This window comes from Pongo abelii, chromosome 19 (genome assembly GCF_028885655.2).
Source record: "Pongo abelii isolate AG06213 chromosome 19, NHGRI_mPonAbe1-v2.0_pri, whole genome shotgun sequence".
NCBI classification, from domain to species: Eukaryota; Metazoa; Chordata; class Mammalia; order Primates; family Hominidae; genus Pongo; species Pongo abelii.
Window position 1 is genome coordinate 34,861,494 of NC_072004.2, and position 72,089 is coordinate 34,933,582.

Consider the following 72,089-nt stretch of genomic DNA (forward strand, 5'->3'; position numbering starts at 1 on the left):
AACTTGAAATTTAGAATATTTTGTAATATTGCGCTATATAAGAAATAAATTTTTTTAAACCAAATCAGGTCTTCAAAGAACGATTAGGCAGAAGCTCTTGAGTTTAATTAGATCCCATTTGTCAATTTTGGCTTTTGTTGCCATTGCTTTTGGTGTTTTAGACATGAAGTCCTTGCCCATGCCTATGTCCTGAATGGTAATGCCTAGGTTTTCTTCTAGGGTTTTTATGGTTTTAGGTCTAACATTTAAGTCTTTAATCCATCTTGAATTGATTTTTGTATAAGGTGTAAGGAAGGGATCCAGTTTCAGCTTTCTACATATGGCTAGCCAGTTTTCCCAGCACCATTTATTAAATAGGGAATCCTTTCCCCATTTCTTGTTTTTGTCAGGTTTGTCAAAGATCAGATACTTGTAGATATGTGGCATTATTTCTGACGGCTCTGTTCTGTTCCATTGATCTATATCTCTGTTTTGGTACCAGTACCATGCTGTTTTGGTTACTGTAGCCTTGTAGTATAGTTTGAAGTCAGGTAGCGTGATGCCTCCAGCTTTGTTCTTTTGGCTTAGGACTGACTTGGCAATGCGGGCTCTTTTTTGGTTCCATATGAACTTTAAAGTAGTTTTTTCCAATTCTGAGAAGAAAGTCATTGGTAGCTTGATGGGGATGGCATTGAATCTGTAAATTACCTTGGGAAGGATGGCCATTTTCATGATATTGATTCGGATGTGGAGAAATAGGAACACTTTTACACTGTTGGTGGGACTGTAAACTAGTTCAACCCTTGTGGAAGTCAGTGTGGCGATTCCTCAGGGATCTAGAACTAGAAATTCCATTCGACCCAGCCATCCCATTACTGGGTATATACCCAAAGGACTATAAAGCATGCTGCTATAAAGACACATGCACACGTATGTTTGTTGCGGCATTATTCACAATAGCAAAGACTTGGAAGCAACCCAAATGTCCAACAATGATAGACTGGATTAAGAAAATGTGGCACATATACACCATGGAATACTATGCAGCCATAAAAAATGATGAGTTCTCGTCCTTTGTAGGGACATGGATGAAATTGGAAATCATCATTCTCAGTAAACTATCGCAAGAACAGAAAACCAAACACCGCATATTCGCACTCATAGGTGGGAATTGAACAATGAGAACACATGGACACAGGAAGGGGAACATTACACTCTGGGGACTGTTGTGGGGTGGGGGGAGGGGGGAGGGATAGCATTGGGAGATATACCTAATGCTAGATGACGAGTTGGTGGGTGCAGCGCACCAGCATGGCACATGTATACATATGTAACTTACCTGCACATTGTGCACATGTACCATAAAACCTAAAGTATAATAATAATAATAATAATAATAATAATAAAAGAAAAAAAAAAAAAAAAAAAAAAAAAAAAAAAAAAAAAAAAAAAAAAAGAACGATTAGGACCTAGTATTTGATAGCACAACAGGGTGACTGCAATCAACTATAATTTACTGTATATTTTAAAGTAACTAAAATAGTGGAATCAAAATGTTCATGGTACAAAGAAATGACAAATACTTGAGGTGACTGATACCCCATTTAACCTAATGTGATTATTACACATTGTATGCCTGCAACAAAATATTCCATGTACTCCATAAATATAGATATTGATATGGTTTGCCTGTGTCCCCACCAAATCTCAACTTGAATTGTATCTCTCAGAATTCCCATGTGTCATTGGGGGGATGCAGGGAGAGGTAATTGAATCATGGAGGCCAGTCTTTCCTGTGCTATTCTTGTGATAGTTAGTAGTTAGTGAGTCTCACGTGATTTGATGGGTTTATCAGGGGTTTCCCTTTTTGATTCTTCCTCATTTTCTCTTGCCACCGCCATGTAAGCAATGCCTTTTGCCTTTCACCGTGATTCTGATGTCTACCCAGCCATGTGGAACTGTAAGTTCAATTAAACCTCTTTTTCTTCCCAGTCTCAGGTATGTCTTTATCAGCAATGTAAAAACAGAATAATACAGTAAATTGGTACCAGTAGAGTGGAGCACTGCTGAAAAGATTCCCCAAAATGTGGGAGCAACTTTGGAACTGCGTAACAGGCAGAGGTTGGAACTGTTTGGAGGGCTTGAAGAAGACAGGAAAATGTGGGAAATTGTGAAACTTCCTAGAAACTTGTTGAATGGCTTTGCCCAAAATGCTGATAGTGATATGGACAATAAAGTCTAGGCTGAGGTGGTCTCAGATGGAAATGAGGAACTTATTGGGAACTGGAGTAAAAATGACTCTTGTTATGTTTTAAAAAAAGAGACTGGTGGCATTTTGCCCCTGCCCTAGAGATTTGTGAAACTTTGAACTTGAGGAAGATGATTTAGGGCATCTGGCGGAGGAAATTTCTAAGCATCAAAGCATTCAAGAGGTGACTTGGGTTCTGTCTAAGGCATTCAGTTTTATAAGGGAAGCACAGCATAAAAGTTTGGAAAATTTGCAGCCTGACTATATGATAGAAAAGAAAAACTCATTTTCTGGAGAGAAATTCAAGCTGGCTGCAAAAATTTGCATAAGTAGCAAGAAGCCTAATGTTAATCCCCAAGAACATGAGGAAGATGTCTCTGGGCCATGTCAGAGACCTTAATGGCAGCCCCTCCCATCACAGATCTGGAGGCCCAGAAGGAAAAAGTGGTTTTGCAGGCTGGGCCCCAGGTCGCTGGTACTGTGTGCAGCCTAGGAACATGGTGCCCTGTGTCCGAGCCACTCCAGCCATGGCTGAAAGGGGCCAACTTACAGCTCAGGCTGTGACTTCAGAGTGTGGAAGGCTGAAGCCTTGGCAGCTCCCATGTGGTGTTGAGCCTGCAGGTGCACAGAAGTCAATAACTGAGGTTTGGGAACCTCCACCTAGACTTCAGAAGATGTATGGAAATGCCTGAATGCCCAGGCAAAAGTTTGCTGCAGTGGCAGGGCCCTCATGAAATACCTCTGCTAGGGCAGTTCAGAAGGGAAATGTGGGATTGGAGCCCCCACCTAGAGTACCCACTGGGCCAATGCCTGGTGGAGCTTTGAGAAGAGGGCCACCATTCTCCAGATCCCAGAATGGTAGATCCATCAACAGCTTGCACCATGCACCTGGAAAAGCTGCAGCTACTCAATGTCAGCCTGTGAAAGTAGCTGGGAGGGAGGCTGTACCCTGCAAAGCCACAGGGGTAGTGATGCCCAAGACCATGGATACCCATCTCTTTCATGAGTGTGACCTGGATGTGAGACCTGGAGTTAAAAGAGATCATTTGGAGCTTTAAAATTTGACTGCCTCACTGGATTTCAGACTTGCATAGGCCCTTAACGCCTTTGTTTTGGCTAATTTCTCCAATTTGGAAAGGCTGTATTTACCCAATACCTATACCCCTATTGTATCTAGGAAGTACCTAGCTTGCTTTTGAGTTTACAGGTTCATAAGCGGAAGGGACTAGCCTTGTCTCAGATGAGATTTTGGGCTGTCGACTTTTGGGCTAATGCTGAAATGAGTCTAAGACTTTCAGGGGCTGTTGGGAAGGAATGACTGGTTTGGAAATATGAGGACATAAGATTTCGAGGAGCCAGGGGTAGAATGATATGGTTCGGCTGTGTCCCAACCCAAATCTCAACTTGAATTATATCTCCCAGAATTCCCACATGCCATGGGAGGAACCCAGGGGCAGGTAATTAAATCATGGGGGCTGGTCTTTTTTGTGCTATTCTCATGATAGTTAATAAGTCTCATGAGATCTGATGGGATTATCGGGGGTTTCCGCTTTTGCTTCTTCCTCATTTTCTTTTGCCACCACCATGTAAGAAGTGCCTTTCACCTCCTGCCATGATTCTGAGGCCTCCCCTGCCTCAGAATGTGGAACTGTAAGTCGAATTAAACCTATTTTTCTTCCCAGTCTCGGGTATGTCCTTATCAGCAACATGAAAATAGACTAATACAGACACCCTCTATGTACACATAAAAATTAAAAATTAAAAACTAAATATAGTAAAACAGCTACTACTCACCAGATAGAAGTAAATAGCTAATAACTAACAATAAAAAATATATTTTAAGAAAATTGAATTTGATAAAGATAATAACATTAACTAGGGAGTTACAGATGGATGAAAAACATTTAAAATATTTTATGATAAACATTTTTTCACATATTTAGTACACTGTTGATATTACTTGTCCTAAAATTTCTGCTATGATTTTCTTTTAGTCATTACTTAGAGCAATTATAAATTAATTATTGTTTTTTTCCATCAGATGCTCTTATTCTTTCTCCTTTTTATGAATTTGCCATCATCAGGAATGTATTTTGTATGAAAGTATTTCCTACAACCTAGTGCAAAATCCAGTAGTTTTTATGTTTTGTAATTACGGGTTACTTCCCTTCTAATAGTGATACTTGCTTATCTATTTCTAATAATGTACTTTTTTTCATAGTAAGCCAACAGTATATTTTTTATATTCAAATCCATGATTTATATGATTTTAAATTTTGAGATAAACATAAATTCTGCACAAATTCCTGTCACTTTTATAACTATATATAATATAATAAAATTACATATGGAAATTCTCTACATCAGTGAAAAATGAGCACATTAGTAATGTACACAACATTTAGGTTTCAAATGTGCCATAAAAAAGTTGAAAAATGTACAACTTATACATATGTACAGGAGCCATTCACAGCTACCCATATTTAATGTAATTATCTGCTTTACCCGTGTGTTCCTGATTTACAATTATTTAAAGAAAGTACACTTTGTGTTGAATTTTTTAATATTGAAGTGTAATTTATGTATACAAAAGTGAAGATATCAACTACACAGCTCAATTAATTTTACACATATAAATACTGTGTAACCATTACTCAGTTCAAAATATAGAGCACTGCCAGCAGCCTAGGAGGATTTCTTATGTCCCTTCTAAGTTAATATCACTGCCAGAGGTAATTGCTATTCTAATATGTATCACTGTGCTGTGATTTTACCAATTCTTGAATGTCATACAAATGGAATTAGATAGTATATTACTCTATTGTGTGTGACTACTTTTCACTATCATTATATTTGTAGGATTCATCATGTTGTTGCATTAAGAAATGCACCATAATTTATGAATTCATTCTAAGACTAAAAAATATTAGGGTCATTTTTAAAGTTTTGGGCTATTATAAATAAAACTACTATGAATAGCTGCAGACTTTGGTTTGCTTGTTTGTTTGTTTCATGGACATGGGCACCCATTTATCAGGGATCTATAAGTAGTAATGAAAATTTTGTATACTGTACACCTATACTTGGTTGAAGTTGGTACTGTCAGTTTTTCTAATTGGAAATTTCCACTTCCACAGGCAATGAATAGGAGGCTCAAGTAGAGCAAATCTATGTCAATATTTTCTATTCTCAATATATTTCTTTGTACCCATTGTCAATGGGTACAAAATATTTTCAATGATATCACATAGTGGTTTTCACTTACATTTCTCTGGTAAGTAATGGTACAGAGGACTTTGCCAATATATGTGTTGTTCTCTCATAATCCTCCTATTTAAAGTATCTGTCCTAGTTATGTCCCCTTCTTTTGGGTTGTTTGCCTATTTCTTATTGATTTGTATGTGACTTGTACATTCTGGATAGAAGTGGGTGTCTTCTGTCATTTATATATATTTATCAACATATAACATTCATATCAATAAAAAATTTCTAAGACTAAAACGTAATTCTATGCCAGTTCCTTTGTTAGGCCTTATAGTTAGCAGAATTTAGGACAAATGTATACTTTGTATAAAATAACAAATCACTTCACATAAAAATGTGTATAATGTACTATAGCAAATTTATAAGGAAAAAACCACTCTCATAAATGGTGCAGATTATATTTTCTAAGGTATAAAGAAATACATATATACACAGACACACATATATTTCATCCTACACATTCTCACATATATAAATATAAATGTGTATTTATATGCATATTTCTCCAGTAAAATTAGTGCAGGAAATAGAAGATGACAGCATAGATATCTTATATCTTAGATATGAAAACACAGGTTGTCTAGGCCATAGAGAAAACAACATATATGATAATAAATAAAGACAAAATTTTCATAAAGTGAAATTCATTATTCTTCAGAAAATATTTTCTATTTTCTGATTATTACAGATTATAAATGTATTGCTTACTTTTTTATTATTACAGTATTATTTATTATAGAATATTAAAAAGCTACTTTAATGCTGCTATGGTAACAAAAAATACAAACAAGTATAATTGATAATAGCCAGAAGTTTACCATTAAAACAATGAAAAGACATCAAAAACTTTCCAAATTAAGAAAAGAGAATGAAAGCTAACCTGGCCAAGCAAACCCATTTAAAGGTAGAGAAAACAGTAAAATAAGAGATAAAAATAGTAAATATAACTAAAAAGGAAGGCATACATTTTTCCAAAACTTGAATGGGTTTAATTATTTGAACAAATGACAAAATCAGATTAACTTTTCAAATTAATGAGGTTTAGCTATAATGAAATACTCAAAAAGGCACCAAAAAAAGGACAATGCATAGGCTGAAAATAAAGTTATAGATTAAGACATACCAAGGACAACAAATTTTTAAAAAGAGTGTTTGACTATTAATATCAAACATCATTGGATTCAAAACCAAGATTGTTAAATGAGGCTATTAATCAATCAAAATTTACTTCATATCTTCTACCCTGTTTAAGTACTGGTGAAAAGTGGTGAACATGATTGACTTTCTGTCAAAAGATTGCCAAACTATAACAAATGATTCAAGAATCATGCAAATTAATGACTTAATTTACTTTACTGATATGTGGAATACAAGCAGATAGGTTAACATGACAGGGATTGCTTTTACTTTGTAATCCAGGAAGGCTGCTCTGAGGAAGTCTCAAATGAGTGCATGCAAACTTGCAGGTGAACATCCAGGTGAAACTGCTCCATGGACAAGGAACAAGATAGGGTAAGGCCCTAAGATTGGGACTACTTCGATATGCTGAAAGACAAAAAAGGCCCTTGTGCTTTGGTCATAGTGAATAGAGATACATAAAGAGTTGAGAGACATTAGATGAGGAGATTAGAGACCTATCAGGTTACACAGGTTATACAAGACCTTGAAGGCCATGATAAGATAACTGAGTTATAGGCAGGTGGATTAAGAGGCAACTAATGAATTGTAAGCAGAGGAGTAAACAACTTCTATTAAATAATATATGATTTATACTAAGTGTCCAATAAATATATGTAAGAAATAAATGGGAGATACAAGCATATTTGTATTTAGCAACATCCTCTCCTGTGGTTCTATGGGGAAATACTTGAGAGGGCGGTTCCGGTGACATGCCAATATAATCCAAGCATAAGAACATAGCTTGAATTATGGTTTTAGCAATAGAGAAATGAGAGGTAATTTGAATTATGGCATTATTTTTGAAATTACAGCATAATTTTGAAATTATTTATTATTTTGAATATAAAATAATAAAAAATAACCCAAACTTAAAAGTATATTGAGGAAAAAGTAAATAATTATTAATTATTATTTTTGAAAATTAGACTAAGGATTGTGCTCTCACTTTATTTCTGTTTGGAAAATTTCTTTTTTGTATGCCCTAAGGGTAGAGGGTAGTAAGTCTAATAATTCTTGACTTAGCCCTAGATTTCAAAGATCTTTTAATTTTTCCCCTAAAATTTGTGTAGCTTTACATGTTACACTTAAGCCCATGATATATTTTGATGATATAGCTTTTTCTATCACTTTAGTTTTGATTTACCTTTGCTAGTGTGTTTAAGTATTTGTATAGATTTCTTAATGCTTGTTCTAGTGTTTCTATGCATGTACTTATTGTAGCCTATTGACATCAATGTTTAGAAAACTTACTTTAATTTAGATCTACTTAATCTCCCATTTTCAAAATTCACAGTTTTCTTAAATATTTTCTTTACATACATTGAGCCCCATATCAATTGAGTTATAATATAAATTGTTTCCACCATTAAATCTGATTAAGAAACTCATGAAATGAAGGATAGTCTATATGTTTACCCACATTGTTATACATTGTTTTATCCTTCTCTGAAGTTTCTACTCTTTTGTTATCACTTTATTTCCATTGGGAAAATTCTTTTTTGCATGCCCTAAGGGTAGATCCTGTGGTGGAAAAATTTCTTAGTTTTTCTTTGAGAATGCCTTTCTTTTTTTACCTCTAAAGAATAGCTTCACCTGACAGAAGATTTACTTTGGCAATTCTCTTAATTTGAAGGTTAAAAATGTATTCCACTATTTGCTTTTGGTCTCAATGATTTTGGATGAGAAGTGGGCTGTCATTTGAACTTGCATTCCTCCAGAGATTATGTGTTGCTTGTCTCTGGTTCTTCTTAAGGTTTTTTTTTCTATAGTTTTTATAAATATAATTTTTGTCTGTTGTTAAAGGTTTCGTTTGGTTGTTTTTAATCATCTTTGGGGTTTGCTCAGCTTCTTAAGTATGTGGGTTCATGTCTTAACAAGTTTGGGTGTTTTCAGATATTATTTCTTCAAATGTTTGTCCTGCCATTTCATTTTCCCCTCTCCTTCTGGGACTGCAATGATACGGATGCTAAATCTTTTGTTACTCTTTTACATATCATTTAGACTCTGTGTATTTTTAAAGTCGATTTCTCTATGTTGTTAAGATCGAGCAAACACTATTGATAAGTCTTCCAGTTCACTAACTCTGTTCTCTGCCATCATCTCCATTCTACTATCGAACTCATCTAGCAAGGTTTTTATTTCAATTATTTCATGTTTCTGTTCTATGATACCTATTCAGAGTCATTTCATGGTTGTATTTGTTAAATTATGTTCAGGATATTTAGGTGTACTTTGTGGAAGAAATGGGTGAGGAAGTAATAGTAGAAGCCAGAAAAATAAATCTACCTCAACTTTTCCCAAAGTCAGAAGTCTAACTTTGACTTTTTAAAGTTTCAAAATTAGCTGCAAGATCTATTTTGCTAAAAATACATTATACATTTAACTACAGAAGTTATAATTATTATTGCAAACAGTATACTTCTCTTTCCCTCTGCTTTGTTTCTAAATATCAAATGATCAAAATAAAGTAGAGATATAGATATGCATATAACACCTTTACCTTAATCTTTTATAGTTGTGATATATACAGAACTCGTGTGAAGTGTTATTCTTATGGCTCCAAAGTTGATAGGCAGCCAGAGTTTCCAGAAAAGAAAATTAAAATCACTTTATCAGTTTTATAAATAAAATTTCACCAAACTTATTTCTATATGGCTTCTCAAAACCTATGGCATGGATATTCATTCATATGATAGTATAACAAGGACTCTGAGGATACAGTTTTTGTGATTCTGTTTTATTAAACATCAAAAAGTGTAATGTGGAAGGCTTATGCTGAAGACTCATGTAATGTAATTTACCGTTACCATCTAACCTCTCTCTCTCTTTCTCTCTCTCTTTCTCTCTCTCTCAAACACACACACACATACTCGCACACACACACACACACACACACACACATTTTCCAAAGACACTCTATAAAAGATTTATGCTATCATGCAAGTTTTATATCAGCAAATTCACTAATGGATTTTACCAGTGAATCCCTCAGGAGTGCATCTGCCTTTTAAATGTCAAAAAACAGCTCTTAAACTTCAACAAAGTAGAAATTTGGTGTGAAAAGTCTAAGAGCAAAAGTAGAAATAATATGTTTTAAAAAAATATTGGCCCTAGCAGTTCAATAACCTTACTCTACTATGGTAAGTTAAACAGAGCTTGATGTTGTAACCCAAATTGACCATACAGCAGCTTATTACATATCAAGTTGTATGACAGCATATTTGTCACATAATCTCAAAAGAAATTTTAAAAAGGCTATACTATAATTTTATCCTACCAACTTCCTTCCTTATTAACATGTGTTCTAAGCCAAAATTTTATTTTTGCATATTCAGAGTCACATTGTAATTGTAAAATATAAAATAGAGATTCTCTCAAGATAACCTATTTGCTATAATCCCAGTTATTTTATAAAATGAAAAAAAGAAGAAAGAAAAAAAAGAAGAGTCTTTAAATCCCTGTATCTCGATAGTGATTTTGAGTCTGTGTTGTGAGACATTAAACAAATGCAGGGTTTAATATTTGGAATGTATTGTCCAAAATATCTAACTCATTTCATCTAAAAACTAAATCTATAAGGTGTGTGCTATTATTTTCACCACTTTAAGCATAAAGATATAAATACACAACATTAAATTGTCTTTGGTCATGTTGCTAGTAAGTGGAAAATCTGGGAATTGAACCCAACTAAGCCTTCACTCCCACCATAACATTCATAATCTATTTTCCTTATCTTGATCCTGTTGTTCTGAACCATTAAAAAAATCAGGGGTTTTATCCTTGTAATGAGGAGTCACAGACTTTTATTTTTTATACAAAATCCAATTGCATTTTCTGCAACTATTTTGATTAAGAAGTTTTCAAATGGCCCAAATCCTTTTGACCAGAATTCATCTTCATAACATTAGTGTGATTTATGGCTATAATTTCATGGGAGCTGACTCATTGTTGTATCCTAATAATATTCCTTGGCTGTGGGCATTTAAAAGTGCAATGACTTCTCCATTCTTACCTCACTTGATCTTTTCCCAAACTCCAGTGTATCATTAGAGAGGATCATGCAAATATTTTAGGTCCGTATTTTCAAATCAGTTTTTAGTAAACATTATTTTTACTTGAGATCAATGTTCTCAGTATTTATTAATTTATTTATTTATTCATTCATTAATTCATTTTTTGAGATGAAGTCTCATTCTCTCTCCCAGGTTGGAGTGCACTGGCACAATCTCAGCTCGCTGCAACCTACAGCTCCTGGGCTAAAGCGATACTCCCACCTCATCCTCCTGAGTAGCTGGGACTACAGGCATGCTCCACCATGTCCAGCTATTAGTATTATTTAATGAGCTATTCAGTTGAACTGTTATTTATTCAATAAATCACCTAATCAACAATTCTTTACGGCGTAGGTCACCGGCTCGGCAGGTGGTCGCAGGCCTTTGTTGGCCACTGTCCCAGAAGTGAGCCAGCCTCCCCGGAAGAGCGCTGGAGCGAAGCTCCCCGCTAGGACCACCTTGGTCAGGTTGCACACCTCCTCGTCCGGTTCCTTCTAGTCTCAGGAGCTGGAGTGAGGCTGGAGGCAAGTGAGCCCCACCTGCGGGGCAGGAGCAGCTGAGTGCATGCTGCAGGGGCTGCCACTGGCTTCCCAGGAGGGGCTGAACAGCGCAGGGAACAGCCGTCAGCGAGGTGCAGGCCACCCTTGGCCTTTCAGGAGACAGGCGCGGGACTCGGGCAACCACCCCCAGGGCCTTGGCGCCTCCGTCAGGGGCCTCAGCTTCTGTGGTCTTGGTGCTCAGGAGCTGGAGTGGGGCCAGCTCCGGGACACCGGACACTGTGGAGGCTGTAGGTGGCGGCTGCGTTCCAGAAGCACTGACGAAAGCGCCTTGACAGATCAAGTAAAAATGTTACTGAGGGCCGGGCACGGTGGCTCATGCCTCTAATCCCAGCACTTTGGGAGGCCGAGGCGGGCGGATCACGAGGTCAGGAGATCGAGACCATCCTGGCTAACACGGTGAAACCCCGTCTCCACTAAAAATACCAAAAAAATTAGCTGGGCGCCATGGCGGGCACCTGTAGTCCCAGCTACTCGGGAGGCTGAGACAGGAGGATGGCGTGAACCCGGGAGGCAGAGCTTGCAGTGAGCCGAGATTGTGCCACTGCAGTCCGGCCTGGGCGAAAGAGCAAGACTCCGTCTCAAAAAAAAAAGTGTTATTGAGAAGGCCAGTTCATTCTCTAGGATGCCAGTGGCAAACAAACATGAGGACGACCAGGGAGACGAGGATTTTGAGTGCTTACTTTATAAAGTGTCTGTAATATCTGCAGCAGAAGAACTTAATGGCAAGTTGGTCAGAAGATAAGCCTGGAAATCTTAAATGTCCTATACTCATTTTTAATTATATTGTATGTTACATACTCTTTGGGGCAAGAATGATGGAGATTATGTGAAGTGGAATTAGGGCTTTCCCTCTCTGTTTGCTTCAGACCACTTCTTTGTTACCATTATCACAATTGGTACAGTTAGCTGGGTGTTGTGCTAAACACATTAAAGACATGTTATTGAATACCCATTTTAACCATATGGGATAGGTTTTATTAACAGGGTGTGAATATGGTTCAAACAATTTACCCAGAGTATGTAATGGATTAGCCAACACTAGTCTGTTTTCCTCTCAAGCCCTCTTGACTATTATTACATATTCTTCCCATGAGAGACCAGGAGATGCCTAAAGAAAGGAATCGAGGGAGCAGAAGACGTTTTGTGAGGAGGAGATATCTGAATGGTACTTGAGTATAAGTTGCTACATGGTTGTGTGCTATGACGTCTAACCACAAATAACCCAGTTTACCCCATAAAACCTTCAACCAACTTTCATATCTCAATTTTCCCTTGAAGTATTCCTCTTAGTGTTGAAGAGAAGTATGAAAATTTACTCCATGGTAAACTGCAGAGATAAACAGAGATGGCTATGAAAATACTACAACTATTATTAAGGAAGATGGCTATTTGTCTTTTAGTATAAATTGAGTCAATGAGATGCATAAATATTATTTCCAATATCAGTGAATATTTGCCTAAGACATAATTTATTATTATTATTTTCATTTTTAATTTGTAGATACCATTGTACATATTGTGTACAATATGATATTTTAAAGTACATATATTGTGGAATGATTAAATCTAGCTAATGAACATATGCATTGCCTTACATACCATTTTTGTGGTGAGAATACAACAATTTTAAATATTTGTCCAATTCACATTTGGAAAATACAATTAAAATAAGTTGAAAATGCCTATAATTCACAGTGCAGTCATAAAAATTAAACTGATGAAACACACTAAAGTCATTTAAATGTATCCTTACTTATTGTTCTTGATCATATAGTAAAGCATCATCAAAATATAGTCTGTATTGTTTTAGAATTTGATTTTTTAGATCTGGTGATAATTATGCTGTATAGATAACACTGTGTGGTCTAACGGATTTGAAGTCAGAAACTTGCACTGCCAAAACAACACTGTGTGTTATCAGCTCTGCCTCAATTTGCAAATCACATAAGCTTTCTGAACTCCATTTTATTCATTTGGGAAATGGGATCAATACACTAAATATTTCAGTTAATGCAAAGTAGAATACAAAAAGAACCACACTCTAGTTCCATTCCACGTGAGCACTTCATCTATTTCCCTCCAGAAATCACCTGTACACCATAGGAAAGTAAATTCATACCCATCTAGTTAACAGTGTGAGAATGTAAGTTTAAAGCATGTTTGACTAAGGAAACTTAATCATAATAAAATGGTTTAATTTCCCTGAGCATGAAATATTCTCCACAAGAAATGGCATGCTATGTTTAATTGGTTCTGGGAATGATTATCCGATATTAGTCACTTTCATATTGGTGTCCCCTAGAGTGGAAAATAAATAAGACAGTGATTGCACTTCTGCATGTCCATCTTCTGCCAAGACATTTTGCTGATGTGCAGTGTCTGCAACTTCCCATTTCTTGGCTAAGTTCAAGCTTTGTTAGTTTAGTGCTTAGGAAAGCCTCATGTTCTTACAGAAATTCTTTTGCTCTCATTACTTTTTGTGATGTTATGGACAATAATTTGCCTTTGGAGCATGACAATTGATTCCAACAGTTGCCAATGTGGGGGAGGGGGGTGTCAAAAGGTGGGCTTTTTCAATGTCAATTTTAACCCAGCAGCAATTTCTGCAGTTGCAAATAATTCTATTTTCTTTCTGGTCACTTAAGTTCTGTCAAATTAAATTGGTGTTCAAAACTCATAGCACAGTTTTGCTTTTTTATTACTACATCTGCAATTTGATTAGTGTGATATATTTTCATATATGAATGAATATCAATTAAAGGCAATGAATATTTATAGGTAACTTTTTCAGCCATAGAGGTTAGTAATTTTAACGTGTAAACCATCTGAATTCATATTGCAACCATATTTTTGTAATATAAGAAAATGTAGATTAAATAAGTTTTATTAGTATTTTAAGTGTAATAAAATTATTTTCGGCTGGCTGCAGTGGCTCACGCCTGTAATCCCCATACTTTGAGATGCCAAGGTGGGTGGATCACCTGAGGTCACTAATTCAAAACCAGCCTGGCCAACATGGCAAAATGCTGTCTCTACTAAAAATACAAAATTAGCCATGCATGGTGGCACATGCCTGTAATCCCAGCTACCCGGGAGGCTGAGGCAGGAGAATAGCTTGAACCCAGGAGGCAGAGGTTGCAGTCAGCCAAGATCGTGCCATTGCACTCCAGCCTGTTCAACAAGAATGAAACTCCTTTATGAAAGTATTTTCTTAAAATATTAAAATATACTTTAATGTTTCGTTAATATCACACGCCCATTAAAATGTTGTGTTAAATAACTATAATATTACTGAGAATAACTTATGTTTCAGACATTTCACTTCCATTATTTAAATCAGACTTCGTAATAACCCACGTATAAACCTTGGTATGAAGTAACTGATCCTGAGAGATGTAAATTATCTTCCCAAATTCATGCATTTATTAAGTTATCATCTGAGTTTTCTGACACTATATGTAACATTTTTTTCTCCATACCACGTTGGTTCCTTGCATTCCAGAGCTCTTGAAGAACACTGAAAGAAGCCAATGGCCTTCATCTGCATTTCAACCAACAATGCTACAATCACACAGTCCTGTCTTCATACAAAAAAGAAATGTTTCCATTAGTTTCCAGCACCATCTCACATAGTTATCATTTTGGTTTAGAACACTAATCCACTCACAATTTCTCAAAAATATATTAAGTTGCTAACAATAGTCAGCAAGTTGCACAATAGATCTCTTGAATTTTACTCCTTCTCTCTGACTGTAGTTGTGTATCCTTTGACCAACATCTACCAAACTCCATTCCCAACCACGTTAGCTGCTGGCAAAAAAACATTTTACTCTCTACTTATTAACATTTTTAGATTCCACATATGAATGAGACTACGTGATAATTGTCTTTCTGGCCTAGCACATAATATTCTCCAGGTTCATCCACGTTTTCACAAATGACAGAATTTCCTTCTTTTCTGTGGCTGAATGTATTTCATTGTATGTATATGCCACATTTTCTCTATCCATTCCCCCGTCGATGGACACAAGTTGATTCCGTATCATGACTACTGTGAATAATACTGCAATAAACATGGGAGTGCAGATATCTGTTCCATATACTGATTTTATATCCTTTGGATAGGTAGATACCCAGCAGTGGGATCACTGGATCATATAGTAGTTCAATTTTAAAATTTCTGGAGAACCATAATACTTAGCGGCCTAATACTTAATATTTAATACATAGCGGCTGTACTAATTTATTAGGTTAGTGCAAAATTAATTGAAGTTTTTGCCATTGAATGTAATGGCAAAACTGCAATTACTTTTACACGAAGTGAATATATTCCCCCCAATAGTGTACAAGGGTTCCCTTATCTCCATACCCTGATAGACACGTTTAATTCTTGTATTTTTTATAATAACCATTATAATAGGTGTGAGATGACAGCAGAGTGGAGCTTTAGTTTGCATTTCCATAATAATTAGTGATGTTGAACATTGTTTGCATGTGCCTACTTGGCCATTTGTATGTCTTCTTTTGAGAAATGTCTGCTCAGATCTTTTGCTTATATTTTAATCAGTTCATTTGCCTTCTTGCTATTGAGTTGTTTGAATTTCTTATACATTCTGGATGTTAATTACCACAAAATTCATAACAATATAAGGTAATACATATGCTAATTAGCTAGAGTCAGTCACCTCACAATGTAAATATACCTCAAAATATCATGTTGTACAAAATAAATACATAAAATTTTATCCTTCAATTAAGAAATTAAAATAAAATGAAATTTTCAGCATGATAGACATTCAAATATACGAATCATGTCACTCCAACCTCTCTTTATCATTTTCAGTAGTTACTGGGTGAAATCTGAGTCAGGGCTGATGTTCCTAGTTCCCTGCTATTATATTCTTCATACACTGCAGTTTCTCAATCGTCCTTATTAAAGCAGTTACCAAAATTTAAAAATTAATTTTGAGTGTACTATGATCATCTCTGAAAATTATAATTTGAAGAAGTGCTTCTATGAATGGGATAAAATATTTCATTATTTTTTTCAGCATTCCACATTTTTGACACATTGACTCAGCTAAACCACATAAATCTTCACTTTTTTCTATTTTATATATCATAATGCCTATCTTTCAGCTGTGAAAAATTATCAACTATATTTGTTTATTAACTTTGGGAATATGAAATTCAGATCACGATCTTCTATAAATAAAATTTAGAAGCTTTTTTTCTAACCAAAGCATTCAGACTTGAGCAAATGACAAATGCAGAATATGTTAAGTGGTGACAAATATATACATATAATATCAATGTTTTTGTGTTTCAAGTTTTTAAGCAATATTTGCTAGCTGATAAACTTAGTTTTTATTCACTAATAAGAAATAATTTGGATTGCAGAAATCAAGATTCTCTCCTTGCATGACATTAAGATTAATAGACAAATGTTATCACACATACAGGCACACACAACACCACCAGAAATTTACCTAAATGTTTTCCAACTTATGTAATTGTGGCTGTTTATAAACATCTTGTTTATTGTTGATCTTGATTATAAACATCTTGTTTATTATTGATCTTGTTTATAAACTATCTTTACTAATTAGGAAACTTTTTTTCTCTTTTCTTTTTTTTTTTTTTTCCAGAGACAAGGTCTGGCTCTGTCACCCAAGCTGGAGTACAGTGGCACCAGCTCCACTCACTGTAACCTTTGCCTCCCAAGTTCAAGCGATTCTTGTTCCTCAGCCTCCCATGCACTAGCACACGTGGCTAATTTTTGTATTTTTAGTAGAGATAGGGTTTTGTTATATTGCCCAGGCTGGTCTTGAACTCCTGGGCTCAAGTGATCAACTATTCCTGGCCTCCCAAAGTGCTGGGATTACAGGCATGAGCCACTGTGCCTGGCCTCTGTTTTCTTTATTGCTTTATTTATCTGATTTTGAGTTGGGAGATGATATTAAACAAGAGTTATAATTTTCCAAAAATGGAAATAAAAATAATTTTAGGCTAGAGGAAAATGCAAACAATGGCAACATTAGGATCTATTAGCTTATTTGAATTTTGTAATAAATAAAGATTTGATATAATGGGAAATTTAATATACTCAATATGTAAGTACACTCTCAATTCTTCAAGGAAATAATAAAACAGTATCAACTTAGAAAGATATAAAAAAAAATGCTAAGTTGTCACAAAAAAAAAAGAAATTCACAAAAAAAGAAATTCCACAGCAGAAGTCCTGGCATGTTACTATTCCAGACAAATCTCATATGAGAAAGCACTAAAGATAATTGAAACATTAATTTAATAATTAATTAATTAAAATAGTACAGTCCTGGATGTCTTTCCTTTTTTGTGCTTTCTTTAATTTCTTTCCAGCTATATATAAGTGTGTCTTGGTATGAATTTAAGTGCCTGGGAATGAATAGTACTGTCCCTCAGGGTAATAAGTTATTAGCAAATTAATACCTTGCTTCTGTTAGTTGTCAACATGTTGCAAGTAAACATTGTTGATAGGCACTGTGGATCTACTAATGGTAAAATGTCATCCTTTCACAAAAGGATAGCTATTAAACCTGACTGTAGGTAAAGTTAAATTGCAACTAAACATATGTACATATACCAAGATTTTTTAAATTACACAATATTTCTGACCAATAAAATATAAACTGGAATCTAAACTGTTTGGCTAAGAATTTCATTGCTAGAGTACACTTACAAGTTCTAACTGAATTTCCAAAAATCTAACATTTTGTTCTCAATAAAATAAAGTGTGTTTAATAAATATGAAGCAAAAAATAAAATCCTAAACAAAAACAAACACTGTTGATCAGTCAATTTAACATGGACTATTATTGCTATTATTTGTATTGACCAATAATTTATTTCCTGACTTTTCTTCCCAGATATGGACACTATTGATGGGAGCGGCTGGCCATTTGGAGTGGCAGTTGCCATCATGCCAGTAGCGCTTGGGCCGCACGGGCAGTGTTGTCAGGAGCAGCAGCAGGAGCAGCAGCAGGAGCAGCAATGGCGGTGGTAGGACCCCGTTCCCTGTGTCCCCAAGGCATCTGAGGGTGCCGCCCCCTAATGGCTGGGCAGGACCCACTCCCAGGTGCAGACCCTCCATGGCGGCCTCAACTTGGCTTCCCACCACATCTGGGAGCCCATCAGCGCTGGCAGCCGGGTCTTGCAGGATTGGCCCCAGGAGCATCAGGTTCATTTGTGCGGCATTAGCCAGGGCCCCCAGGCGACCTGCACCTCGCCCATGCACTACTGAAGGGAAAACGCAGAGAGGAGTCACGGCCAGGGCTGCACACTCTATGGAGCCAGTGGGAGCTGGGGACAAGTGGGAGCCCAGCCCCTTCCAAGTTGCCAGGGCAGGAACTCCCCAGGCGCAACTGCAGCTGCCCAAGGAGGATCTGCGACTCAGGCAGTCCTGTGTTCCTGGGAGCCAGGAGAAGGCAGGAGCCCCACCCTCCCAGGCACAGCTGGAGCCTTTCAAGCCACAGCTGCGGACCCAGGCACCTCTGCACTCGTGGGGCCTGGGAAGGCCCCCGTGACCCCACAGGCTCGGAAGTGCCTGCGCCCACTGTCTGGGTTCTCCTCGCTGTCAGCACCTGCTCCAATTTTCGAGCAAAGTTGAGGTCGAGCACACTATATTGTGCCCAATATAAAATAGATATAAAAATACCTCTTACACTTAAATCCAGGCATTGTCGTTTGAATGACTTAAGAATATGCAGCCGGTGCTTTTAAAAATACAAGCTAGTGATTATACTGAATTTGTAAATCACGTAGGATAGTGAGTCATTTTAGAATATTAATTATTTCAGTCCATAAACCTGGATGTCTTTCCTTTTTTGTGTTTTCTTTAATTTCTTTCATTGATGTTTGTAATTTTTGTTGTAGAAATCTTTTACTTCCTTGGTTAAGTTTATTTCTAAGTACATTTTTGTAGCTATTGTAAAAGAAATAGCTTCCTTAATTTTTTTTCAGCTAGTTTACTATCAACATATAGAAATGCTACTGTTTTTTGTATGTTGATTTTATATCCTTCAACTTTATTAAATTTATTAAATTCATTTATCACTCTAAGAAGTTTTCGGTAGAGTCTTTAGTTTTTCTGTGTATGAGATCACATTGTCTGCAAAGAGGGAAAATTTCACTGTCTCCTTTCCAGTTCAGATACCCTTTATTTCTTTCTCTAACCTAATTGCCCTGGCTAAGACTTTCACTATGTGAAATATGAGTGGTGAAAGTGGGCCTCCTTTTCTTGCTCCAGTTTTCACAGTAACATTTTTCACCTTTTCCATATTCAGTATGATCTTAGCTGTGGGTTTGTCTTTATGCCCTTTTGTGTTGAAGCATATGTTTTCTATAGTAAATTGTTGAGAGGCTTTTGTCATGTAAGAATGTTTAATTTTGCCAAATGCTTTCATTGTGTTTATTGATTTAATCATATGGTTTTCAATATATATCCAAAGGAAAGAAAATCAATATATCAAAGGGTTACCTGCACCCCCATGTTTATTACAGCACTATTCACAATAGCCAAGATATGGAATCAACCATAAGTGTCCATCAACAGATGAATGGATAAAGAAAATGTGACATACATATATAATGGAATACTATTAAGTTATAATAAAGAACAAAATCCTGTCATTTGTGGCAACCTGAATGCAACTGGAGGGCATTAGCTTAGGTGAAATAAGCCTGGCATAGAAAAATAAACACCACAGGCCAGGTGCAATGGCTCACGCCTGTAATCCCAGCATTTTGGGAGGCTGAGACAGGCGGATCACAAGGTCAGGAGATCGAGACCATCCTGGCTAACACAGTGAAACCCTGTCTCTACTAAAAATACAAAAAAAAATTAGCCGGGTGAGGTGGCGGGCACCTGTAGTCCCAGCTACTCAGGAGGCTCAGGCAGGAGAATGGCATGAACCTGGGAGGTAGAGCTTGCAGTGAGCCAAGATAGCGCCACTGCAGTCTGGCCTGGGCGAAAGAGCAAGACTCCATCTCAAAAAAAAAAAAAAAAAAAAAGAGAAGGAAACACCACATAACTACATGTTCTCACTTACGTATGGAAGCTTAGATAGTAGAGTATTGGTTACCATATACGGGAAAGAGAAAGGGGAGTATAAGAAAAATTTGGTTAACACATACAAAATTACAGCTGGAGAGAAGAATTAAGTTATAGTTCTCTGCAGCACTGCAGGGTGACTGTAGTTAAAAGGAATTTATTGTGTGTTTTCAAATAACTAGAAGAAAAGATTTTTAATATTCTCCTGCAAAGAAATAATAAATGATTTAGGTAATGGATATGCTAATGACTCTGACTTGATCATTACACATTGCATAAATATATCAAAATATCACTCTGTAACCCATAAACCTGTACAATTATTACATACCAATTAAAAATAATTTTAAAAGAGAAAAAAGAAATAAAATTAAAGATACAGAATTTAACTACTTTTTCTTCTATGAAACCCAAGGGTCAGTACCAAGAAGAGTGAATTTATTAGTTTTCTAAAATAAAAAAATCAAAATGACCAAAAAAGAGCAATATCCAAGAAAAAAAACAGTTAATAAGAATATTTAGAAAACTTGGGCACTGTATCACCTGTTCCTAGATACCAATTTACAGATGACCACTTAAATAGAAGTTTATTCCAGTTAATTCATTTATAATCCCAGAGCTCAAAATTACATTTTATCTACAATAAATGAGATAAGACATTTAAATTATATGGTACTCTGCCTAACACACGTTAATAACTCAATACATGTTAGCAATAAGCTTTTAGTATAGTAGTCATAGTACTAATTTCTCACATTGCAATTTCCTTCATTCAGAGACATGAATACAACTTTCCTCATGACTCCTTTTTCATCAAGATAGCTCTTCAAATTATTCTGTTTCTTTAATTCAGTATATTAGCTGTGTATACCAATACTACATTCTTTTTTTTTTCTTTTTCTGAGATGGAATCTCATTCTGTCACCCAGGCTGGAGTGCAGTGGCATGATTTCAGTTCACTGCAACCTCCAACTCCCAGGTTCAAGCAATTCTCCTGCCTCAGCTCCCCAGGCAGCTAGGACTACAGGTGCACACCACCACGCCTCACTAATTTTTGTATTTTTAGTAGAGTCAGGGTTTCACCATGTTGTCCAGGCTGGTCTCAAACTCCTGATCGCAGGTGATCCACCCACCGTGGCCTCCCAAAGTGCTGGGATTACAGGCATAAGCCACCGTGCCCAGCCTGATATTGCATTCTTGGATTTTGAACACTGAATATCTTTTTGAAAGATTAAACCTCTTTACCAATTTGTGCTTTGGAAATTATTTTCCTTCAAGTGTTCTAAGAGTCTAATGAAGAATGAAGGTCATGTTTTATCACTTTTGTCCTTAAAGATTTCAGACATGCTGAGGCCGAGCTTGGTGGCTCATGCCTGTAATTCCAGCACTTTGGGAGGCCGAGGTGGGCAGATCACAAGATCAGGAGATCTAGACCATCCAAGCTAACACGGTGAAATCCCGTCTCTACCAAAAATACAAAAAAAGTAGCCAGGTGTGGTGGTGGGCGCCTGTAATCCAGCTACATGGGAGGCTGAGGCAGGAGAATGTCTGAACCCAGGAGGAAGAACTTGCAGTGAGCTGAGATCGCGCCACTGCACTCCAGCCTGGGTGACAGAGCATGACTCCGTCTCAAAAAAAAAAAAAAAAAAAAGATTTCAGACATGCTGAAACTGAATGAAGTATCATTTGCTACCAGATAGATTAGTTCTTTCTAGTTGTAGGAGTGAATACATCTTTAATGGTATATTTTGGGTTATTGCCTTATTTTTGATGCAGTATTCTGTAAATAATTTTTTAAACCTGGCAAAATTCGGTGAGCATAGATTTGTCAGCTTTGGTGTTATATTGTGTTTGCTTTTAAAAACTGCTTTTGAGGCCGAGCATGGTGGCTCTTGCCTGCAATCCCAGCACTTTGGGAGGCCAAGGTGGGTGGATTACCTGAGGTCAGGAGTTCGAGACTAGCCTGGCCATCATGGTGAAACCCCATTTCTACTAAAAACACAAAATTAGCCAGTCATGTTGGTGCATGCTTGTAGTCCTAGCTACTCAGGAGGCTGAGGCAAGAGAATCACCTGAATCAGGGAGGCAAAGGTTGCTGTGAGCCAAGATCACACCATTGTACTCCATCCTAGGTGATAACAGTGAAACTCTGTCTCAAAAAAAAAAAAAAAAACTGCTTTTGAACAGAGTTGTAAATACAATTTTTTATGAAAAAAGAAATTATCAAGCGCATAAGTCCATAATACAAAAACTAATAAAATTCGAGGCACAAGTTAGTACTAAAAAAATTATGTTGAATATTCCCTAATACAACATGCTTTTTCCCTTCATGAACAATTTGTGTTTTACTGAGAAGACTCATTATTTATGGCAGAAGTTAGACTACAGATGAATATGTACTTTAAACACTCTCAGTAGCTTTCTTAATTTTACATATGCTGCTTTATGCTTCTGTTTATTTTCATTTTTCCAATGTCCATATTCTAGTAAATTTGAATATTTTAATTCAAGTTTATTGAATTTAATATTTAATATTGCTTGTATAATTTAGTATTTTTAAGACTCAAAAAGGTTTACAAAAAAAGTAAAAGGTCAACATGTTGCTAATCATTTAAAGATTATTTTAAAATCTTTGACCTTTATGTGTTAATGAATAAAATGTTAGTAGTTATTAGTACAAAATAATTCATGTCTTTTGGTCTTAGCATCCAGCATTTCATTTTTAATAAATAAATAATTATTCTCCTGCAATATATTACGTTTATCTGGGTTTTGAAAAATGATGTTTCCATATATCAGAAAGCCATTTACATGTTTAAATCTACAAAGGCAAATGAAATGGTACTAAATTATTTACATAATAACATTTAGATTGTGGCCCTTATAACATTCTTTGTATACTTCATACAGAGTTGGGGATATGCAATCCTAGAATATTTCTGGGAGCAAACCCTTCAGCTTGATGAACAAAACAAGACTTTTAAATCAAATTAAACTTTTAAATTACCTTGGTTATGGGGCCTTTTAATTCAATGGATATGAAACATAATGAATTATCCCCTTTTCATTGGGCAATAAGTTCTCATTCTTAACTTATAATACTCAAAATATCCTTTAATTTTTAATTTGTGATTAACCATATCATTATCCCTAGATATTTTAGCTTCTATCTTGAAGTCTATAATAATTTTGAAACAGGAGAAAGTATTCTTTATTACCATATGTGTTAAACATCATGGTTTTCAAATTTAACTGCAAATGTATCTTTTTCATTGCTTCCTGATGACGCCCTTCACCCTATCCATATTGTCACTACCAAGTGGTAATTAGTTTTCAGGTTCCTATATTTGTTTTTTTGGAAAATCTTCTCTGTGCCTTATAAAGAATATGATTGTAGGCATTCAAAAACCAGTGAAATACACATAATTAGCCTGTGGCCTAACTCATTTGTTTAAGAAACTACACTAATTTTACCCACATACTGATATTTTTATTGCCACACTATTTCTGGAGAAAATAAATACCGCTAACATCCTGTTGGTAAGAGAGTAAAAAAATCTTTTCTCGAAGTGCTCATTGTAGTATTAACATATAGTGTCAATTTTTTAATAAATTCCTCATACACATTTTATTCTTAGAGAAATAAAAATGCTAAAAGTGAAATGACTTTGTTTACTCTCCATATTATAAGCCACCCATCTTGGTAATTTAGGGTCTTTATAGGTAGGGTAAGTTGTGTCATACCGAGATAACAAAACAAAAAGTATTTTATCTCTTTTGGGCCTTTCCTTATTCAGTTATACTGCCAGTTTGGCTTTTTTTGTAGATCAACTTATTGACCTCAGTATTCTGAAATAATACGTTTACTATCTTTTGATCAGCATTTAAAATATTAGATTTATTGTTACTCTTCTGCCTTTATTGGGCTGGAAGAATAATTGTTTCTCTCACTCCACAAAGGCCATGTTGCAGAGAAAAACATATAGACTTTCAATTGCAAAGCAAAGAAACTTGACTATTTTCTGCAATTTTAAAGTGTACATTGAATGAATTAAACCATCTTTTTATTTTCTTTTTTGCTCACTTGCAAATATTAACAACATCAAGTGTATTATCGTGATGTTATCTAGGTAAAAATCTCAACAAGTTTTCATAATTACCATTTTTAGATATATAAATAGGGGACCTAACTTTAATTTTAAATGTCCGAGGCCATGTCTGTTATTTCAGTCTTTAAACTCAGTTCATAATGCAGACACTTAGCAAATACTCAAAAATTATGTGCTGAATAAAAAAGGTTAAATATGTAATACGTACAAAATCTACTGGAAAAAATGCACCAACAATTTTATTTGGTATAACAGTTTATTGTAGAATCTTTATTGCCTTTAAATAGTAATATACTTTTCCAGTGTCTACAATGACTTGTAATATTTGTACACATATAAAATAATATTTCCAAAAATGTAATCCAGTAAGGAAATATACTTTCTAAATTCTAGATTTATAATTTAGGGGTTAAATTATAAAATCATTAAATAAAATACAAATGACATATAGTCAAAGATCCCCCTGGAAAAAAATTAAGTGGCCTCTAAAGTGATGTATTCATATATATACTTTTACAATCACCCTCGGTTTGCTGTTCCTCTGGCATTAGAACAGATTGTTGTTGTTTACTTGCTTTAACATCAAAGGTAAATGTTTTTGCTCCTTTAAGGACATATGTAAAAATAAATGCACATGGTCTACAATAGAATAATATTTAGTGATAAGCACATAGGACATAAGACCATCTGAAATAAATGCAGAACCAAATCTCTCATGCATATGCACTCAACCACATATGTTTATTGATAAAATGCTAAGTGGAAAAACCTGAATTATATGTGTGTGTGTATATATATATATACACACACACATATATATACACACACATATATATACACATACATACATATACACATATATACCACATTTTCTTTATTCACTCGTTGATCGATGAGCATTTGAGCTGGTTCCTTATTTTTGCAATTGTGAATGGTGCTGCTATAAACATGCATGTGCAAGTATCTTTTTCATGTAATGATTTCTTTTCCTCTGGGTAGATAACCAGAAGTGGGATTGCTGGATCAAATGGTAGATCTACTTTTAGTTCTTTAAGGAATCTCCACACTGTTTTCCATAGTGGTTGTATTAGTTTACATTCCCATCTAACAGTGTAAAAGTGTTCCCTTTTCACCACATCCACACCAACACCTATTTTAATTTTTTGATTTTTTTATTATGGTCATTCTTGTAGGATTATGGTGGTATCGTGTTGTGGTTTTGATTTGCATTTCCCTGATAATTAGTGAGGTTGAGTATTTTTTCATATATTTGTTGGCCATTAGTATATCTTCTTTTGTGAATTGTCTATTCATGTCCTTAGCCCGCTTTTTGATGCGATTGTTTTTTCCCGAACAGCTACAATTCTTTGGCTTGTTATTTTAGTGGTTGCTTTAGTGTTTATAGTGCATGTCTTCAACAGATCACAGTCTACCTTCAAGTGATAATATATCATTTTAGTATAAGAAACTTACATCAGTATACTTCTTCCCTCCTAGTCTTTAAGCTATGACTGTCATCCATTTTATTTTACATGTTGTAAATTCCATAGTACTTTATTATTTTTGTTTAAACAATTATATTTAAAATAGGCTTAAGTAATAATAACAAATCATATATTTGTCCATGTTGTAACTATTTCCAGTGCTCTTCATTCCTTTGTGCAGATCTAGATTTCAATATGGTATCCTTCTTACTGCCTAAAAGACATCCTTTAATTTTTCTTGCAGTGCAGGTCTCCAGGTAAGAAAGTCTTAAGTCTTTACAAGTCTAAAAATGTATTTATTTCATCATAGCCATTATTCTCTTTTTGGTAGTATCTAGTTGGCTGTGACACTAATCCATTAAACTTTCCATTTCAGTTATGGTATTTTTCAAATCTAGATTTCTATTTGGTAATTTTTCCCAATCTACTTGATTATTTTCATACTCATGCTCTTTAATCCCCTGGTTTCTTTACGTGTAAGACACACTTCATGTGATGTTTGGTGACTCTAATATCTTCAGTCTCTGTAGGTTGTTTCCTTTGTACGTTGTTTCTGCTGGCTCTTGCCCATTATACATGTTTGTGATTTTTCATTAAAAACTTACATTCCTTGAAGCTGTCTTCCATTTTGCTTTTGCCAGGCACCTGGAAGGCATTAAAAACCTGATATCACTTTAAATTTGCAGCTTGAGACTTTTTAGATTATACAGCTTATGTGTGAAGCCACCAGTGGAAGGGCTGCCCATGGTTATATATTAATGTATCCTCACTCTCAGGAGAGATGATTTCCCTCAGGATGGACAATCTTGTCTGCTGCTCCAGGGGCTGCAGGGATTGAGGGGGCAGGAGACAGGGGAGGCAGACAGGTTGATTCATAGTTCCCTCCTACACTAAACCTATCTTTTTGGTGTCCTACTTTTTTTTTTTTTTTTTTGAGACGGAGTCTGGCTCTGTCTCCCAGGCTGGAGTGCGGTGGCGCAATCTCGGCTCACTGCAAGCTCCGCCTCCCGGGTTCACGCCATTCTCCTGCCTCAGCCTCCCGAGTAGCTGGGACTATAGGCGCCCGCCACTACGCCCGGCTAATTTTTGTATTTTTAGTAGAGATGGGGTTTCACTGTGTTAGCCAGAATGGTCTCGATCTCCTGAACTCGTGATCCGCCCGCCTCGGCCTCCCAAAGTGCTGCGATTACAGGTTTGAGCCACCGCGCCCAGCCGTGTCCTACTTTTGATGTCTTCTCCTAACCCTCCTACCTTGGACAGGATCTAAACTTTGTCTGCTATTCTGCTGCCCCATCCTCTTCCCAGACTATGAAAAGAGAGTTTCAGTATGACACTTGGCAACTAACTTAAGGGTGAAAAATGGCATCTAATTACTTCTTTGGGTTTCTACTTTTTTTTTATTTTAATTTTTTTGCCTTTGCGAACTCTTAATTATTTTGCAGCTCATTGATACATTTTTAAAAATGGTTCTTGATATGTATTCCAGAAGTTTTTGTTGTTTTCTGGTTCTTGTCAGCCCATGTTGCCGGAAATAAAATTCTTTCAACTTGTTCTTTAACAATTTACAGTATCCATATATTCCTTCCTGTTCCAGAGGCAATAGAGTGAGAACACACACTTAGGAGCCAAGCTGGCCTGAGATTAAGATCCACCAGCAATGTGACCTCAGTAGCCTATTTACATTCTGAGCCTCAGCTTCTCATAGGGTTGGTGTGATAATTAAATGAGGTAATATATGAATAACACTTAAAACAGAGACTGACACTGGTAAGGATGGACTTTCTTGTTATTACTATCTGAAAAAGTTGAAAAATTATGAGCCTGAGTAACAGTTATACATCTTACCCAATGGTTGACTAACCTCTGGTCCCTGGCTACCCCGGCCCCCTCTACCATGCAGTCACCCACACCCATGCTTATACTGATGGAGGGGAGTCAACTATGAGCTATTCACTGGATGACAGGCCCAGCTACTGTCACAGATGTGCCCCAAGTCCAGGACAGAATGTTAGCAGATAGCTGCTGGTCTGAGGAATGTCATCATCACATAAGCCTGAGTGAAAACACAGCCCCTTTACTACTAAGAAATCTGAAAATAAACGAACATAAACAAACATAATTTTAAATTTTGTATTTTTTATGATGTCATTTGTCCCAACAGCCATCTGACATCAATAGCCCTGATTACTAAAAGTCTCAACGTTATAGAAATGTTCTCCTCCTTTTTGAAAACCATATTTATTTTCCCCCCACAACACAGCGCTATCTGCAAAGCCTTGAACTGATAACATAGCTCGGGGCTAACTCTGTCTTAGCAGAGTAGCAGCTGAAAAAAGAAGACAATTCTTAACAAACAGGGAGATCAGGAATGCTCACTTCTAAAAACATTATTTATTCAGGGCAAGTGGTATTTCTGACGTGCGAATGAAGCTTAAACTTCAGCTTTAATTTATAAGAATTAGGAAATGCAGATTAAATCTCTGATGCCATATTGTGAATTCAGTAAAAGTTGACTAAGCTACGACGCAAAGACAGATGTTAGCTATCCTACGCTTATTATTCTGGAAATTTAATGAAAATTAAACAAGAAGACTCACAGAGTATGAGAATTGTCCCCCCGTCTTTACAGTGTTGTTTTCAGCCTCTGTTGCCTGAAACATTGCAGAATAATTCAGATTTTTTTAACCCCACCTTTTTATTGAGCAAAACCAAAGTACTAAACTTATAAATGTGAAAAAGGATGTTGGGTTTAAAAAGAAAAAGCCTCAAGACATCGAGCCTGTTAGATATTTTAAATGTGAAGATTGAGAAGGAACGCACTGTTGCTAAACAGAATTACAGGATCATGGTCAATTTATAATCTTTTCCATATGGGATTTGAATGTTCTGATATTAGATACGATGTACGTACTTTATTTATATAGTACCTCCCGAGAAGAAAAAAAAATCAATATTGGTTTATACAGTATTTGGCGTGCTATTGACATATGCAGCGATGTATACGATGTCAGAGCTAGAAAATAGCTTAGATACGATTTGGATTCAGCGCCGGGCGGGTCCGCCCCCGCCAAGCCCCGCCCCATCCCCTCCCCCCGCCTCGCCTCATCCCGCCCCCTCCGCCCCCCGCCCCCTCCGCCCCCCGCCCCCCGCCCCCTGCCTCTCCGCCCCCCCCGCCCCGCCCCCTCCTCCCCGCCCCGCTCCCTCCTCGCCGCCCCGCCCCCTCTCCTCAACCCCGCCCAGCTCCGTCTAGTCCTCTCCGCCCCGCCCCGCCCCCGAGACCTGCGCTGCGCGCCTGGCCGGCGGGGCTGGCTGTTTGAGGACTGCGTGTGGAGCTCCATAGCCGGTGTCTGAAGTCGTCAGTTTACTGCTTGTAACGAACGTAGCGATCACTGGGAACCTGGAAGTAGAGACTCCTTTCTGCCGTCCCTCCGTCCCTCGGGCTGCTGCGAATCCCCCCGCCGGCCTCCAGGACTCCGTGCTGACAGAACGCCCGCACCGGTCCCGCCGCCCCAGGGCCCGCTCCGCGCCCGGCATAATGGGAGAAAAATCGCGATGGAAAGGCCCAGCCCCTCGCCATGCAGACGGGAAGCTTGGCCGCACGTGTGATCACCCTTACGCCCCTTGGAGTTTCACCCCCTCTTCGCGGGCTCCAACAGCCTGGGTCGGGGCCTCCTTGTCCTGTGTGTGCCTCTCGGCCGCAAGAACACAGTCCCGAGCCCCCGCGAGCCCGCAGGCCTCCCACCCGCCGTGCACAGGCTGCACTTCTGCGCCCCAGCGCTGCGCCTGCGGGACCATCTGGATCACTTTTCCATTCTGATGACGTCCTATACTTCGTGGCTGCAGGCTCCTCAAGCCCCAGGTCTGTGCAGAGAAGAGCAAAGCAGCAGATCCGTGCCACAGCTTTCTGGAACACCCATTTTACTACCAGATTTGGAAGGAACGAAGTTAAGTAATTTTCAAGGTAAGTAATTAAAATTTTACGATGAAAAGGCTAGAAACTCTTCTGCTGGTAATAACTGTCAGACATATCTGCCTGAAATGTCAGACTTTTTCTGAGAAAAAAACTGAAAACTTGTTTCCCATTATTTTAAATAGGAAAAATTATAGGGCACAGCAAGTCAATAGAAAAAAAACCTACCAATTTCCTAACTCACAATGAGGCAGTAGGTTTAAGTTGCACATAAGTTAGGATGTAAAATGCTTAAATGTTGCCACTTGGTCACCCACATTTGATATGGTTGTTAACATGCAGTTGCCTTGGATGCAGTAGCTATGGCTTGAGACCAGCAACATCCTTTTGCTGAACCTCCCTTTGTCACCTGAACCTCCCCTTTGTCAACACACCAAAGCTTTTTGAAGTGACTGTCATGATCCTGATGGTCTACCAGTTGTTTCTGGAAGCAACATGTGGCTTTTTCCAGCAAACTATTTAGTTTAAAATGCTGTAATTTTTGAAAGCTCAAACATTATGTCTACAACCATCAGCCAAAAAATTTGAGACAGGTTCTTGCTCTTTTGCCCAAACTGCACCACGAAAGGGGCTCCAGCGATCCACCTGCTTCAGCCTCCCCAGTAGCTGAGACCACAGGTGTGTGCCACCATGCCTGTTAATTTCTAAATTTTTTGTAGAAACTACATCTCCCCACTTTGCCCAGGCTGGTCTCGAACTTCTAGACTCAAGCAGTTTTCCTGCCTTGGCCTCCCAAAGTGCTGGAATTACAGGCATGAGTCACCAACCGCACCCAGCCTGAAAAATGATTTGTGAGATAAATAGCTGCTATACAGTTTAGATATTAAAAACTAAGATGTGTTCTTCCAGGAAAGTAATAATTTCGGATATATTCTGTGTCACATCCTGTATGATGAAATAGATGGCAAAAAAAATCCCATTTAATTTAAAGATGGAAGCTGTAACTTCAAGTAAATTTGGAGCTGAGGAGTCCTTTCGGGCTATGACCCCAGAATTCTGGGGTTCTCTGTACCGATTTTTTGCTAGTGTCCACACACAAGCATTCCTTAATGCTGTGCGTTAAACAAATAGACCTTCTTTAACCCCAGATTTCTCTCCATTTACCATCTGTTTCTCTGCTCCATGCAACTGCCTCACCTCATGTCCTCTCTTGCACCCACTCCTCTCTAGCTTTCCTCCAGGGTACTTTGCTGAAACGACTTTTATCTCAGTCATTTAGCTGCATTTGACACAGACGATACAATTGAGGAGTTCCACCCTTTCTTCTGGATTTTAGGGACCTTCCCTCCTGGATTCCCTCTCACCTTTATCTTCATCCTCCTGCTCCTCCTCCACCAGATCTCTAGTGATCCTCTCAGAATGATCCCACACAGTCTCATAGCTTTAAATACCATCCATCTGTTGATAACCACTAGGCTTGGGGCCTCTTCCCTGAGGGGAGCACCAAGAGTCATCCCTGACTCCTTTCCCTTCTCCCCCAACACCCATGCAACCACACAGCAAGTCCTGTGGCTCTTGAGTGCAACCAGCATCTTGATTCACCATCTCCATTTCCACAGCCAGTTTCAGTCACCTTCCTCTCCTACTGATCTACTGCCAAAAATCCTCCTACTGCCAAAGATCCTCCAACCTCCCTGCATCCTGTCTTGCCCTGCTACAGTCCAGCCTCCTCTCAAGCATCCAGAGTGATCTCTTGAAAATGTTAAAACATGATATAGGCATACCCCCAACCCTGTGTAAACTCTGCCACTGTCTACTCATTGCAGTGAATAAAAGCTCAGAGAACCTGGTGCCTGCCTCTTCAGCCTCATCTCCTACCCTTGCTTGTTCTTGCTTTGTGGGTCAGATTTTCTGGTCTCCAGAGGTGAATACAATTTTAACTGACAAATGCTAGATCACAGACTCTATCTACAGCATAAGGCATGGAAGGAAAAGTCTGAGAGAATGAAGGGCCAGAAAAGTTTGTTTAAAAAAAAAATAAAAAGCACAGGAAACTGGAAACATAACTAACCTGTATGTATATACTTAAAAGAACATGGTAACAAAATGAACTCTTTAGAAACTGAGCCAACAGACTTGCAAACAAATAGAAATACCTTTGGTCCTACTCTGAAAACAAAAAGAATCCTTAGTGAGTATACAAGAACAAAAATTGTACACATTTCTGGGTCATAATGCAATAAAACTAGAAATAATTGAAAGACAATTTAAAGATGTTCAGCTTCCTGAAAATGTTAAATTATCCTTTTAAACAAATTAATGCCTACATCAGGGTGCAAATCCAAAACACAAATACCTTGCCTATAAAAATATATTTTTGCAAACAACAGTGTATCGGGATGTAAGGAGAGAGCTCACTGACTCAGAAGCTCCCAGAGTGACCAGATGTGCTCATGGGAACTGGAGCACTGCCCTGGAGTCATTTGACATCACCTTATTACAAGTAGGAACAGCCATGCTGGGAGATGCTCAGATGCCAGTAATAAGTCAGAGGATTCCCTCCTGAACGGGACCTCCCAGTCCTCTTTGGCACAGGGTTCCAGGCGTGACCACAAATCCATCGGTGAGGGCTTTCAAGATCAACCTACCCTCAGGCAGTGGAGTGGAAACTGGCACTAGCAGCTACAGTGGAAAAAATGAATGGCCTCTAAGAATATGTCATCTGCCCCATGCAAAGACTCTGGATCCCAGAAGTCCTCCTGGTAAGGTCTCAGAGCCAGACAACTTCATTTCCTGTCACCTGGGCTGCTCTCCCTCTGACAGCTATGGAAATTGGTGAAGCACAGGAACATATTGGAAATGGCAATGATGTGCCATGCCAATGTGTGGAAGTGTACAAGTTAAGTAATATTTTAAAAACAGAACACACAAAAGTTTGCACAATCCGACCAAAGCTCTGTCATGTATGTTTCTAAACAAGTTTGGAAGAGAATTTGGAAATGGCTGAAATTTTTTTATAAAGCTCATGTTTTTAGTTTGTTTAAATGTAAAAGCATACACTTAGAAACAAGTTAGTATGTAAAAATTTTTAATCTTAGCTATCTGGAAGCTTCAAATACCTAGAATGAGGCATTTCCCAAAGGTCTCTGTAACTTGAATTTTACCGTAGTTTGAAAATTCTTGCCCAGCATAATGGCTAACACCTGTAATCACAGCACTTTGGGAGGTTAAGGTGGGCAGATCACTTGAGCTAGGAGTTAGAGACCAGCCTGGGCAACATGGTGAAACCCCATCTCTACAAAAAATTTAAAAATTAGCTGGGAGTGGTGGCACTGCCGATAGATACAGCTACTCAGGAGGCTGAGGTGGAAGGATCCTTGAGCCCGGGAGGTCTAGGCTGCAGTGAGCTGTGATTGCACCAGTGTACTTTAGCCTGGGCAATACTGCCAGACCCTGCCACCTCCCCTAAAAGAAAGAAAACTATTAGTTCATAGTGCAGCTGATGAAATAATATGCATCCACAAAGAAAGGGGCAATCATAATATGTATATAATTACTCAGTATTAAAATATTGTGTATAGTATTACATGTATTGAATACCTATAATGAATGGGGCACTGCTTTAAGCACTTTATACTCATTATCCCACAAGAATTCTCTCTCCAGCAGGTCTTAGTATATTCAATTTAAAGGCTAATTAGTAAGCAATGTATAGAATTGAATAAGAAACTACTTAAAACATAGAAGGCTCTCGAAAATACAATGTGGAATGAGTAATGCAAGTTACAGAGATACACAGCACATTTATAGAAAGTGTAAAAACTTACAAAGTTAAGCAGTATATTATTTAGGGAAACAATGTATTATTTAGAGATATTATTATGTAATAAAAGTATAATGAAAGTCAGGGAAATAATACTTTTTGTAAAGCTTCAGATGAATGATTGTCCCAGATGGGGTTACATTTCAGAAGGGCCAACCATGCAGACGGCTTCAAATGTAGTGGTGTAGGTGATGGGTACAATTATTTATTTTACTTTTATGTGAGTCTGTGTATGTGTGTGTGTGTGTGTAATTTTGTATGTATAAAATAGTTCGTAATAATTTTTTTTTTTGAGTTGGGATGTTTCTCTGTCTCCCAGGCTGGATTGCAGTAGCATCATCACGGCTCACTGCAGCCTTCACCTCTCAGGCTCAAATGATCCTCCCACGTCAGCCTCCTGAGTACCTAGGACTACAAGTGTGCACCACCATGCTTGGCTAAATTTTTTAAATCTCTTGTAGAGATCGGGTCTTACTCTATTGTCCAGGCTGGTCTTGAACTCCTGGCTTCAAACAATCCTCTTGCCTCAGCCTCCCCAAGTGCTGGTATTACAGAGTAAGTTGCTGTGCCCAGCCTAATTTTTTTTTATTTTTAAACAGCTTTATTGAGGAAAAATTCACATACCTTATGATCTGCTAGGGTTTAATATAATCACAGATATGTGCAACCAAAACCGTGGTTAAGTTTACAACATTTTTGTTAGTCCTGTACCTTTTAGCTATCACTCTGTTCCCCCCACCGCCTACCCCAGCTGTAAGAAACCACAAATCCAGTTTCTGTCTCAATAGATTTGTCTTCTCTGGGCATTTCATATAAATCGATCCATATAAGTGTTTTTTCATGTCTGGCTTCTTCACATTTGTCTCATTCCAGAAGATGTCTGAATTTTTCCACAACTGGGAACACTAAGCTGTGGGGTGAATTTTTGGTTCCCAAGTGAATGTGAATGAGGCAGAGTGGAAGGAGAGTTCTTTTACTGAGGGAACGGGAAAAGAACCAATGAAAGAAAGAGATCCAGCAGGAGGGGAGGGAGGAAGCAGGGTGGAGAGCTGCTTGAAGCAGATGAACAGAGCTCTGGGCCATGACAGCAGAATAGAAGGTGCAGTGCAGCGGGGTGCAGGTCCTGAGGGGGTGAGAGGGGGAATGTGGAAAACAGGTCATAAACTCTGAATTCCAGCTGCTGGAGCTGTGGGTCCCAGGGGCCTGGTTATCCCCTCACAGGCAGGAGCTGGAAAGTGGGGCTCTGCTCAGGTCCAGGAAGGAAGTGGGTGCACGGGTGGTGTGGACATGTGCATGGAAGCCCACAGTGCCCACAATGTGAGGTCAGAACTTCAGGGAGAACCTGCATTTGGGATCCAAGCTGGTTGGAAGTATTCTTTCATTCAGCAGCCTTCTCATTAAGTGCCTGCTGTGTGACAGACACTGCAGAGCACAGAGATGCAATCTTACCTGTCCCAGCCTTCCAGGCACTGGGGTGCCACACACTTTCAAACAACCAGCTCTCGTGTTTCATAGAGCAAGAACTCACTCACTACCACTGGGACAGCACTAAGCCATCCCTTCCAGGGACTTACCTGGAAGGCTGGGACATGGTTATTTTCCATCTCCCCATGGTTCATGGAACTGTATTCTGCATAGAATGGGCAAAGTGCAACTATCATTGATTAGTAATTGAAGAAACAAAGATTTTACCTTCATGTTTTTTACAAAATGCAATATCTGAGATGTAGCATTCTATATCTTTGGCTTCTTTAATGTTAGCTATACAGACAAAATAGAAAATGAAAAAGAATTTTCCAATATTAAATATTCCCATTGATGTCTGTATTAGTCTATTTTGTGTTGCTATAAAAGAATACCTGAGGCTGGGTAATTTATGAAGAAAAGAGATTTATTTGGCTTATGATTCTGCAGGCTGTACCAGCCTGGCACCACCATCTCTTTCTGGTGAGGACCCTAGGAAGCCTCCAATCATGATGGAAAGGGAAGTGGAGCAAGGAAGAAAGGAGGTGGGGTGCCACATGCTTTCCAACAACCAGCTCTCATGTTTCATAGAGCGAGAACTCACTACCACTGGGACAGCACCAAGCCCTTCCTGAAGGATCTGCCCTCAAAGACCCAAACACCTCTCACTAGGCCCCGCTTTCAACATTGGGAATCAAATTTCTTTCTTCTTTCTTTTTTTTTTTTTTTTTTTTTTGAGATGGTGTTTTGCTCTGTCGCCCAGGCTGGAGTGCAGTGGCATGATCTCAGCTCACTGCAAGCTCTGCCTCCTCAGTTCATGCCATTCTTCTGCCTCAGCCTGCTGAGTAGCTGGAACTACAGGTGCCCACCACCATGCCCGGCTAATTTTTTTGCATTTTCAGTAGAGACGGGGTCTCACCATGTTAACCAGGATGGTCTCGATCTCCTGACCTTGTGATCTGCCTGCCCCGGCCTCCCAAAGTGCTGGGATTACAGGCTTGCGCGACCACACCCGTCCCAGGCCCTGCTTTCAACATTGGGCATCAAATTTCTTTCTTCTGTTTTGTTAAAGAGATAATCTCACTCTGTCACCCAGGGTGGAGTGAAGTAGCACAGTTATAGCTCACTATAGAAGCCATGGCTGAGCTGAGCCGTAGCTTACTGTGGCATCCAACTCCTGGAGCTCCAGAGGTCCTCCCACCTCAGCCTCCTGAGTAGCTGGGATAACAGGCTCAATCCACCATGCCCAACTAAGTTTTTAATTTTTTGTAGAGACAGGGTCTCACTAGGTCAAATTTCAACATGAGATTTGGAGGGGACAAATACTCAAACTGTATCAATGTCAACAGGTTTTTTTTTTCCTCATAAAGAGTATCTATGTGTTAGGAACTTTAGATGTTTAAAAAGTGGTGGGGGGGAAGAAATATATAATAAGGGACACACACTTTATAATTTCCTCACATTTTAAATTACTCCAATAACTAATACATAGATGGATTTATGGGTCTGGAATTTTTTCAGTGAGACATTTGTTTATAATTAAAATGTGGATTTTATCTCCTTATTCCTTTTTAATTCAGTCCCAGGCCTGAGCCACCATCAAAACCTTCCTACATTGAAGCTGGGGTTTTTCCCTGAAAATGTTGCTTTTTAGGAAAAAAGGAGGCAGTTGCCTTGAGCCAGCTGACCTAGGCCGCCATGCCGCTCTCACAGAGGGGTGTTATTCAGTGGGAAGTTTTGCTCCCTGCATGGCACCGCAGCCCCTCAGCCATGAACTCAGCAAACACTGTCCAATTTTGCCCCCAGTAACAAGCACGGGGGAACATCACAGGCTAGTACCCAGTGTGAACTAAGTCTTGGGAACTTACTGGAATTGTTGGAAGATATGTCCCTTTTTAGTAATGCACATGGCTGTAAATATTAGGTACAATTTGATTTCAGACTCAATTCATCATGTGTTTTGGCTCAGCTGTGGCCTGCATATGGTGTTGCTGAAATAGAAATGAAAATGCTGGTGAGCCACAGAAAGAAAAATCCTGTGTTTTCTGAAAGCTTCAAACACCTTTGGCCTTGTTCCTTAATCACCTGGGAGGAAGAGAACCTACAAAAACTGGAAACGCAGTGGCCAGCAACCAGCCCTTGAGAGGCTTGCTGAGCTGTGAGGGTCTGGAGGAGGAAGAAGCTCTGCATTGTTTCTGCAGCCCCCGTGCAAAACAATGTTGAATTCCAGTGTGATATTGAAATGAATGTATTTTATTGTAATGTTAAATCTTAAATTTTTTATTAAGTCCTTTGTTCACAAATGGAAACAACAAAATGACAAATTATTTAAAATTTTCAGATTTTATAACCTTCCTGTCCTCTAGCAAAAAAAAGAAAGAAAGAAAGAAAGAAATTTGATTCCCAATGTTGAAAGTGGGGCCTAGTGAGAGGTGTTTGGGTCTTGGGGACAGATCCTTCAGGAATGGCTTGGTGCTGTCCCGGTGGTAGTGAGTGAGTTCTTGCTCTATGGAACATGAGAGCTGGTTGTTGTGAAAGCACGTGGCACCCCATCTCCTTTCTTCCTTGCTCCACTTCCCCTTCCACCATGACTGGAGGTAGCCTGAGCTTCGGAAGGGAGGCAGTCCTTTAAGACAGCCGTGTCCAATATAAACAATATGAGCTATGCCTGCCTGTAGTTTTAAATTTTCTACTAGCCAGGTTAAGGAAACTAAAGAGAAACAGGTGGAAGTGATTTGTAATAATATAATTTATTTGACCCAATGTATCCAAAATATTTTAATGTGTGATCAGTGTAAAATTATTAATGAAACATTTTACATTTCTTTGTCCTAAATCTTTAAAACTCACTCCATATTTTACACTTCTAGCATATCTCAGTTCAAAGCAGCCAGATTCCAGATGTTCTGGAAGCTCTGACTCCCTGAACTCAGGAAGGTGAAGGGCCTGAACCCCACTTGTCTGCCAGGAGCGAGGGAGCTCCCCCTCCCTACCCACATCTCTTCCCAGTCCCAAAGGAAGAGAGAGTGCCCTGAGAGAGCAGGGGCTGCCAGCAGGAGGTGGCCACAGGTAGGCCACTGCTGCCCATCTGCTGCTTGGTGGGGCCATTCTCCCCTCCAGAGATCAGAGGACAGCGGGATCCCAGGAGGTGGGACCTGTCCACAGCCTTGACCTCCAGAGTTTAGATTTGGAGGGAATAGATTCCAGACAAACGCCTTACCTTGCTATTTGGCCTTTGCCCTAGTGGTCAGGCTGTCATCTATTTCCTCCTGTGTTGTGCGATACTGTGTGAGTTTTAAGCACATACACATCTACATGCATTTCTTTATAATTCAAGGGACCCAACTTCTAATAAGGGGAAAAGGAATTCAGTACCTAGACAGTCCCTATAGTGTGCCAGCTAACTTGTAGTCAGCATGTTGTTAATCCTGGCATCCTGTCAGCTCTGGGTGTGTTAGTTAGCTGTTACTGTGTAATGAGCCATCCCAAAACTTATTTAGCTCATGATTGAGCAAGTCAGCAATTTATGACAGGCTCCTGCCATAAATTACTTACTATACCTATAAAACCTGCCGTACCTTTATAAGGTATAGCAATCTTCATGTGTGTGTATGGGAGAAGGGGGTCAGCTGCTGGTGACCAGGAAGCTCTGCTGTTGAGAGTGAGTTGACTGTGGACTGGGCAACTTTGGTTCTCTTCCCCAAAGTGTTTCATCCTCTAGCAGGCTAACCTGGGCTTGTTGTCATGGAGATGGCAGGGTTCTGAAAGAAAAGGAAGAAGCATTCAAGACCTTTTGAGACTGGGCCCAAAACTGCCAGCTGGATCCAAGTCTTGGGAAACAGATTCTAACTCTGGATGGGAGCAGCTGTAAAAGCGCATTGCAAAGGGTGTAGACACAGGGAAGGTTGAAGAAACACGTATAAAGCACTCCACATGTTTGGAAATTCTTTTCATCCCATTTTGGTATTTGTAGGCTATTACTGGTCTTCAACACAGACTAAATCAAAATGCTGTGCCCAAAACAACCTCTTACTCTGAAAGCAAGTGATGTAAAGATAGATCTGCTGAAAAGACATTTCCTCCTGCTGCACTTTAGTCAAGCAGCTGAGCACATCTTGAAGCCGTCCTTTGATTTTAACAGGGCAGAGCTGTTTTCTAAGACTGCCCACCACCCCTCCCCACAAAGCTGAGATGCTGCAATGAGGCAAATCCCAGCAGCACACAAGGAAATCAGGCACAGCTAAGGTTCTCACCCCTGATGCACCTTATAATCACCTGGGTGGCAGGGGGCTTTTAAAATTCCCAAAACCCAAATTGCAACAGACCAGTGAAATCAGAATCCCTGGGGTAGGATCCAGACATCCTTGCTGTTTAAAGCTCTCCAACTGGTTACAATGTGTGGCCAGAATTGAGAACCACAGCGTGAAACCAACGTCTTTTGATGAACTAGTAGCAAATGGTTTCTCAAACGAATGTGAAGTCTTTGCTGCCGAGCTGTAGCCTTTCAGTCTTACTTGCGTTATTTACATTATTTACATACTATCTTTTGCAGGACTTGACCTCTGCTCCTCATTTTGTTTCTGATTCAACTCAATTTCACAAGTACTGAGTGCATACGATGTGCAGAACACCGTGCTAGTTATTGTGGCCTTGGTTTGGGGAGGAGTTTGCTGGGAAATAAAATCACATCATCAGAAATAAGAGTCTTGCTACTTACCAAATTGAGGCAAAAATGGGAAGACCTAGGGGGTCTCACCCAAGGGTTAGGACACTAATAGATACATCAGAATATTACAGTTCATCTGCTGATGCTGTGAGTGGAAGTGTCCCACTTTGAAACAAAAAATGCTGCTGTTACTCTGAGATATTAAGTTTTGTGTGCAAATACGTGATATTTAAATATTTTGTTGATATATAACATGCATGTAGAAATACATGCATAAAGCATTCACTTAAGCTCAATGTATATTATGACAAAATTGATACACGTGGGTAACCAAGAAATAGAAGCAGCCTCACTCATGTGGCCCACAAGCGCTTTCTCCCTCCCTCCTCTTCAAATGTACCAGTGTCTTAACAGCTGACATTACAGATCAGTTTTGTCTTTCTGTGCAAGTCTTTTCGTTACAGAAAAATTTAAATATATAAAAATTGAACAAAATTGTATAATAGAGCCATGATCCAGCTTCAACAGCTAATAATCATGTGCCATTTTTGTTTCTTCTGTACCACAGCCCTTTCCCTACTACCCTTCATTTTATTTTTTTTTTAGTTCTTTTTTGGTGAGGTAAGATACACATGCATTGAAAGGCACAAATCTTAATTGTACAGCTTTGAAAAATAAATACACCCATATAACCTTCACCTCTTTTCAGAATGGAATATTTCAATCATCCCCAGAAAACACCCTCATGCTCATTCCTAGGCAATTTTTAACTTCCCCAGAGGAAAGTACTGTCGTGGGGTTTTTTTAACCGTAAGTTCGTTTTACTTGAAATCATACAATATACATTTTTATGTCCAGCAGTCTCAGCATAATATTTGTGAAACACCTCCATAGTGTGTGTTTTAGTAGTTTGTTCCTTTGTATTGCTGAATAGTATTCTGTTGTATGAATGCACCATGGTTTGTTCATACGTTTCTCTGTTGATGAATATTGGGTTATTTCCTGTTTTGGGCTATCATAATAGTAAAGGTCTATGAACATTCTTTTACAAGTACTTTTTTGTATTGTTTTATTCCTTTATTAGCATTGAAGTGACACATTTTTTCATTTTTTAGCAGTTGCTCCAAGGATTACAATGTGCATCATTAACATTCTCACAGTCTAGAATTAATATTGTACTATTACAGTGAATGTAAAATAGAAAAACTTGCTACAGAATAGTGCCATTTATCTCCTATCCTTTGTGCTGTTGTTGCTGTAAATTTTACATCTGCATGGCATAAACCCCACAACACAGTGTTATATTTGCTTTAGTCATAGATCTTTAGATGAAATTAAGAGGAAAAAAAAGAAAAATATATAATAAATATTTGGAGGGAGATGTTTTGAGGCCACAGAAACATACTGTTTCTTCATCCAAAATTTTTGCATTCGTTGATGACTCTTTCCTGCAGTAATGATTACTGTGGTGTTCTAGTGGTAGTTTTCTGTTTGTGCTCCTTCAACATTTATTACTTGGAATTCTTCTGCAAGGAAGATTTGTCTTTCCTTCCTGATTTATTTAATGTTTTCTATATCAGTATGGACTTGTGGATATTTATTTTATATTCTTGGTTACAGTTTAGTGTTGTTATAGTTGTTTGCCACTCACATTGTTCCACCTTGAGTCATAGCTCTTCCAGGTTGGCTTCTTTTGACATGTCCCCACCGTTTTATGTTTTTTAAAAGCACTTTCTTATTTTCTGGCACTGCAAGTTGCTCTAGTCTCATCTCGTGTTTTTCATGGCAGGCCTAGAATTAGTCATTTCTCCAAGAAGCCTTGGTTTCTTTTATAGGAGAATGGTATTTAGAAACCAGGATCTGAGTACTGGGTGTGCTCATTAATACTGGGATATCACTGCTTCGAGGCCCTCTCAGCATAGTTTGGAAACACGTGAATGTTTCCAAACATGTATGCATGAATACAAACTCAGCATCTACCTATCTACATCTGTCCATCTAAACAGATACATTAAAATAGACATGGGTTCATACTGACATTCCTAAGTCCAGTCCAGCACCTTAGGGTTTATTCTAGCATTCTCCATTTGTTTATTTATAACTCTTTCATCTACAGAGAGAAACTGGGCTCTAATTTTCTAAAATATATTTGCTAACATGGAAAATCATTTCAGAATTGCTAACCCATATCCTGAAACAAATTTGCCAACCAGAATACAGTATGTTTGTGTGCAGTTCTTGAGTCTTACAGTATGCAGTCAAAACAGTATTTTCCAAGGTTACTTAGGTGAAGACTTTTTTCCCCCACATTCTTCAATATGGGTTAGTCAATATTTTTAATTCAGTAAAATTCATTTGTCACCAACTGCATTCCATCTGACCCACCCACCATCTTTGTTGATTTTTAAATTTATATAGAATAAAACTCATTCTTTGTAACATACAGTTTCATGAGTTTTGACAACTGTATGGAGTTATACATTCACGTTCACAGTAACAGAACTGTCTCATCACCTCTAAGATTCTCTATTCTTGATGCCTGTTTGTAGTTAACCCCTTCCCCAACTGCATTATTTGGCAACCACTAATCATTTTCTATCCCTGTAATACTACCTTTTCTAAAATATCATATAAATAGAATTATAGAACATATACAACACAGATGAATCAATTGGGTTGTTTGTTGTTGTTGAGTTGACAAGAATCGCTTGGCGATATATGTGAGAGTTTATTTTGGGGCTCTCTAGTCTATTCTGTTGGTCTATATGTCTGTCTTTATGCCAGCACCACATTGTTTTGATTTCTGTAGCTTTGTACTAAGTTTTGAAATCAGGAAGTATGAGTCCTCCAACATTGTTCTTTTTCAGGATTGTTTGGACTATTCTGGATCCTGAAATTTTATATGATTTTAGGATGAATTTTTCTGTTTTGCACAAGACATCATTGGGATTTTTACATTCTTGGTTTAGTTAATTCCTAAGTATTTTATTCTTTTTGATGCTATTGTAAATAGAATTTTCTTAATTTCCTTTTCAGATTATTCATTATTAGTATTTAGAAACACAGCTGATTTTTGTGCACTGATTTTGTATCCTACCATTCAGCTGAATTTGTTTATTCTAACAGGAGTGTGTGTGTGTGTGTGTGTGTGTGTGTGTGTGTGTAATCTTTAGGGTTTTCTACATCTAAGATCATATCATCTGCAAACAAATATAATTTTACCTCTTTCTTTTCAGTTTGGATGCCATTTGTTTCTTCTTCTTGCTTAATTGTTCTGGCTAGAACTTCCAAGCCATTTTGAATAGAAGTGTTGAAAGCAGGTCTCCTTGCTCTGTTCCTATCTTAGTAGAAAACCTGTCAGTTTTTCACCATTAAGTATGATGTTAGTGTGTGTTTTTCATATATGGTCTTTATTATATTGAGGTAGCTTCCATCCCCTCTGCATTTGCTGAGTGTTTTTTCATGGAAGGGTATTTAAATTTTGTCAGATGCTTTTTCTACATCTGTTGAGATAATCATGTGATTTACCACTCCATTCTCCTAATGCAGTGATGTTTGAATGTTCAACCATCCTTGCATTCCAGGAATAAATTATACTTGGTCATAGTGTATAATTATTTTAATATGCTTCTGAATTTAGTTTGTTGGTATTTTGTTGAGGATTTCTGCATTGATATGCATCAGGGAAGTGATACGTGTCTCTAGTTTTCTTGTCTACTTTTTTTCTGACTTTGGTATCAGGGTAATGCTGACCTCATAGAATGAGTTTAGAAATGTTCTCTGATTTTCAGTTTTTTAGAAGAGATGGATTAGTGTTATTTAAATGTTTGATAAGATTCACTAGTGAAGCCATCTGATTTAGGGCCTTTCTTTGTCAGAAAGTTTTTGATGACTGATTCAGTCTTCTTAGTAGTTATGGGGTCTATTCTAATTTTCTGTTTTCTCATGATTCAGTCCTAGTAGGTTTTGTATACCTAAGAACTTGTCTATTTTATCTAGACTGTCCTATTTCTTGGCAAACAGTTGTTTATAATACACCTCTTATAATTCTTTATTTCCGTAGAATTTGTAATAATGCCCCACTTTTATTTTTGGCTTTGAGTCTCTTTTTCTTAGTCAATCTAGCTAAAGTTTTGTCAGTTTTGTTCACCTTTTCAAAAACCAACTTTTGGTTTTGTTTATTTACTGATAAGGAGGGATTTATTTCTGTCATATACTGTTGGTTGTTTATATGCCTTATAGCTTTTTTGTTCTTCATTTCCTGCATACTGTATTCTTTTGTATTTAATTGATTTTTTGGTAATGAAATGTTTTAATTTCCTCATTTCCTTTTGTATATGTTCTATTGTGTGTGTGTGTGTGTGTGTGTGTTTGTGTACCACCATGAGATTACATTTAACTTGCAAGTTTATTCATTTTATTCAATTGTATAAACATACTGTAATTTATTTATCCATTCTGCCCTTGATGGTCCTTTAGATTTTTTTTAATTATTGGACTTTTTTTTAGAGCTGTTTTAGATTTACATGAAAAATGAGTGGAAAGTACAGGGAGTTCTCATATATCCAGTTTCCTGCCCACATGCCCTGTTGTTACCCTTACAGTCTTGCCTTGTGGTACATTTGTTACAGATGATGAACAATGTAGAAACATTATTATTAACTAAAATTCACTAGAAGTCACTCTTTGTGTTGTACCTTCTATAATTTTGAGAAATGTGTAATGACATGACATGTATCCATAATTAATGCAGCATGCAGAATAGTTTCACTGTCTTAAAATACCCCTTGTGCCTCAGCTAGTTGTTCCTTTTTTTCACCCTCCCCCTCCCACAACCCTGGCAACTACTGCTGTCTTTACTGTTTCCATAGTTTTGCCTTTTACAGAATATCATGTGGTTGGAATTCTATGGTATATAGCATTCAAGTGGGCTCCTTTTACTTACCAATATGCATCTAAGTTCCTGTGTGTCTTTTCATGGCTTGTTAGCTCAGTTTTAAATCAAGGAATAATAGTTCATTGTGTGAATCCACAACAGTTTATCCATTCACCTATTGAAAGGCATCTTGATTGCCTCCAAGTTTTAGCAGTTATGAATAAAGCTATCATAAACATTTACATGGAAGTTTTTGTGTGGATATAAGTTGTCAGCTTACATATGATAAGTGTATACTTAACTTTATAAGGAACTGCCAGGCCAGGCACAGTGACTCACACCTGTAATCCCAGCACTTTGGGAGGTTGAGGTGAAAGGATTGCTTGAGCCCAGGAGTTCATGACCAGCCTGGCCAATATAATGAGACCTCATCTCTAAAAAATAAATTTAAAAATGAACCACGTGTGGTGGTGCCTGTTGGTGTTAATATCATTGTTATGCAACCTGCTCTAGGAAATGACGATCCTGTGTTCTCTAAGATGAACCTAATGAGAACCACTCAAGTCAGTAGTCACAACCCATCATTAGCAGAAGCTCAGAAAATAAGATGTTAAATGCCTGGCCATTAAGTTTTCTTATCTTTATTTCTACAGAATCATCACCCCTGCCCCATAAACATGAAAGAAAAGACAAGAGAAGCACCCCAGAAGAGAAGGGGAGAAGTGCCCCAGAAAAAATCATCCAGTCTCTGAAGTTTGCCCAGGTGGGCACAGGCCAGCCAGCCTCTCCTCTGGTTGCCCAGCCAGCTACAGGCTGTCATTTAACCTTCCGCCCAGCATGCTTTTGAGTGTGCAGAAGTGCTGCATGCCCTCTTCTTTGAAAACCTGTTGAGCAAATGCCTCTGCATTTTATGCACCTTCAACTTCCACAGCCAAAGGCCCCCAAGACCAAACATGCTGTGCACACAGAGCAGCTCTTTGTGTCCCACTCCTGGCCGATCTCCTGCATCATCTCATTGAGCTTCATTGAACTCCACAGTCTGCATGCTCTGTGGAACTCAGGGTCTTCATTTTGCATGGAACTCAGGGTCTTCATTTTCCATGGAACTCAAAGTCTTCTTGCTCTGTGGAACTTGGAGTCTCCTGGCTCCATGGAACTCAGGGCCTTTGTGCTCCATGGAACTTGGGGTGTGTGTGATTCATGGAACTCAGAGTCCTTGTGCTCTGTGGTACTCAGAGCCTGCGTGCTCTGTGGAACTCGGGGTCTGCATGCTCCGTGGAAAGCACCAGGATGCACTTGATCCCCCACACCCACACACACATCCTTCATTTTATTCCTGGCCCTCACCTGTCCACCTTGTGAGGCTTCTTCACCCCCACTCTCCTTTGAGCTTGTGCCGGGTCTTTTGGACTGGCCTGAAGCATGGGTGTTGGTAGGAGGGAGTGGCTGAGGTCATGCCTTCAGGCAAATTCTGCTAGTGTGGCACCTGATGGAGCTGCCTGGGGAGGATGTTTCCTTGGAGGACGCGCCCTGGCAGCCACTGGCTTCTTATGGTGCCTGCACTGCTGCTGCTGCCATGGGGGCACCACAGGGCCACACTGGGGGCTGTTCTGGAATTGGTGGTTTTCATTTCCAGGTTAGGTAGGGACTGGCAGGCACCTTGGCTGTCCTTGTGGCTTCTGCCCTGACCCTGGTCCTCCCCAGGCTGCCGATTTTCCAGGCTGCTGCTCTTCCAGGAGGAATTGAAGGTGGGAATGGCTGAAACCTCAGCTTTGGATTCGCAGAGACTCTAGGCTGTGTCATGCAGAAAGGGAAAGGATTGCAGATGGTGGTGGCATCAGCTGAAGGCAGGGGATTCACTGTGATGCTGGAGCCGTTCACGCTGGGATGTTTGCATACAGCCCAGGTTCAATTCGGTGGCCCATCAGCGAGTCCTGGATTCAGTCTCACTCGCAAGCCATGGACAACATGAGCTCAATTTGCCAGGACTCTTGGGGTTAGGGAGAGCTCAGCGTCCGGGTGGCTCTGGTTCCTTCTCATGCTGAAATTCTGCCGGTGTTCCTCCATGGGGCCCTTGTGGGTTTTTCTGAGGTGCCCCTCTTGCTGGAGTCGAGGATGAGAAATGTTTTCAGTGGGTTTTCACCCTCCGCACATATGTAAGAGGTGTTGTGTTTCATTCCTGTCAGTATCCATTGCTGCAGCTTCCTGAAGTTGTGTCTGTTAAAAGGCAGGGACCCGGTGTCCAGGCTACAGAGGGTGACTCCAGGTTCCACAGCACCACTGTGGACCAGTGTGCCTATGACCTTAGGAGAATTCCCAGATAGCACAAGGGGGCTGCCCCAGAGGGTGTTCAGCTTGTTGCCAACAGTTACTGAAGCCAGAGTCTGCAACCTTGATGTTCAGGTCAAGCAGCCAGAAACTGTTCTGGCTTTAGGTCCCTGTGGACAATACCATTCTCTCCTTCCCAGGCTGCTGATGTCCTGGGTTGCTCCTCTTATGGTAGAAGCTCAAGATGGAATGGCTGGAGCTTGGCTGCCTCCGGTTAGAGCCTGGGCTCTGTATTGCAGACATCACCTGGCAGAATTCCTCATGGGCCCCTTTTGTCGTGAGTGTGACTGCTGGGGCCAGGGTTGTCGTGGGTAGTAAAGGTATTTACCAAGACAACTGTGAGTAAAGAAAGGCAAATTTATTACAGAAACTATGAAAATACATTGCAAGAATGCAACATGCAGCACAGCAGAGAAGGGGCTGTCTGCAAAGATAAAGGGCTGGAGGGAAGTTTTCTAAGGTTGTGCTGGACGGGGCTATGTGCCGGTGAGCTTGTGCTATATGCTAAGAATATGTTGGAATAATTTTAACTGCCAGGGCTTTCCTCTTCTGGTGCCTGAGGGAAATGCCCTGCTGCTTTTAGCTGTCTTGTAACCCACGCGCCTTTTCATTTCCGAAGTTGCAAGATAACGGCTGTGGTTTTTCACACAAAAGGGTTGCAGACTGGGTTAGGTCCATGTTCCGCCAACCTGGCTCTTTCCCAGTTTCAGTTAACTTAGTGGTTTACTAGAGCCCCACACCTTTCTGTTTCATATGGCCATGATCCAGGAGGTAATCCGTCACCTCCCCTCCACTAGAGTGCTCCATGGCCAGGGGTAATCCTCACTTCTCCTCTGCTGGAGTGCTCCATGGCCAGGGTTAATCCTCACCTCTCCTCCACTAGAGAGCTCCATGGCCAGGGGTAATCCTCACCTCTCCTCCACTAGAGTGCTCCATGGCCAGGCAGTGTTTCCTGCGTCCAGAGCACCTCAAACACTTTCAGTGTTGTGGCGACTCAGGGCCTTCACCATACAGACTTGGCAGCGTAGTCTAGAGGCTGGAGGGGCTCTGTGACTCCCATTAATGATGGTCACTGCCACGGTTTCCCCAAGCAGGATGTGCCGGGAGAACTGCTCCATGTTGGCTCAGCAGAATGTTATTATAGGTGGCTCAAAAAGAGAGGGAACAGGGCTTCTCTAGATTATTTCAGGGAACAGCTATTATTTGAATGTTAATTTAAGACTATTTTATCAATTAAAAATGTAAGGCCCAAGAAACTTCATTTAGGAAGAATGAATAAATTGAATGAATACTGTTAAACTTTATGCTTCTTTCAACAAATATTTTCTGCTCCTCTCTATGAGTCAGACATTGTGCTAGATACCATAACATAGAAACATAGTGTCAATCAAATATGGTGTGGGCACTGTATATCAAATTTAAAAATAAAATAAAAGTGCTATATAAGAAACCTCTCAGTGCCCTGGAGGCAGGGTCCAGAGACATATCCTGTGGATGACTGGGGCTGAGGTTTAAGGGATGAGCGTCGGTGATGAGACGGATGGGAGAGGGCACCTAGGAAAAGCGTCTTCAGGCAATTGTGGTTCAGTGAGCTGCAGCCGTCGCGGCAGGAGAGTGAGGAGCACGGCCTATCTGGTGATCTGCTGTGGTTATGTTCTGCAAACTTGCCTCCGGGTCCTAAAGTATTGCTTCTGGGGAAACACAGGGTAAGGTTCCTGCAAGCCTCTGGTTGCAATATTTTCAACTGCCAAGGCACCGTTCATGTTCCATGGCTTCATTTTCCAACATCCCTGTAAAACCAGCCAGTCCCATCAGTGTTGAAAACTGCTCTCCACATACCCTTTTCCCATAGAGTACTTCCTGACATACAGAGCTGCCGCTCCTGAAAAGCTAACACTTTCCATGCCATGCTACCTTTTGAAAGGTGCCAGCCAGGCAGCATTAGCTAAGGCCGCTTTTTGGCTCTCTTCACAACAGTGCTGCCCGCTGTGCTTTCATTGGTCATCATCTCATGAAGTCACAAATGTAGCTGCTTTTCCATGGTTTCGCCACACACCAGTGGTGTTAGTTTTGCACTTTCTGGAGCAGCCTCGTGTACAGGTTGGTGAAACTCCCCTTCCTCTTTCTGGATGCACTGTAGTGCTTGTCATTAGCGTTGAACTCACAATTTGCAGCACTAGAACCCACACCTGAACCAAGCTTGGCTAACAAGTGTTTTCTCTGTAAGGCACATCACAGCCTTCTTGCTCATTAGGACACTAGACAGCGCTTCAGCATTATGCTTAGAGGCCGTTTCAAACAGTGAAATCTCCAACAACAAGCTCAAAACTGCAAAAAAAGTGGTACTATATAGACCATGAGAAGACTGGTTTGCAGGTTGAGAGTAGGAACAAGAAGGCAGCATGGGGCCCTGCATGGCCTCTGCTGGGAGGCCGATGGCTCAGATTGTTGCCCTGCTCTGCACATGTTTTCCTGTGGCTGTGAAAGCAACACGAGTATTGATTTGGGGGTTAAAAGTACATTTTAACAAGCAGACAAGTTCACAATTATGAAATAGTGGCTAGTGAGGACCACCCCCATGCTGGAGCTGCAGACAGAGGCTGTTGTGAGTGCGAGGTTTTCTCCTATCCCGGGAGCTTCTGGTTGCCACCAGCACCTTGTAAGCCAGGGAGTGGTGTCACCTGTACTGTAGCAAAAGCACCTTTTCTCAATGTGAAGTATGGCTTGAAGAGAGGAAGGTGGAAGACTGGCTGGAAGATGGCTGTGTTAGGGGTGAAGCAAGGATGGAGGTGGATTGACCAAGCTGGGCCAGAGGTCCGAGGGGCTGATCCGAGAGCCCTGTGTGCCTGTGAGTCCTGGCAGAGTGGCTGTGCATGGTGACAGGGAGGAGGCATCCAGGACAGCACCCACGTTCCCGCCTGAGGCACATGAGGGTGGATGACAGGGTTCGGGGCCCTAGCCTTCAAGTCAGACACACCTGAGTTCAAATCCAGACTCCACCACTGACTGGCTGTGTAGCCTTAGACATGTTCCTTCATTTTCCTAAGCGTCCATTTTCTCATGTCCAATACATAGATTACTATGCCATAGGAAAATTAAATCACTCAGTGATTTTGAGGTTAAAATGAGTGCTGGTGCTTTTTATTGAAATAAAGAAAATGGGAAAAGAAGCAGCATTTGAGGTGTGAGGGAGGGGAATCTGGGCATGGGGAGTTGGATGTGCCTGTGAACATCCATGGACGAATGTCCAGCAGCCGTCTGATGTGCTTCCGGGATGCTGGGGCCAGGACGTGGGGCCGCAACATACAGACCTGGAAGTTACGAGCAGGCAGGCAGCTGCTGCAGCTGTGAAGACCAGGCAGTGCAGGATCAGAGGCCCAAGGGTAAAGCCTGGGGAATGCCAGCATTTAGGAAGAGGCCGCTGGAGATCAGGAAAGAGCAGCAGGAAAAGCAGGAGGGTGTGGAGGGATGGGAGGTGCAGGAGGAGGGTTTCCAAGAGGGAGGGGCAGGAGTCGGTGTTCTGCGGGCATGGACTGGTAGTCGTAGCACATTTGAACTGTAGGGACCTAAGACATCTTTTAGTCTAATCCCCTTATCTATCCTGAAGAAGAAATCATGATTCCAAGGTGATGTGAGTTGCTTGCTTTAGGTCACACTGATTTCACATTGGGATACCTCGATTTCTAATGAGTAATAAAATATTTAATAAATATTCTCGAATTTGGTATTGCTCCTATTCAGTCACACTGGATATTTTCCCAATTTGATGAAACTGAGATTTTAACAACTGTTAACCATTCCATGTACTAAGATGCTTATAGTCAAACTGTGCCTCTTAAACATATTTTTATTGTATATTTAATAAATTTTGCTATAAAAATAAGGTTAAAACAACTCATAACTCATCAAACTGCATTTTAATTTTGGTAAACACAAATTACACTGAGACAGGAGAGTTCCCTGGCCCCCCTCACAGGACGTGTGACAAGGTAGTGTGGCTCTCTGCCTATTCAAACCCCTTACAGGAGGGGGATCACGCACAGGGACAGGTGCAGGAGCCCAAGTGGGTGTGTGCTACAATGTGCTCTTTTAGCCTTGGCATCTTTGGATGGCTTGAGTGTTAACCAGCTCAGTGGACCCTCAGCCTTTCTGCAAAAGCAGAGGATCATTGTGACAGCTTTCTGTATCCCAAGCTCTTGTCCAGCATCCTGGAAGAATCAGGTCACACACAGACTTGAAGGATAAATGCAGGGATTTCTTTGAGGGGTAGAAGTGGCTCTTAGTAGGGATGGATGGGGAGCTGGAAGGGGGGATGGAGTGGGAAGATGATCTTCCCCTGGAGTTTGGCCGTCCAGCAGCCAAAATCCTCTCTGACCACCCCCAGCTGAACTCCTCTCAGCATTCAGGTGTTCCTCATCTTCTTGCTTTCTCTGCCACACCATTCTGCTGTTTGTCTGCTTTTCTCCTCATCTCTTCATCTCTTCATCTGCTCCTGGAGCCTGGGGTTTGGGGTTTATATTGGTACAGGATATGGGGGTGTGGTGGGCCAAAGGGCAACTTTTTGGGTACGAAAATAGAAATGCCTGTTCCCAGTTAGGGCCATGGTTCTCCAGGCTTGAGGGTGGGGCCTTTGCTGGGGAGCCGCCCTCTTCTATGCAGTATTTCCCTGTCTCTTTTCCATATCAATACCTCAATAAAATTTAGTTTTAAAAAATAGCACAAGTAAAAAGTTTGGCTATTTAAACTAAAAAGTAAATATGTCCTAAATTATTTTGTATACAAAGACCTGAGGATCTGAAATATTTTAATAATTGGAGCTTGTCTCTCCTTTGAGGGCACCACTTGCCCCGATCCCTCTTGGTTTCCCCCACAAGGTAGCAGGAGTGCCCATGAATGAACGTGGGTGAAATCATTGGATACAGATAGTAAATACATTCTATTTCCTGAAAAATATTACCTAACTACATGTCTAGATATGGAATTGCATTTTGAAGCCAAGTTGGAATTACAAATTGTAGCCCATTTGAAAATGCATACAAATGTGTGACATATACACTCAGAGGAAAAGAAGTCACAATTATGAAAGAACAAAGTGGGAAAATATCTCTTTCATGTAAGATTGAGCATTTTGGTTGATACTGTGATAAAAAATCTTGTGATTGATTCTCTTTTGCATTGGTTTTTAGTGTCATTTGCACTCTGCCCAACTCAGATAAAATTGTATATGATGTAAATAGCAGGAAACTATAAATGGTGATATTGTCCTGAAAGGAAGCCACTTCATTTTTCAAAGAGTTCTTCTGCGGCAGGGATCTAGGAGTGTGCAGTGATGGAGTTTTGCATTTCTAGAGGAAAGAGCAGGCGGGGGTGTGTGCAGCCGGAAAGGGAGGTGTCTAGGTTCCAAGGGTAAATCCCACCCCCTTAGAGGGGATTGGAGAGCCTGGGAAAGAGGCTGGGCTGCCTGTGATCCCCACCCCACACCCTGCCTCCTACAAGCCCCCTAGAAGGTCCACACTTTGAGTTGTCAGCCAGAGACAGTAACTCAAAACCTCGGCTTTGGGCAGCCAGAAGCCCAGAAATGGGGGAGAGGGCAGGGCTAGACACCAGGGATGAAAATAAAATGAATATTGAAAATTACCTAAATGTAATGTTTCATATATTCCATATATTTTAATATAAATGCCAGAGGTTTTTGAACCAGAGTAACTCCATCTTGAATAGGGGCTGGGTAAATAAGGCTCCACCCTCAAGCCTGGAGAATCTTGAATAAAGCTGAGACCTACTGGGCTGCATTCCCAGGAAAGTAGGCGTTCTAAGTCACAGGATGAGATAGGAGGTCAGCTCAAGATACGGGTCACAAAGACCTTGCTGATAAAACAGGTCGCGGTAAAGAAGCCAGCCACAACCAAGATGGTGATGAAAGTGGCGTCTGGTTGTCCTCATTGCTCATTACACGCTAATTATGATGCATTAGCATGCTAAAAGACACTCTCACCAGCACCATGAGAGTTTATGAATGCCATGGCAACGTCAGGAAGTTATCCTATACGGTCTAAAAGGGGGAGGAACCCTCAATTCCAGGAATTGCCCACACCTTTCCTGGAAAACTCATGGATAATCCACTGCTTGTTTAGTATATAATCAAAAAGTAACAATAAGTGCAAGCAGTTGAGCACCCCATTCCACTGCTCTGCCTATGGAGTGGCCATTCTTTTATGATGATGATGATGATGATGATGATGATGATGATGATGACAGAGTTTCACCCTTGTTGCCCAGGCTGGAGTGCAATGATGCGATCTCAGCTCACTGCAACCTCCATCTCCTGGGTTCAAGTGATTCTCCTGCCTCAGACTCCTGAGTAGCTGGGAATACAGGTGCCCGCCACCACACCCAGCTAATTTTAATATTTTTGGTAGAGACAGGTTTTCTCCATGTTGATCAGGCTGATCTCAAACTCCCGACCTCAGGTGATCCGCCCACCTCCTCGGCCTCCCAAAGTGCTGGGATTACAGGCATGAGCCTCCGTGCTTGGCCACTGGAGTGGCCATTGTCTTATTCCTTTACTTTCTCTAATAAACTTGCTTTCACTTTATGGATTTGCCTCGAATTCTTTCTTGCACGAGATCCAAGAATTCTCTGTTGGGGCCTGGAACAGTGCCCTTTCCCAGTAACAAATATGTAATAAAACAAAGGTCCATAACTTGACCCAATTGGAAACACAAAATTTACTATAAGGATTTATATGACAAAGTGATAAAAGGAGCCGTGATTGGCTTTTGTGCCTGTGCGGCATGGGCTTCAGATTAACAAATGTTAAAATGCACCAATTGACAAAGCTTCATGAACTTAGTCAATGCCGGGACTCAAGTTACAGTTATACCTGCGAATCTCACTAAATTTAAACACTGCAATGCCTGTAATCCTGGCAAAATAACTATAGGGGAAAAATAGCCATGCTTTATTTTAACTGTAGCGTTGCCTAAATTTTGCATAGGCATAATACTCGTTGCCCTAAAACATGCTCTAACACAATGAATAATAGATATGATTCAATTAAGTCTTTGGCACTTACAAATTGGCTTGGACCTTGGAGGTCCCCAATAAAAATAGTTAATATTGCTATAACTATGAGACAAGTTGGACCTTGCAGGTCCCCAGTTAAAATAGTTAATATGACTCTACGTAAGTTATAGCAAGATGTGTTAGTCTGCTAAGGCTACCAGACACTGGGTGACTTTAACAATAGAAATTTATTTTCTCACTGTTCTGGAGGCTGGAATTCCAAGACCAAGGTGTGGGGTATTTGGTTTCTCTGAGGCCTCTCTCCCGACCTGAAATGACCTTTCCTATGAGCACACCCAGCACTGAGGTCTCTTTATGTCTCCAAATTTCTTCTTTTATAGCGACACCTGTCATGTTGGATTAGGGCCCACCTTAATGGTCTCACTTTAACTTAACCACACCCTTTAAAGGCTGTATCTGTAAATTCAGACACATTCTGAGGTACTGGGGTAAGGGTTTCAGTATGTAATTTTGGGAGAGACACAATTCAGATGTACAGGACCTTCAAGTTTAAAACTTAATATATGAAACCTAATTAATAAAAGGGTGATTCTCTCTACTGCTTCTCCATTTGACAGCTGAGTCTTGCCTGTGCTTAAGCCTGGAAAAAATTAAATGGTGCTTCACGGTGGATTACTACAACCTTAACATTGTAATCCTTTCATTAAGACCCCATACCCAACACCCAGTATTATGGAACTTACTGACCCCATCCAGTCAACAACTGGTAAATATTTTGCTGTTAGAGATTCGGCTATCATGTTCTGTTCAGTGCCTATTTCAATAGCCTCTCTGCCTTAATTCACCTTCACCTGCAGTGGGAAACAGTACTTCTTCTCTAGGCTACCCATGGGTTATCCCAACAGCGTTGCCACCACATACAATCTTCATAGAGCTCTTAACTGCACCCAGCTTTCTCCAGGAGCTCAGGATGCCCCAGACCCTCATCCCAGACAGCATTGCTCTGGAGCTCACAGCTGGAGATGACATCACCACAGACGTCCCCATCCCAGCCCTGTCCTGGGAGCAGGATTCTGGCCTCCCTAGTTAGGCCTCAGAGCTGGCTGATCACCTGGCTTCATAAACCTGGGTGTTTTCAGGGAAATTTTTGATCTCTACAAACCGTGACATGTAGAGAGGGACACATATCTGATTCAACAGTCCCTGATCCACTGATCCATGGACATATTTGCCCCCAAGGAATAACCAAGAATCTCTCTCTGGTGGAGGTCAGGGGCATTACATGAGCTGAGTAGAGCTTAGTTTTTAATCACAGACATAGGCAAGGTGTTTAAGTTATTACACTTTCAAGCAGCATGGCCCTCACTCACTCAAGGTGAGATAAATATTGCTGCAAAGGAACAACAGCTGCATTGTTGGAGTTTCGCTTTTGAGGCACGCGTGTTTGTTGGTGTGTGTTGATTTCTTTCACAAAACACATTTTCAAATACTTCCTTACTCCAATCAACATTACCCCGTCCTTTTAAATAAATTTTTTGAAAACTAATAAGCTTATTTTATTTATTTACATTTTTTATTTACATTTCTTTACAAACTGTTCGCTATTAGTCTACAGTGAAAAGTCAACACTTTATAAAATAAGATTGGCATTTAAAAGCTTCTCAATTCTAATACTTTGAAAGGCTACACCCATTTTCAGAAAGTCTGGGCTATTCAAAATATTTTACAAAATTCTGAAACTTTGAAAAGCTGCAAGATCTGGGGACAGCAAGACGAGGCATTTTTTCTTATAGCCAGTTTTGTTCACTATATTATTAAATAAGCACTTTTTAAATTAACAGCTTGAATTCTAAAATACATTTTTGAAAATCAATAATGATTTTTGTAAAAATAGAAAATCAGTTGTACTTTCATCTTAAAATTATTTCTTATCTATTTTCTAGATTTGATGTTTTGCCATTTTAAAGAATACTAGACAAGATGATCTCAATTTGGATCACTATATTGGGCTCCTAATAGCCTGATATAATTTTAAATCATCCCAAACAACACATTATTACCATATACATCAGCACTTCCCGAACTGTGCTGTAAGTTGTGTATACTATTGATATTTTTGAGCTAAAATATGCTTATAAATACACAAAAATATATTTATCTAGGTGTTGTCATGCAATAATGCACTTTTTAAAAAGAAACGATATACCAGTCTCAAGAATACCTGGAAGCTGCATGAAAATTCTTGATTCCTTTTATATATAGTGACAGAAAAAGATGTAAATCTCACAATTGGTTATTTTTATTGTATAAAATTTTTTCTATAAGCACATGTGAATTAAGTATTCATTATTCCACATTCCCCATGTCACCGGCGCTGGGCGCCCACAGCATGGCTTTTCTAACACTGCAGGTGCGGGGCTGAGGGTGGCAGACTGGACACCTGCACGCAGCCGCATTCCTCACAAAGTTGGACCAGCCCTGAGCCGGGGGTGGAAGCATCCTGACGTGAAAAGCTGTTTGCCAAGTACAATGACCACAAGTTTCGTCTATTTTGAATACACCATCACAACAAACTCTACACTCTTGACAGATGAGACAGGCAGATACAATCTTTGAACGCGAGTGAGAAAGACATTCACACAGACTCCCATCCTCCCTCACATGACTGGAGGATTAAATGGCAGCACGGGGGTGGATGTTCAGCTCAGGGGCAGATTAGTGACACTGTCACAGCTATTTTAGGACCTGAAATATTTATATGACCCTATTCCAAATCCCAATACATAAACAATGAACTCAAAACTGTACACAAAGGGGAACAAAAAACCACTCTGACAGCCTCCAGGTCCCAAATAAACTCCCTAGAAGTCAAGGAGGTCAAGGCTGTTCTCAAACTCCCAGGCTCAAGTGATCCACCCACCTGGGTCTCCCAAAGCTCTGGGATTACAGGCATAAGCCACCACACACTGCCTAGTAAGTTCTTTTGATATGTTTGGAATGAATGTGTTTCCAAGGATAAAAGGTTACAATGACATCTTTCTTACCTGTAAGACCCAAAGAGCCGAGAGAGGTTCCCCAGGCTGGCTAAGCATCCAGAACTCTGGGGGAGCTTTAAAAACATAGATATGAATTATTGTGCTTCACCCCTTACTTACTGAGTCACAATCCCAGGGATGGAAGCACCCAGAGATCTGTCTTTTCAGAACTTCTCTGGCTCTCCAGGTGGTGCTGACAATCAGGCAGATTGAGAGCCAGTGCTGCAGGCAGCTCGTCCCAGACCTCAGGAGCAGGGGAGTCACCCAGGGATAGGTCAGACTGAAGGTTCTCGGGCACCAGGGGTGGGGAAGGGCTTGAGAGTTGGACTTTCCAACAAGCTTCCCAGAAGGGCTGGTTTGCTGAGCCTCAGCCCAGGCTTTGAGGGTGCACAGCACTCTTCCTCTAGGTGTGTGTCCACATACCTGGCACCTTTGTTGTTGAATTGCCCCAGATATAAAGTGCAGGGTGCCCCCTCTACGCCTTCAGCCCTGCTGTCTCCCCTGCTGACCCCCAAATCTCTGGGGCTCGGACTTGCCTTTATAAAGGGACCTCTCAGCTCAGGGGCGGGCCCTCCCCACTGGCCCTCTCTTCCCAAGGCCCAGCATCAGCAGGAGCTGCTCGAGCAATTCATCCTGAGGGGTCTATGTGGTGTGAAAGGCTGAGGGAGACTGTTCTGTTTATTGTCAAGGGCCAAGAAACAAAGCCTGGAAACAAAGTCTGGTGTTGCTCAACTCAGTGGTGACGAGTGACAAGATAGGGCGGGGTGCAGAGGAGACTCCCACACACAGCAGGACCGAGTGAGCGCCAATTCTTCCTTCTAACACTGGCACCAAGGAGAGACCGCTGTCCCTTCCCATAAAGGCAGTGGCCAAATGGAAGCATCACTTGGTGTGCCAGCTCCTTTGTGGCAGGAGAACAAGAGGTGACTTGAGGCGGGGTTGGGAGCCCCATCCCAAGCACAGTGGATGCTGAAGGGGGTCCCGGGCTCCCCAGGTCCTGGGCTTCTCTTGATTCTCAATGTTAAGCTTGTTGATTGAATATAGTTGAATATATACAGGTGAGGAAAAGACACAGGCCAAGAACCGGGTGCTTCAGTCAGCTGTGAAAAGTCAGGAAGAGCATTTCCTTTTTTTTTTTTTTTTTTTTGAAACAGAGTCTTGCTCTGTCACCCAGGCTGGAGTGCAGTGGCACGATCTCGGCTCACTGCAAGCTCCGCCTCCCGGGTTCTCGCCATTGTCCTGCCTCAGCCTCCAGAGTAGCTGGCACTACAGCACCCGCCACCACACCTGGCTAATTTTTTGTATTTTTAGTAGAGACGGGGTTTCACCGTGTTAGCCAGGATGGTCTCCATCTCCTGACCTCGTGATCTGTCCGCCTCGGCCTCCCAAAGTGCTGGGATTACAGCTGTGAGCCACCATGCCCCGCTGGGAAGAGCATTTCTAACATCCAAATGCAAACGTCTGCCACCCCGGGCTGCTCTCCTCTGGAAACGGCACTGCAGGGCATAGCAGGTCCCAGGTTTGCCTTTCCTAATTCCCTGCACCACCCAGCTCCCGCCTCCCTCACTGTGCGGGATGAGAGGTCCACACAGACAGTTCCTTCTCACCTTTGAAATGGCAGTGGCGGCTGCAGCCTGGGAGCTGAGGCCATCCCAAGCAGGTGAGACCCCCACCAGGGGCCCTGGGTGCCTGCCGGCCACAGGCTGAGCCATCCAGGCTGTGCACAGCCACGCCTCAGCCACCAGGATTTCTTTCCTGTGGAACTAGACCTTCCACCCAGAGAGCCTTGCAGCAGAGAGCAGAAATGGGCTTTCTCTCTGCTGGTGTAGGAAAGCCATGGCAGGAAGGCGGTATCAACAACACACAGCTGCCTGTCCCACGTGGGGTCCCGCACCTCCCGCCTCCCTGCTTTCCTGCCCCTTGACTTGGTAAATGTGCTCTTTGATTAAGTGTCCTCTTTTTAATTGTGTCCAAATGTTCACACTGTCTTAAGTGATGCTGGAGCCACAGCCTGGGGCCACTGCAGGTCCTTCCTCTGGAGCAAACAGTCTTTGTCACAGTGTTTCTCTAAAAGCACATCCATCCTGAGTGACACTTATTTTAGAAACAGAATTGGTGTAAAAAGAGTTGAGCATTATAAAATGTCTCTGGATTTCAAAGAAGTTGGCCACTATCTATGGGGAATTGGGGATGAGTAACTGCTCTTTAAATAAATGAGGACAGGCCAGGCATGGTGGCTCATGCCTGTAATCCCAACACTTCGGGAGATTTGTATGTAAAAAATACAAAAAGCTGGACATGGTGGCGTGCACCTGTAATCCCAGCTACTCAGAAGGCTGAGGCAGGAGAATTGCTTGAACCCAGGAGATGGAGGTTGCAGTGAGCCGAGATTATGCCACTGCACTCCAGCCTGGGTGACAGAGCAAGATTCCATCTCAAAAAAAAGTAAATGAAGACAAAATCCCAAAGGCTAGAGCCACCTCCTGCCCAGAGCAGGTTCAGGATGGAAGTGCCCCTGTGGTTCCGCTCCCACCTGTGTGCTCTATTTTAAAATGAAGGTCCGGGACAAGGGGAGAGCATGTCATTACTAAGGTTCAGTGTTAAATAGAGACATTCTTCCACTGATGGCAGCCATGATGGGCCACCTGAGCTTTCTTTGGTTTTCCCTGCCATCTGCATCGTCCTCCACTACACTTGAATGAGGAGTCCTGAGGGTCTGAGTAACTTGCAGGGATTGCTGTGCTGCCAGGAATGAGTGAAAGAAGAGGCCAGAACAGCCACCTCAGCTAAAAAGAAAGCCAGAGGAGAGGGTGGGTATTTAGGGAGCAGGGATTTTTAATTTCAAGTAAATTCTGTAATTAAGGAAATGGGGTGGTGGTGGTGGGGCTCGGGGCTGGGTGCTCTGGCACTGTCCCTAACGGCAGTCACAGTGATGGCTTTGCTCCTGTGCTGCCATCCCTCCTCCCTCTCAGCAATAGGAAGAACATGTGTGCTTTTGATGCATGTGGTGCAGCAGGCCTGGGATGCCGCATTTCACACAAGCTTCAGGTGACCCCAGTGCTGCTGGTTCATGGACCACGCTGTGAGTAGCAAGGTCACAAACTCCCCTGAGGGAAGGGAGCAGCTGGGCTGCGTTTCTGAGAGAAATCGTAATAGGTTACGATTGAACTACTTTGGACCTCCCTTCTTGAGAACCCAAAACAGCTGCTGTGTGTGCTGAAGCTATATTCACCCCACCACAAAGAGGACAGTTAGCACCTCTCCCCACACAATGGTATAAGGTTTTGTTTTCATATAAAACCTCAACAGATGAATGGGGCCACTATCAATGATTTTCAGAAAGAAAGGCATAAATACCAACTATTTTTTTTATGGAGTCTTGCTCTGTCACCCAGGCTGGAATGCAGTGGCACGATCTCCACTCACTGCAACTTCTGACTCCCAGGTTCAAGCAATCCACTTACCTCAGCCTCCCGAGTAGCTGGGACTACAGGTGTGCGCCACACCTGGCTAATTTTTGTACTTTTAGTAGAGATGGGTTTCACCATGTTGGCCAGGCTGGTCTCGAACTGCTGACCTGAAGTGATCCACGTGCCTCTGCCTCCCAAAGTGCTGGGATTACAGGTGTAAGCCACCATACCCAGCCCCCAAATACCAACTATTCTTTAAAAAAATATATGATTATGTTGGAGGCACAGTGGCTTATTCTGTAATTTCAATACTTTGGAAGGCCAAGGCAGGCAAATTGCTTGAGCACTGGAGTTGGAGACCAGCCTGGGCAACATGGCAAAACCCTGCTCCTGCAAAAAGTTTTTAAAAAATTAGCCGGGCATAGTCGCATTCATCTATAGTCCCAGCTAGTCAGGAAGCTGCGGTGGGAGGATAGCTTGAGCCCCGGAAGGTTGAGGCTGCAGTGAGCTGTGATGGCACCACTGCATTCCAACCTGGGTGACAGAGTGAGACCCTGTCTCAGAAAAAGAAAAAAAAAATATATATATATATAATATTGGGAGAGATGTCCCTCATAATTAGGTTAATACAGATGATTTTATTTAATAGCTGAAATGGTTCTGTTACCTGGGAGTTTGTTTTACATTTAGTTGATCATGAAGGATCCATCATGAATCCCCCCTAGAAGTGCCCACAGTGACATGTTCCATGAGTGCTTGATGGAAAACCATGTATTTCTAAGGTTCTGGTGGCAGGTAGCAGTTATGCGATGGCATGAGGAAAATCCATTTAGTAGAATTGTCCAAAAGTGCAATGGCCTGGCTTGGTAAGCTGTAAATTCTGTCCCTGTGAGGGGTAGAAAGTGAGGATGGAGAAGGAAGGAATATGCCAGACAGGGGTTGAACCAGACAGGCTTCTTCCAGCTGTCAGCTTCGTGACTATGGGTACTGTCCATGTCTCCAGGATCCACCTGGGATGCCTCTGATAATGTAACCACGTACCCCCATTTTTCTTGGGCAGTTTATTCCAACAAGTGAGCTATAGTGCAGGCATTGGGACATGCAGTAATCTGTTTGACTTTCAAGGGCTTAGGTCAGCTTGGTGGAGTTCTCTGGGTCCCTCTAGAGAATCACCCAACCCAGGGATGGCCTTCAGGTTCCCGCCCTACCACTAAAGCACTTACATTCACACAAAATCCTGGAGCTGAATGTTCTCAGCAGGCTTATTCCTCATAGCCAAAAGCCAGAAACAAATCCAGATGTTCTTCCAGGAGCGAGTGGCAAAACAGTTGGGGTCATTGTGGAAGTGAAGGGAAGCCTTTGGTGTATTGGAAGAATGAACAGGACTCAGTAATAGATTGTTTATGATGTGGGGAGATACAGGCTGAAGAAACTCTTTCTAGAGTCTGGAATGGAGTCCCTAGGTGAGCCGTCACACCATTTATTTAGACAGTAAGTCTAGGTCACAGCCAAGTCCAGGAAGATGACCTAGACTGTAGAGTGGGATCAGTTTTAATCTGTAATGTCAAAGAGGCATTTCGGTCTGGAAATCAGCTAGGTAGCTGTACATATAATTCTGAGTGGAGATAAAATCTGGAGGTTGTAAGAATAGAGTTAATAATTAGTGCCTTAAAAATCAGTTTGGTCCCCCAGAGGGCTTGGGGTTCTTTTTTTCTGGCATACCAATAAAAGAATAGCAGAGTCCAGGAGTGAGTTATGATGCACCTCAGATTTTAAATCCCAAGCAGGGGTTGTGAGCACGCTGGCAAACCTTGGGTAGGAGCATCCAGAAAGGCAGGATGAGAAGGAGAAGCATTGGCATCAGGAGCCAGGAGCAAGATGGACCCCAGAAACAAAAAGGAGCCACTTACCTGGACTGTTCCTTTAACGTGGTAAATGGAAAGTGGCCATCAGATATTCCATCATGGAACTGTCAAAAGACAAAAGTACAACAGATTTAGTTTAAAGATCCTAATTGGCTTTATTTGCTATTCTAGAATCAGGCAACACTTCATTCCATAAAACAGACTGAGCATTCCTCCGAGCAGAGTTGGGGAGATGGGTTTTATGGATAGAAAAGGCTGAAGCAGAAACAGAGAACAAAACACGGATTGGTTGCAAAGTTACTTTCCTTGTAAACATTAAAGCAGAGGGGAGGGACTGCCTATCATGCTGGCTAAACCTGGCCTGCTGGGGATTTGCCTTTTATCTCTCTGTGTCCTGACTTCTCAGAAGGTCAGATCAACAACTCAGTTTTGGTTTGGAAAAGTGGAACTTTAGCGCAAGAAACTCCAATCCAGTCTGGTTTTGTTACTGAAATGAACCTGGGTCTGCTTGCCCCGTGTGGTAAAACCAAACACCCACACCGAGATTTGCAGCAGGAGAAAGGAGGGTGTTAACTTGCAGGACACCAAGCAAGGAGAATGGGACAGCTTATGCTTCAGACCCAATCTCCTGGATGGCTTACAAGCAAGGGATTTTAAAGGCAGGGGAATAATTCAGGAATGCAGAAGTTACAGGGAAACCATAAATCGATACAGAGGGTATACACTGGTTTGGCCTAAAAAGGTGGAAGCTCTTGAAGCAAGGGGCTTACAGGTCATAGGCGGCTTCAGGATTCTTTGATTGCAGTTGGTTAAGGAAGCCAGGCTTTGTCTAAAACTTGGAATCAGCAGAAAGGAATGTTAAGTTCTGGCCTGTGGGCATGACTCTCTCCAGGCCGCTGAGAAAGAAATTTACAACAAAGAGCAGCTGTCAGAGTGCAGCCCTCATCTCCCTGACATCTGAGGTCTCTGTGATGATGGTCAGTATTTTCCATCTGAGGTGGGTCCGGGTTTCTGAAAAACCATTCATGGACATATGCTAAGATGCAATCTTTAGTTTCAACAGGGGACAAAACACCTTGTCGCTCTGACTTACTCGAGTGGCTATTACTTGCAGCTGTTATTCCCTTCTTGCTTATCAGGTGGCTCATTTACTTCTCAATGCCAGCTAGGTACCTGGAATTTCCCTTGAAAGAAATCAAGATTTTCCTTTGTTTCCATGCTTGGAGGAGGCCTAGCAGGCCTCTAATAGGGGTCCATGCTCCATCTCAGTCTGTTGGGCCTAGTGCAGAAGTTCAGTCCAAACCAATGGCCTCCTGTAAATATATTTTACAGAAGTCAGCAGTGTCCACAGCAAGGGAGAGTTTCTTGAGCAACCTGCTGGGAGACATAAGAGTGAAATAAAGAGTGAATGTCAGGTGAAAACATTGAAAAGATGAGGACTGACAAGTATTTACAGAGGGTTAACTCTGAAGTGGTTCCAACAAACTGGGATCTTGAAAAGCAGGTAGTGGAGGGAAAAATGGCTTCCCCTTCTAGGTTCTTTGGCTGGGCTAGGAATTAAATTGACATAAGACAGGCTAATAGGAGAAGAAAACACTTTAATTACGTCTATATGCACAGGAGTCCCACAAAATATGGACCAGGAGAAGGGCCAGATGAATGAAGCTTAAATAGTGTCCTGAGTTACAGAAAGGAACAGGGGCTTGGGGCTTGCCGGGGATGGGCACAAGTTCTGGGAGGGTGAGGGGAGGCAATGTCTGGTGAATAAAAGGTGTCTTGTGCTGCAGAGAAAACTCTCTGGGGTGATAGAATTGTCTGGAACCAGCCCTCTTCCTGATACAGATAATTCACTAATGTAGATGTATTTTATAGTTATAAATTTCTTTCACAAAAGGGCAGCTTTTCAGAGCTACTCCTGTGTCTGCAATTTCTTAGAATAACAGATCAAAATTTGCCTAAGAAGTATATTTTGTGTTCACATATCTAGTTTTGTATTGTCATATTTTGGGGTGGTGTGTCCTGAGCCCCAGCAGCAAGGGCCATGTTATAGGAATATAATTTTTAATTGACTTTTTCAGAGTTGTTTTGAATTCACAGCTGAAGGGGCTTAGAGTATGCCATCCCAAAATATGCCACTCTGACATAAAGATTATTTTGAGCTGAAGACAACTGAGACCAAGTAGACACAGGACAAACTCTCTGCCCTGCCCCCATCTACCAGAAGGGCAGGATGTCTCTTACCAGCCCAGAGGTGGCACCAGAAAAATCAACATCATAAGCACACCAAATCAACCTTATCTGTCAACTTCCCCCATATATCTACCTTCCCACAACTTGTTATCCAAAGAAGCTCAAGGTCCCCTTCCTTTGTCTTTCCACTTCTCTACAAATATATTGCTCTCTCATTAGGGTGCTAATAAGCCCAAGTTCTAACTGCCTTTTTGAGTTATTATCACTGAGCTCTCCCATGTGTATTTGCAACGCATGAATTAATAAATGTGTTGTTTTCTCTTGTTAACCTGGCTTTCATTGGTCTAAATTTGTGGGGCCAAGGCAATAAACCTAAGATGGGTGGAGGTAAGATTTTTTCTACACCTATACAGCAAAATTGAGCTGAGCGTGCAGAGAGCTCTCATATGCACCCCTCACCAGCCCGCGCGCACACACACACACACACACACACAGCCTGCCCTACTGTCCATGTCCCACATCAGTGGGGCACATTTCTTACTACTGCTAAACTCACACCAACACATCATTTTCACCCAAAGTCTGTGGTTCACATTAGGGTCGTTCTTGGTGTTGTATTGTCAGTGAAAAGAGCCAAACACTGTAAAATATTTGAAGAGATTTATTCTGAGTCAAATATGAGTGACCCAAGGTATAGTCTCAAGAGGCCCTGAGAACATGTGCCCAAAGCGGTTGTTTTACAGTTTGGTTTTATAAATTTTAAGGAGACATGAGACATTAATCAGTACATGTGAGATGCACATTGATTCAGTCCAGAAAGGTGGGACAGCTAGAAGGGGGTCAGTGGGAGGAAGGCGTCCAGGTCATAGGTGGATTCAAAGATTTTCTGATTGGCAATTGATTGAAACAGTTATTATCTAAAAACCTGCAATCAATAGAAAGGAGTATCTGGGTCAAGATAAGGGGTTGTGGAGACCAAGGTTCTTACCATGTAGATGAAGTCTCATGGGGGCCGCCCTTAGAGACAATAGATGGCCAATGTTTCCTATTCAGACTTTTAAAAGGTGCTAGACTTTCAGCTAATCTCTAGAGGATTGGGAGGGCCTGGGAGGGCCTGGAAGGGAAAAGAGCTAGTTATGGTAATAGAGATTCTTTACAGATGCAAATTTTCCCCACAAAAGACAGCTTTGCAGGGCCATTTCAAAATATGCAAATAAATCCTATTTTGGGCTAAAATATTTTTATTTCCTTCTTTATCTGTCATATGATGTTATACGAGAGTCCAGTGGGAAAGTAAGCTGTGTTATATATAAGGTTAAATAAAGCCCATCTGTTGAGATTTTAGTTTTTAGGGTATGACTCCCCAGGCCCCTTAGATAGGAATCTGGGCAAGAGAGAAAAAATGTCAGTTTAGTCCTCAGTACATTCTGTGGGTTTGAACAGATGTCTAATGCCATATCCACCACTGTCATATCATACAGAGTAGTTTCACAGTCCTGCAGATCCCCTGTGCTCTGCCTGTTCATCCCTCTCTCCCCCAACCCCTGCCAACCACTGCTCTTTTTACTGTCTCCATGGTTGTGCCTTTTCCAGAATGTGACAGAGTTGGAATCTTACAGTATGCAGCCTTTTCACATCAGTTTCTTTCAGTTGTAATATGCATTGAAGGTTCTTTCATGCAGCTCAATAGTGTTTGGCAGAAACTCAAAGGCAGGGAGAGGAATGGGAAATCTGTGTGGTGGAAAAGAGGAAGAGGAGTCCTGATGGGACTGCCAGCCGCCAGAGGCAGCTGCTAGTGAAGTGGCTTCATTGTCTGGGGTGACACCCAAGGTTCATTGTCTCACAGCCACAGAGATCAAGGGCATGGACACACAAAGGGTGAGGTTAAGAGTGGAAATTTAATAGGTGAAAGAAAGAGAATAGCTCTCTGCTACAGAGAGGGGTCCCGGAAAAATAGGTTGCTGATGCACAGTGAAATGCAGATTTTTATAGATGAGCTAGTGGGGAGCAGTGTCTGATCTACATCGGATGCAAAAAAACAGGACCAGGTGTGCCATCTGCATAGGGCATGAATCTCTGGATGCCCCCACACCAATCTTCTATTTATTACGCAGGTGAGTAGCTACTCCATGTTGCTTATTTCTTTCTTACTGTGCATGTGTTAACAACAACAACAAAAAATTAGGGAAGGTGAACCCCCCATGGTGGACATGCCTGGCCCCAGGTAGTCCCTTTTATCAGTGCGGCTGCAGGCCTCCTCCCAGGCAGGCTTCCAGCTTCCTTATCTATGCTTGCAGCTCCATTTTTCAGGCTGCTCTTTGTTAGAAAGAAATGATTTCTTGGGCTGTTTTTTGTTAGAAGTTCTGCCAAGGACTCTTTTGTCCTATCTGCCTAAATAATTTATTTCCATCTCCTGTATCACTGGAAGAGGGGATCCTACCTGACTGGTAAGAGGGTGCCTATTTTGTTCTCCCTGTTGGTCCTAAGTTCGAAGCAAGGGCAAAAAGGAGGGAAGCCGTCAGTGCAGTCCTGACCATTAGGGTTGCTGTATGCAGTTCCCAGCTGGTTGCTTCACTGACTGTGGGTCAGAGCGTCACCAGGCTCTTGGGTGGATTTTTTAAATCCCACGGACTGAAACTCTTCTTTATTATCTCTAGTCACTTGAACATCTTTCTTTGATAGACAGTTTATTCAGTGTTGTTATTAAAAAAAAAAAGCTGCTACTATTACTACTACTACAATTACTATTTATAATAATGGTAATAATTACAGTAATGATGAATCCCAGCAAGGACCAAATAATTATAATTACTGATTTAATATTTATACATAAATATTTATTAAAATATATAATCTATATATTACATATATTTATACCATGACATTTATAGTATCTACATAATTGTATATTATTAGTGTATTTATGACAATTTATATTTATAAATTACATAATAAAAAAAGAATATTATTACTACTACTACTATAAGCCTCAGGACTCCCCCTGCCGCCCACCATTACAGAATATCCCCCTTTTACCATTCAGCCACCCAATCCCACGTTGCCCCGCTGGTCGAGCTTGCTATATATAAAGGCGGCCGCCAGGTGTCGCCAGACAACTAGCTAAAAAGCCTGCCGAGCGGATCCGGATGGCGAGTGGGCAGGTAGGACGCCAGGCCTCGTCCGTGTCCACCTCGCGTCGCATTCCCACCTCGGGGCTCCCTGGCACGCATGAGTGGAACCGTGAGATCCCTGGAAGCCAAAAGAAGCCTTGGAAAATTTGGGGGGGAGCGCCCTGGGCCAGGGACAGCTGCCGGGCAGGGGACAGGCTCCGCAGCGCCTCCCGGGACAGCGCCCCACCCAGAGGGGACTTCAAAATTCACAGGGGTCGGCCTGCCTCAGCCTCCCCAGGGGCATTTAGAAATTTCTGCGGACCGAAAGCCCCTCCTGCGTCCTCTTCAGAACTATAATTGTTTATATCTAATCACTATTTATGCAGATTTATTATTTATAAAGTATAATTTATACTTATAATTCTACAAATTTATATTATTTGTATTCATATAGTTTGTAAATGTAAATAAATTATTATTTGTTTATAATACTTGCTTAAAAGAATTACTATTGCTATATAAACCTCAGGTTCCACCATCCCCCTGCCCCTACCCTCCCCTTCGCACCTCGCCGCAGGCCTCCCCCCACGCCCTTCTCCCCTCGCCTTGCCCCCTTCTCCTCTCCCAAATTCTAGTTGCCCATCTGCTGGGTTGGGCTGCTGGTCGATCTGATCAACTTTCTGAGGTCACATAAAAACTGCAGAAATGAGGCTGATCGACCCAGCAACTCTAACAAAGATCATCCATCGGACATCTGGTCGCCCCTCTATCTCGGAGCCAGAGGCTGTAGGCTCTTCCCCAGTGGGGAGGGTGGGGCCCCAAAGTCCATCCACAAGATCCCATTTTGCAGGCCGTGGCTAAATCCACTGTGCCTTCCCCGTTTTTTCTCGAACTGCCCAAGCCAGACTCCACCGATTCCTGCGTGTACTAGTCGACCCGCTCAGGCCACAGCACTCCGAGCTCAAGAGTGCGCCTCCAACGCTGACCCGCAGGTTTAATCTCCGACAAAAGGACGAAGAGTACACCCGGCAAAGCGAGGCTCATCCTGCCAGTGCTGCCAGTGCCGCCAGTCCCCTTGAACTCTGCATGGCGCCCTGTGGCCAAATCCCCTTTCTTGCCTGCTTCGCCAGAGCGCCAGAGAGAAAACCTTCGAAGTGCAGCCAGGTGGCGCCCGACAGCCGGCGCAAGCAGCCGCGGATAGAATGGGCATCGCCAGCGGGCGAGGCCTCTCCTAGTCCCAGACCACCTGGGATCGCGTTTCTTGGCCTGGGGCGGGTGGAGGAGCTCCCAGTTGGCATGGCCTGGAATGACGCGACCCCGCAGCCGAAGGGGACTTGAAAATTTTTCCTAACAACCGTTTCGCTCCGAGGGACTGCTACCTGCTGGGACAGACCTCCCACGCAGCTCAGGGCCTGGCGATCTTCCGCGGGAACTGGGAACGTTTCCGGAGACCCCGGCAGGCCGGCGCTCTGCCTCGGCTTCACAGTGCAGCGGGGTCCCGGGTTCCCCGAGGATTCGGAAGTTTTGCGGGGCGCCGGCGGCGGGAGAGACCGTGAAGTTGAAACCGTGAAAGGCAGAACGTGGGTGAATCGCTTTTATTCTGTCTTTTCGGAGTGGGGAAGCCTTTCTAAAGCATAAAATAAACCCAGAAGCCATCAAGGAAATGATCGATCAGCTTGACAACATGAAGTTTCACAAGCAACGTCAAAAGATAACGAATGATTGTGGGGATCACTTATGCATAAGATAAGAATATTGATTTCATTCACAGTAGCCAAGATACGGAAGCAACCTAAGCGTCTACCAGTGGGTGAAGGGATAAAGAAAATGTGGTGTATGTACACCACGGGGTACTATCCCGCCTTTGAATAAAAGGAAATCCTGCTATTGGCGACAACATGGATGAACGTGGAGGTCATTGTACTAAGCAAAGTAAGCCAGGCACAGAAACAAATACCACTTGGTCTCTCCTGTGTGTGGAATCTGAAAATAGTTGAACTCATAGAAACGGAGAGTAGAACGGTGGCTACCTGAGGCCGGGAGAAGGGCAGGAGGGAGGAGCTGTTGGTCAAAGGGTACAAGGATTCAGTTAGACAAGAGGAATACGTTTTAGTGATCCACATGACACGGTGAATGTAGTTAATGCATTTTATATGTCAAAATCCCCAAAATAGTAAATTTTAAATATTCTCACCACAAAAAATAAATGTGTTGGTGATGGATATCTTAATTAGCTTCAAGTAATTGTTCCACCAATGTATACATATATCAAAACATCACATTGTATCCCATAAATATATGCAATTATGATTTGTCAATTAAAAATAAACTTTAAAAAATCTTTTTAAAACGATTTCAGCATTATTTACTATAATAACAAAAAAACTGGAGTGGGGGATAATAGCCACTGATTAAGAGGGGTCAGGTTAAATAAACTCCAGTGCATCCACACCGTACACTGTGTGAATTTGTTTTGTTTGTTTTAGATGAGATAAATGTTGATGATGAAATGTTAAATGAATAATTTAAAATAAGAATTAAGTTATCTCTATTTCAACACATTAAATAGCTAGTAAAGACCGTGTGGTGTGGACAGAGGGAGATGATCTACAGAACAGAAAAGAGACCAAAACAAATGCACCCAGCTGGTTTTTGACAAGCATGCAAAAGCACGTCATGGGAGGAAAGGTAGCCTTTCCATCAAATGGGAGTAGGGCAATTGCACATCACAGGCACAGCAAACAAGCAGGCAAACCAAAACCCTTGACCTAAACACCGTCAACTTCAGAATCCCAAGCCCCCACCAAATGAATGGACCCCCTCTTGGCCAAGGGGACCTCAGGAAAATCTTAAAAGTTTAGTTCTAGTCATGATGGGGTGGGAGGTCAAACATGCCTCATTATACCCCCTGCCTTTTGGGGTTTAGACCAGCATTAATGTTAACATAGAGATCAGAAGACTGAGAGAACAGACTCTGAGGCAATAAAATACCAAATTATAAACGGGACCTAAGGCCATGCCAGGCAAGGGTTAAGTCACTAACCCTACGCCTAAAGAATAAACTGTGTTCTAAGGACTACAAGGTTTTTCTTTTTGTCTAGCAGCTAAACAACCACTGGCCTCGAGATAGACAAGATGATTAAAACAATTTCCAGCTCCACTACGCACTTGACTTACTGAACCCCTGCTCTACCAGCCATAACTTCCTGATAAGACCACCAACCATGGATTGTCTCTGGCTGGTTTACAGAGGCTGCACGCTTGTGTGCCTTCATGCCCTGAAAAGACCTGTTGACATATGGGACCTAACTGTAATACATTTAAATGTTAAGTCTCCACCCCAAAGTGAACATGGGTCACATGCTACATGCATGTCTGTTCAATATGCATGTGTCAGGACCACCTTCATGAATATTCATAGCTCCTCCTATAACCTGTTGAATATGTATGTTTAGCCAACCTGCCCAGCATAAAGCTCCTACCCTAACCCCTCCTCCTTCAAAGTGCCTGTTTCTGGTCCCTTGGCTGAGCTGGCCACCTTGAAGGCTGTAATCCTTATGAGAAATAAAGTCTCCTCACGTTTCTAAATGGATAAATTGTGGGGGTTTTACCGTCACACCTCATGCAAACCTTAACTCCAAATGGATCACACATTTCAATGTAAAATGTAAAACTAAAATTTTAGGAAAAAAATTCTTAGAGAAAATTGGGATCTAGGCTAATAAATGAGATTTTATACTTGACATCAAAAGCATGATTCATAAATACAGATGGATAAATTGGAAGTCATCAAAGTTAAAATCCCAGGCTCTGTGAAAGGTCCTTTTTTTTTTTTTTTTTTGAGAAGGAGTCTGGCTCTGTCACCCAGGCTGGAGTGCAGTGGTGCAATCTCAGCTCAGGGCAACCTCCTCCTCCCAGCTTCAAGCAATTCTCCTGCCTCAGCCTCCCAAGTAGCTGGGACTACAGGCGTATGTCAACACTCCCAGCTAATTTTTGTATTTTTCATATAGATGGGGTTTCACCATACTGGTCAGGCTGGTCTTGAACTCCAGACCTCGTGATCTGCCTGCCTTGGCCTCCCAAAGTGCTGGGATTACAGGCGTGAGCCACCACACCCAGCTGAAATGTCCTTTTAAGAGGAGGAAAACAAGGTATAGATCAGAAGAATATATTTACAAACCATATATTCTACAGGAATGTGTAAAAAAAAAACTCAAAATGCAACGGTATTTTTCTTCAAAATCCAATTACAAAATTGACGAAAGACATGTTAAAGTATGCCCCCTGCAGAAAGACAAAATGACTCCCAGGAGAGTAACTGAGTTGTTCAAAGTTAAAATGGAACCAGGCAGCCGTAGCTGGGTGACAGAGACTTCATGTACTCTGTGTTCTTAGAAAGATGTTATAAAAGTATCACAAG

General features: G+C 41.0%; 1 pseudogene; it reads left to right on the plus strand.

Moving 5' to 3' along the window:
* The first annotated feature begins 29,501 nt into the window (after positions 1 to 29,501).
* Positions 29,502 to 48,490, plus strand: LOC129051249 (putative uncharacterized protein LINC02693; annotated as a pseudogene).
* The last annotated feature ends 23,599 nt before the right edge of the window (positions 48,491 to 72,089 follow it).